Below are 72,089 nucleotides of genomic sequence, written 5' to 3'. Positions count from 1 at the left end.
ATTATGCTGTTTTTACTTTCAGATATATTTTTTAAAGCAGAAATTGCAGCTATAGATGAAGAAAATATATACTGTATGTCAAATGCTCCCAATCTCCTCCTCTTTAGAAAACAAAGCAAAAAAGCTGAGGATGTAGGTTCAGTGTGAATGCTGGGCTTCTCACTGTTTGTTGAGTAATGTACAGTAAGAACTCCAGTGAGCAGGTGCTGCAAACTGGATCAGAGAATAGCAAGAATCAGCCCTGGATTAACCATTAAGCAAAATAAGCATGTACTTAAGGCAACAAAGGAAGGGGGGCACCACAGAGTTGTTCCCCCCTAGTTATCCTGCTCTTAAGTCTTTCACTGCCACATTAGCCTTCGGTCAAGTTTAGCTCTTAGTGGACTTATTTGACATTTTGTTGTGTATATTTTTAATATTAATGGTCATAAATTGCACATCTCGGCATTCATTTTCTCATCTTAAGCATATTAAAAATCCCAACAGAACAACTATGTGAAAAGACAGGCTGGATGTCTTGCGTATAGAAGCAAGCTGTTTTGCCAGATAAGTTTTGAGGACTTGATCAAAGACTGCAATTTAAAAAGGTAGTAGAAAATTTTTTAAAGTATAAATAAAGTAGCAAAAATAAGCATTATTCTGTTTCTTTTCATCCAGGAATGTTGAAATGCTTCAAGGTTAGAAAACAATGTAATAAAATATATTTTGTTTTATATAGCCAATGGTATTTCTCCATTAAAATTTTTTTTAATTGTCCTCCAGCATCGATTTCTGCAGAAAGATGATTTTTAGAATTGAAAAGTTTCTTTCAAGATCAAGTAATTTCAGTAAAGATAATATTACAGTAGATGTTATATCTCTTTGAGAGGGTGATTCAGAATAGTTTTCTATAAACTTTTCTATTTGCATTTTTGCCTTACAGTTTTATTACAAAATGCATAAAACGTGTTGAAAATGCTACTGTTTCGTTGTTGCCCTAATTAGAAGCAACCCTAATCCTAACCCTAACCCTCTATAGTGTCACTAATATAGTTGAGGGGTCTAGTCTGGGAGAAAACAGAATTTTTAATATTTATTTTACCTTTAAAACTAAGAGAGTTTTAATGTCGTGTCAGTTGAGCAATGGAATGGCAAATTGGGGTGGGTGGGAGGATCTTAGGGGGGCACCAATGTTTGGCTAAGTTTGAGAAATTAGTGCCCTTCATCCAGCCCTGGCAACATGTTTTTTTTTTTTTTGTAATACGATGCCCTCCATCCCACAGTCCAAAGACATGCAGGTTAGGTGGATTGGCGATTCTAAATTGGCCCTAGTGTGTGCTTGGTGTGTGGGTGTGTTTGTGTGTGTCCTGCGGTGGGTTGGCACCCTGCCCGGGATTAGTTCCTGCCTTGTGCCCTGTGTTGGCTGGGATTGGCTCCAGCAGACCCCCGTGACCCTGTGTTCAGATTCAGCGGGTTGGAAAATGGATGGATGGATGGATGCCCTCCATAATGTCTTGGACAAAGACAGATTTTTCCTTGTTTGACAGTTTAAATTGACAAATCAAACAATTCAGACATGAATAAAGTGCATACTGCAGACTTTTTAGGGCATTTTTATACAATTCGGTCACACCATGTAGAAATGACAACACTTGTTCTACATGGTCCCCCCATTTCAGGGTACATTAATGCTTGGGACACAATTTTGGACAATGGTATGTATATTAAAGCAGTCATTTTTAGGACTTTGTTGCATATCCCTTGCATGCAATGACTACTTGAAGTCTATGATTAACAGATTCAGAGTTTTGTGTCTGGTGTCGCTTTGCCGAGCCTCTAATTGCTCAGTTGGATTTAAAATCAGGTGACTGGCTTGGCCATTCAAGAATTTTCCATTTTTTAGCAGAGGGGTAAATCAAGGAAAAGTATGTCTTTGTCCCAAAACTTATGGAGCTCACTACAGGTATATGTAAGCTAAAAAACGTTGACATTAAAAATAATTAATTTGTTAACACTTCAAGATGTTTAATGGATATGTCCTTCTAACAAAACTCACGGGATGTAGATAACATGGCTGACATGTGGAACAGTGCTGTCTCCTAACTCCTCCAGGGCCTTCACCTTGATTTCCAAACAACTTCTCATCGTGTACAGTTTGCATGTTCTCCCTAAGAGTTTGTCCATTTTTTGACATATTATTCTGTCCTATCACAAAAAACTGTTTGTTGGGTTATTATTCATTTTAAATTGTCTTGGATGAGTGAGTGTACCCTGCAATAAAGTAGTGATCATTCAGAGTTGGTTCATGCTGTGTACCTATTGGAGCTAACTCCCTTTGACAACATGTTCAATAAATAAAAGGTAGATAGAGTGTTTAATAGAGATGTTAAAAATGCTTAAAAACACAAATCTCCAAACTTAACTACCAGTGGCACAATTCCACAGTGCTCAGTACTTCTTGCTCATGGGCCCTGACTCCTGGGTTTGAATCCGAGCCTGGTCAACGAGTGAAAGTAGTATTTTCACAGCATCTTTCATTGGATGTTTTTCTCTGGATACTCTAGTTTTCCTTCCAAATCCCAAAGACATGTGAGTCAGATTAATTGAGAGCTCTAAATAGAGGAGTGTGATATATTGGTGTCCAGTCTGTGGTTTGTTCCTTTCTTATTTCTGACACTTCTGGCATAGGGTCTGGTCCCTTTGATCTTGAATTAAATGGCCAGAAAATTAATGGATAGATGGACAGATGGATGAATGCACAATTCAGTATGTAAAATGATAAGCTAGTACGTCTTCCTTTGAAATCATTACAATCCAGTGTTTCTGGGATTTTAATTTTCAGCATTCTGTCATTGTCATTGAACGCATGAATTATTATACCATAGCTGTTACTCTTCCAATGTACTGTACATTTCTAAAAATGTAATTTTCTTTAATAATAATGTTATTATTAGTAAATCATTTAGCAAGTAAAACCAGCTATATCATTAAATGTCATCAAAAATCTACAAGTTATCCTGTGAAGGCTAAAACAGATCCGATATTTCAGATTGCTGTCATAACTAACGAGATTAAGCCTCCTACTGTATAGATGTGGAAACGAGATCTCAGAAAAAATAATAATCCCTCATTTTCCTTCTCCGTCTGTGAGGTGAGAAAGATTAAACAGTGGAGTAATGAAAAAGTCTGAAAAACCCTTGAAGAAAATGACTTAAGCACAGTCAATAAACCAAAGTCAACTTCACTCTAGATGATTCTCTATTAAAGTTCAATGCCAATTTGTTAGCTGTTTGCAGACTTCCAGTATTTGTATTCACACCTGCTGAATCAGTTTACTTAACTTAAAAATATTTCTGTACAAAATAAATATTCCAATCTATTGCCTAAAGAATTTCAAACAGCATGTTAACAAGCAGGGATTAATGTTCATTCTCTTTGGAACCTCAGTATTGCATTTTCAGAGTCCTGCCCTGGGTCTTTCAAGATGCATTGCAAGCCATCCCAGGGTGACTTGATGTGGGGGAAAAAAGAGAGAGCCATGGACCAGAAACTGTGAATATTTAATATTTTTTACAAATGGATCATTGCACAGACCTTGTAGAATAAATCTGTTTTTAGACTGGAACATCCTAATGACAGAATTGACTATCCCTGTGATCAGTGGCATTTCACGCACATTTATTGTAATAAAACAACTTAGACAGAGCAACCTTTTCATATAAGGATGGTTTACTGATGCAGAAAGCATTGTACCTCAAAGCATGGGGTCTTGCATGCTACTTCAGTGCATGTGGTCACATAGTTTGAGCTCAGTTTCTGAGACATCTTTAGTTTCAATGGTATATGAAACAGTTGGAGGAGCCAGACAGAATTTGTATTGGGAATTATATATATATGGTATAGTGAGCTTACTTGTGTAATGTTGGAAGGCTAGCCAAAATGAGTGTAGCTTACACTGAAGCTGTAGCATAATATTAGGAGCAGTGGATGATGGAAAAATCATATTCTATATTAGATCCATCTGATCAATGATGAAAATAAGAAACCTGTCTAGTTTTTCCAGTAAACAGTGTCACAGATGGCTGGGGTCCTTGTCTGGCTGAGATGCCTCTTCATGGAGAGGACTCTGACTGTCTTTGTGCGCCAGAGCAAGTGGAGGACCCGGAAAAAAGAATGTTGGGACTCCTAACAGTGTGCAACATGAGCCCGTTTGCTCGGAGGAAGTGGAAAGGGGCGGAGATACCAGCTGAACTCAGCTGGGCGGACATCAGGAAACGACTTTCCATCCTGCTTCCGGTACCGCATGGCACAAACTGGAGGGGAGCGGCGTTGCTATGAATGCAATCACTTTGGCCACATCTGGAGGTATTGTCCCTGGAGGATGTCGAGGATACATAGACGTTGGGACAGCACCTCCCAATCTGTTGATTGTGTTTTTACAGGGCAGAGCCGTGGACCAGATAATGTTGTTTCCCCATCCTGGAGAGAACCAGCCCTCTCAGGACGAACCACTGTGCCCCACAAGGCTCAGCTGAGGGAGGGGCAATGTCACAGATGGCCGGGGTCCTTCTCCGGCCGGAACACCTCTTGACGGAGAGGACCGCGGGAGCAAGCATGGGCAAAACAGTACCTCCCCCGGAACATTAGATGGCAGCCCCCATGGGTTGCAGTGGTGCCTCAGATTTCCGCAGGGCTTCATGGGAGTTGGAGTTACCTACAGTCCTGTTGGGATCCGGGGGAGTCACCAGGAGGTGCTGCAATAGCTGCTGAGCTCTCTTGGGTGGGTTTTCTGTCACACCCAGAAGTGCTGCTGGAAGTAGGTCAACGAGCACCTGGAGCACTTCTGAGGGCATTATAAATGGAGCCAGCAGTCACCACTCTGGGAGCCAGAGTCGGGAGGAGAGAGACAAAGCTTGCCAAGGAGGAGTGGAGGAGAAAGACAAAAGAGTAAAAGTAAAGGAAAGTATTGTGCAGTGTTGTGCTTTGGACTTTGTTGTGGCTTGAGGGAACGGGGAAGACGTTACCCACAGGTGAAGAAAGAAAATAAAACATTTATTTGTTTATCAGTGTGCCTCCTGCGTCTGTCTGTGTCAGGTTAAGCGCTGGTATAGTGCCATCTATTGTCACAAAAGATACAATGATATTCCTTTTGGCTGTGTTAGTGCACATATCTGAAATACAGCTTAAACCATGCTATGTTCTATTTTACTTTACACAATAGTAGAGGCAGCACAGTCGGTGTAGTGGTTGCTGTTTCTGTCTTATAGCTCCAGAAGGCTATAAAACAGTAGATTTAAATTGTTGTTATATGTGTATATATATAGTATTTGCATTCATTGCATTCGTAGTCTGAGTCCTGACCTGAATTGTGTGGGTGGTTACCTACCAGGTAACGCTTGTGGTTGGTCTGCCATTCGGCAAACATCTGCCACGGTGCCCTCTTCAGTTGCAAGAAGTAGATCATGGAATGTTGCATAGTTTACTGTCAAATAATGCAAAGAGTACGCGACACGTGTTTCGTCGTCATTTGGGCTCATCAGGCATACACACTCTACTGCTCCCCTCTCAGGGATCGAACCTCAGACGTCAGCGTCAGAGACGGAGTCCTTTTACACTGTGCCACGGCGTGTGGTTCGTTTATTTGACAGCCTGTAGGTCCGGAGTAATTACATTCATTACATTCGTAGTCTGAGTCCCAACCTGAATTGTGTGGGTGGTTACCTACCAGGTAACGCTTGTGGTTGGTATGCCATTCGGCAAACATTTGCCACGGTGCCCTCTGCAACATTCCATGATCTGCTTCTCGCAACGTGGCGGATGTTTGCCTACAGGCTGCCAAATAAATGAACCACACGCCGTGGTGCAGCGTAAAGGGACTCTGTCTCTGATGCTGACGTCTGAGGTTCGATCCCCGAGAGGGGAACAGTAGAGTGTGTACGCCTGATGAGCCCAAATGAGGGCGAAACACGTGTTGCGTACTCTTTGCATTATTTGGCAGTAAACTATGATATATATATATATATATATATATATATATATATATATATATATATTATATAGTGGGTCAGAAAATGACTGACTGACTATATATATTATACGTCCCATGTAGTAATGAAACAGGACAAACTTTAAAAATCAATAACAGGTATTGGTAGCTAAGCACAGGCAAGGTATGCTCCAAAGCATGGCAACAGGTCGACGGACTCGAACGGAGGCTGGCGCGTGAGTGAGAAGGGCCCCGCCCAGATTCCTACTCCTGGCGTTACGCTTCCCCCTCCCGTCGGCCCACAGCCTCTATCTGGGATTAGCACGAATAAATCACTCCTGCAAGTGAACTAGAGAAGTTGCAATCAACCAGAATGTTCAAGCAAATTATAGTGAAAAACCTGATCTAAATCCGTTAAGTAGTTCTCTTGAGAAAAGTGGACAGACATATAGACAGACAGACAATGGATTTTATATATAGTGTATATATAGAGATTTATACAGTATGTGCACATTGACTGTCGGGGATGGATGAAGTATTGCACCCTATGATCTTGGGATAGGCTCAGGCTCAGTGTGCTTTTGAGCTGAAATGTACAGGAATAGATGGATACACAGTACTCAGAGAGTGAATGTTGTGGTCTTTTAACATATTGCTATTTATTTTATTCATGTGGAGTACTGTGATTACAATTTAGCAATATGTTTTTTTGCACAATTAATTGGAAACAGAACTTCATATTCTTCCAAACTGATTAACTAGTTGACAGCAAACTGTGCTACTCCTAATAGTAAGCCATGTTGGTGGAGTGTGTTGTTTTTATATGTTAAATAGTTTAAGCAAAAACATAATATGATAAAGGCACTTATATGTTTAGCAAAAAACCGTCTGCATTATATAATTTGCACATAATGCTGAGGCTGACTGGAAGGGGTTTTTTGAATGAAAATGAAGAAACAAAATGCCCATCTATTCTTGTTTACATATTTTTCTGAAAAACTGTGCATTTTAAAAGTGGTGTGGCTTATATATTGTTTGTGTGTGACTGCAAGTTTGCCTGGGGGAACATTCTGCTGAACAGATTCAACACTGTAATTGCTAAGAAAAGCAAGGTACAAAACTGAGATATTAATTTTAATATAAAATGAGTCTTACAAATCTTACACATTTGAAACTAAATCATTTACATCCTGGGTGTCAAACTCAGATGCTGGAGGGCCACAGTGCTTGTAAGTTTTCATTCCATCCACTTTATTCATTAGTAACTATTAAGTGCATTTCTGCTAATTCTACTAATTAAGAAAGAAAATGTAATCAAAACTTGGATTTACTGCAGCCCTCAAGGATCTGAATTTGACATCCCCCAACACACACCATATTCATTCTTTACATTACAGCTTCCGTTTCATGGAAGCTGATTTAAAGCTTATAACAAATAAAAAGTGAGCATACATCAGAAGAACAACAATATCCATCATTATTCGATCCCTGTAGTGTATACTATCTCATGCAGTGTCATTTTTTAATTGTCCATAACAATTGGCTACATGGTTGCAACAGTTTCTTCTGTCATTGAAACAAAACTCTGACCACACCTTGGATCTTCTTCCAGAGACATCATACCATGAAGGAATTCTGTAGCCCATTTCTTCACTGTGTTATTTGATGAGTACTGACTCTGGTACATGTTGACTACATAAGAATGAATTCTCTGAAGGTGCATTGTTCTCTATGATAAGAAATCCAATAGCAGTGCAATATTTGAATTTACTGTTTTCAAGATTTTTGCTGACTTGGTTTTGAAACAAGAAGCATTCACTTTAATGTGTAAATTTATGACACTTATAATTGACATTCTTTAATACAGAGGAACTAATTTTGGTCATTTGCAAAATTAGCACTGAAGAGTACTCTTTTCTGGTTAAATCTCAGAACTTTTTGATCACTCCTCATTGCTCCTACAATATTACCACTGGATTGTTTACTCTGTGCATGTTACTTTAACTGGAGAAGACAATCGTTCATTTCTTGGCATTGACATGCTGCATATATAAGATGATAATCTCTGTTTTAACTTTTGTTGATGCAATTAAATTTGACATCCAATCTGCTCTTTCAAAACTTGCTGTCTTATATTAGTTTGACTTTTTTTACTGCACAATGTTCCTCTTCTTTTTATCATTTTCTGGTCTACTCTACAATGCTTATTATGTCTCTTTTTGTAACAGAACTACTTAGTAACAATGTGGAACTGAGGTTTTAAAATAGGCTACTTTGCAATATACAGGATGCAAATTTTTTGCTTTGTTTCTCAGTTTTTGTTAACTCCACCTATACCTTTTCTACTTTGCCCTTTACATTTTCCAGTTAATTTTAGAATCTGATATGTCATTAAATTAATAACAAGAAAAGTAGCAAGTAAAACAATCTACTCATTCATTGGTTAAGAGTCCTGTCTACAATTCAAATGTCTGTTCCCATGTGAACGTTTTTCCTCTCAGCATACTGCTCTGATTTTCCAAAAGTATCTATTTAACAATATTTTAGCAAAAAATTGATGCATTTTGCCTGTTGTAAGCTACAACTGGATCACTTGATGCATGGATTATGTGACACGAATAGCATAACCTTTTTTCATGGACAGTTTTATATTGTTTGCTGTGGCACAGCAATGGTCACTATACACAGCCATCCCATCAGAAAGTTTGTTACATCTGTTGTCCATGAAAAAATTAGAGTCAAATATTTTCTTGGCTATCACTAAACACTACATGAGGAAAATAATATATATACAGTATATAATCTTTAGTCCTAAGCTACGAAAATGTAATTTTCGTCAAATTCTGCACAGCTATGTTTCTGTCTGAAATTTTTTTTTAATTTTTTTTTTTTACATTTACAAGGCACAATAATTCAAATTCCTAAACAACATGATGTAATTTGCATAGAAGATTCTTTTTTTTTCTGGTTTTAAAAATTCACTTTAATTTTGCTTAGTTTCTGAGTGCTTTATAGTAAGCCAATTTAACATTTAGAATCGTTTAGAAAAGCATTTTTATGGAAAAAATATATACTGTAGATAGCTGAAAACATATCTTTTTGAAGATAAATGTATTTTCAGATATTTCAAAGGCCTTTCAAGATATCTGAAAATTATACCCTGGTTATTATCAGACCAGAAATAGATTTTAAGGTATCTCAAAAACATTTCAGGATATCTTACAGTAACTTTCTGGAAAACTGCATATGTTTTCAATTGAATTTCCTGTCATTTTAAGAAACTGTATCTTGAAATGAATTTGAGATATCTCAAAATGGTTTAAATTTTATTTTAAAATATCTCAGAATATAATAAACATATCTTAAAATGAATTACATATTGACTCAGATTTCAGATATCTGTAATATATTTGTAGAGATCTCATATTATCATTTTTAAAACACAAGAAGTCACTTCAAAATAGCTGAAACAGAGTTAAACTTTTCTCAACTGCATTTGCAAATATCTCAAAATAGCACCCTAATTCCAAATATTTGAAATACATTCAATATATCTTAAAATAACTTCATGAACATTTTGATATATCTCAAATGAAAATATAGTTAATTGCAAAATGGTTATTCTAATATGAGGAAGTCTCATTGAAAGGACAGAAATTTTACTGTAAGTGATTTTAAGATATCTCAAAACGAATACAGTGATCCCTCGCTATATCGCGCTTCGCCTTTCGCGGCTTCACTCCATCGCGGATTTTATATGTAAGCATATTTAAATATATATCGCGGATTTTTCGCTGCTTCGCGGGTTTCTGCGGACAATGGGTCTTTTAATTTCTGGTACATGCTTCCTCAGTTGGTTTGCCCAGTTGATTTCATACAAGGGACGCTATTGGCAGATGGCTGAGAAGCTACCCAACTTACTTTCTCTCTCTCTCTCTCTTGCGCTGACGTAGGGGGGTGTGAGCAGGGGGGCTGTTCGCACACCTAGACGATAGGGACGTTGCTACCTTCTGTGTGCAGCTGCTTTCTGAAGGACATGCTGCACGGTGCTTCGCATACTTAAAAGCTCGAAGGGCACGTATTGATTTTTGCTTGAAAAACAAACTCTCTCTCTCTCTCTTTGTCTGCTCCTGATGGAAGGGGTGTGAGCTGCCGCCTTCAACAGCTTTGTGCCACGGTGCTTCGCATACTTAAGCCAAACAGCCCTATTGATTTGTTTGCTTTTGTCTCTCTCTATCTCTGTGACATGATCTGCTCCTGACACGCACTCCTTTGAAGAGGAAAATATGTTTGCATTCTTTTAATTGTGAGACGGAACTGTCATCTCTGTCTTGTCATGGAGCACAGTTTAAACTTTTGAAAAAGAGACAAATGTTTGTTTGCAGTGTTTGAATAACGTTCCTGTCTCTCGACAACCTCCTGTGTTTCTGCGCAAATCTGTGACCCAAGCATGACAATATAAAAATAACCATATAAACATATGGTTTCTACTTCGCGGATTTTCTTATTTCGCGGGTGGCTCTGGAACGCAACCCCCGCGATGGAGGAGGGACTACTGTATATATATATATACATCCATCCATCCATTGTCTCCCACTTATTCGAGGTCGGGTCGCGGGGGCAGCAGCTTGAGCAGAGATGCCCAGACTTCCCTCTCCCCGGCCAACGTTAGGGGCATCGCCTCTGGCGCTGACCTCCGAGGTTCGATTCCCAAGAAGGAGTGCAGTTGAGTGTGTACGCCTGATGAGCCCATAACAAGGGCGAAACACGTGTCGCGTACTCTTTGCATTTATTTGACAGTAAACTATTTCAACCATTCTATGATCTGCTCCTCACAAACTGAGGGCACCGTGGCGGATGTTAGCAGATTGCTGGCCAACCACAAGCGTTACCTGGAAGGTAACCACCCATACAATCAGATTGTGACACAGACTACGAATGCAATGAATGTAATTACCCCGATCTACATGCTGTCAAATAAACGAACCACACGGCGTGGCGCAACATTAGGGGCATCGCCTCTGGCGCTGACGTCCGAGGTTCGATTCCCGAGAGGGAGTGCAGTTGAGTGTGTACGCCTGATGAGCCCATAACGAGGGCGAAACACGTGTCGCGTACTCTTTGTATTTATTTGACAGTAAACTATTTCAACCATATATATATATATATATATATATATATATATATATATATATATATATATATATATATATATATAAGTCAATTTGGAGTATCTAAAAATGAATTTTACATATCCTGAAAGTCATTTCAGTTTTTTGCATTGCAGATATCTTAAAATTTAAAAAAGCCATTTTGAGATATCTTCAAATGAGTTTCAAATATCTGGAAAGGATTATGGAAATTTTTAAATATCTGAAATACATTTTGAGATATCTCTGTATGTCAGTTGGGTTTGTGATAGTTTTTGCTTTTTCAGTTTTTGAGTTATTACGTTTGTTTAAATTAAAAAGAGAAGAATCAGTTAGATTGTTTATGCAAAGAAACCTTTCATAATATAATACTGCAACATGATTTCTCATATTGAATTAAGACTTCGTTAGGCACTCAAAACCTAATATTTGATATTTTAACACTTCAAGGTGAATATATAGCAACCAACAATCTTAAGGACCAAACTGAAAATAAAAGATATAGCTATGATACAATAATAATGAAATTCATAAAGAATGATTTTTACTAATGCACTAATTAAATGGCGCTGAAATCTGCACACAGCTTTTCACATTGTTATTGATTTTGTTAGTATCTTCTTGTTGCCTAATAAAGTTGACTTTGGTTTAACTCACTTTTTCTATTTCCAAGAGATATGACTGATAGTTTCTTTACAATGTTTCAGTGATGCAGAACTATGTAGCCTCCATCTTTTGTATTCACTTATCAGTATTCCTAAGGTCATTCTGTAACCTTTTTACTTGACAAGATTCAGGTTATTATTTGTAGCCTATGTGTTCAATAATGGCTGTACTATCCCTTAAACTGCTGATCATTTTCTGCAAATGTTCAAAAATAATATTATACTAAGGCGACATTAAAAATCGTTAGTTAAATATACTGTAGCATGTGTGAGGTTTCTGAACTCTTTTACGAACCCCCATCCCACCCCACCCCAATGGGGCAGCACGCCGAAATGGGCCTGCCACATCTGTGCAGGATTGCTTGTCTGTTGTCGAGGCAACCACAAGTTCGCAGTGCAGCAACTCCACAGAAAACAACTATGAGTCGATTGAGATCTCACTATATGCGCCTGTCGTTGATGGGTGATGCAAGGGACATGATACAGTAAGTGCAGGGAACAGTATAACTTGACCACTGACCTGGCCCCGACTATGCCATTTGATGTGTATTGTATATAGGAGAGTGGTAGCTCCCGCTGCAATAAATAACCCTGCTGTTCTTGTTTCAAGTTGAATAATTCTGGTTTTGCTAAAGTACTGAGACTCAGCCACGTGTTTTGAGGTGCAAGACAGAGACTCACGCATCACACATGATATTCTCAATCCTGCTTAATCCTCCTTAATCCATGTGAAGATTACAATAGACCTGAGGCTAGCCCAAAAACAAGGTAGGATCACCAATCTGCATTTGCTTCTAGTCTATCACAAAACTCAGTCCCTCATCCTACACTGGACCAATTCAAAATCAATAATTAACCTAACACACTATACTGTATTTGGAATATCAAAGGAGAAAAAAAATTCCTGGAGAAAAGCCCTAACACACATATGGCAAACATGCAATTGAATACAAGCAGATACAGGATTCAAATGTAGCACACTGACTATGTGAGGAGACAGTGCTAAACCCTGCACCATGCAAAATCAAACTATTTGGACATCAAAAAAATTTAGTAAACAATAGCCATATAAATTTAATAATTTCTTAATTAATATCTTCCTGCCTGAACCAATACAAACACATGTTGTTTTGGATATTGTATCTAAAAAGTAAAATAATATACAGCATGGATTATGTATTCATCTGTTTAATCGAAACCTAACAAATTCAAACATTATGAAAAAACCTTATAATTCGGTGGTATACAGTATACCATTATCCTTCTTAATAAGGTAAATTATAAGCAGGAATTAATATGTTATCTGTAACCTACTATTAATGATGTAGCCTTAACCTACATACATCTCCTATTGTACATTTCTTTTCTTCCCACATCACAAAAACATTAATTGGACACTCCAAACTGGCCCAGTGCGGCTTTGTACCCTGTGATGGCTTTTACCCTGCAACCAATATTTTTGAAACATGCTTCAGCTTTCTGCATCACACAATTGGATTAAACAGCCTCATTAAACGGTAATGGTGAGATATTATGAAGATACTTACAGTAGATTCAAGTGGTAAGGCAGCCCATAATCAATTAATTTCATATACAGTCCTCAAACCTAGCAAAACCCTTTTCCTCTATTTATATTCGTACAAGCCTTCCTCCAATAATTCATCACTTCTGCGACAATCACTGTCTCTTAAATATGTGTGGAGTGGGAAGTGGAATACTGGACTGTCAGACTGCCATTGATTTAGACAAGGACTTCTCTAAGATGAAGATAGAGTTCCACCAAACTGTCAAATATTACAAAAAATATAGTAATCACTTTTCTCTTTCCAGCTTTAGAGGTGACCTTTTATTAGAGCACTGAAATACAAAATTGATTTCTACGTAATTACTAATGTACTTTAACACACAAACCCTCAGCATGATTGTGCAATAATAAATGATGAAATATTTGAAAATAACGATTACAATAGATGCAAGAATATCTGCATATTGCCAGGATCATTGCTCGGGCATTATCTATCACTGGTTCATTTTATTTATATAAAATAAACAGAGACTTGCTAATGACTGACTGAATTCAGTTATCTAATTTCATGCTCTTAAACTCCCTAGCCTGCTGATGAGCTATTAGAGATTGGCAAACAAATTCACAGCTGCAGAAACAATTAAAAATGTTAGGTATAAAATTTTGTATGAATGGAAAATTTGAAAAACTGTGCGTCTCTGACACAGCACACAAATTTAACTGAACTGTAAAACTGTCAGTAGATTGTTGTGAAAATTAAACGCACAGTGAATTAAATGTACAGTATTAAGCTTTTACATCTTCTTTAAAAATATGTTCAAAGCGATCAGATGAAGAACAAGAAATTATTTGAGTCTCTGCTGATTTCTTAATCGTGACTTTTAACCGAAACATGCACTGCAGGTACAATACTTTAAAACTGAATCTGACAGCCAGTTGTTTCTCAGATTAGTTATTTTATCATTTTAATGGCAGGATCAAAAGGTGGTAAAATGAAAATGTATGATAGATAGCAACACCCCATACACTCATGACATCGAAGAAGCACTTTCTATTTGCAAGATATTAATTTCCTTCTCTTTAGTAGTCTGACCCAGTGCCTCATATGTTAAAGAGAAGACACCCAAAAACATATTATACTTTAAAACCCAGAAAATACAAATGCGAACTCCAGCTCACACTCTTTCTGACTTCTACTTATTGATCACCATGTGATGACAGGATATCCTTGTTACAAGAATGTATTGTGTCATGGTAGTACTGGAAAGTAGAGGGTGAGCAGGCCTTCTGCAGCCCTCACTGCGGGGCCCAGCATGGCTGTAGTAGCAATTGCAGGAGCTAAGACAGCAGCAACACTCCTTCCATAAAGTCCTAGCCTGTATCTTAAATCCTAAATATAGAAATTAGCAGGGTGTTCTATGCCAGAGAATGTCTAGAAGGAAACTTGAAGAAAAGATGTAAAAAATGAAGAACAGAAAAGAAAAAAAGTAATGAGCGAGCGATATAGCCCAGTATAGTTACTGTAAGTACTCATAATGTATGTGTGCGTGTATGTGTATACAAAAAAATAAAACAACAGATAAGAAAACACTGGTGCAACTGAGACCACATTATGTATCACTCCTTCTGCATTTCCACTTGTTCTCTTTATTTAACAATATGTTCCTGTTTTGCAGAAGTATTGCTACAAGCCCATCTGTTATTCCTTAGCTCTGGGCACCAAATGCATGCATTTTTCTTGTCTACAGTTCATTTCACATTGCACAGCCGCCATAGTTCCGGCAGTATTGAATGCATAAATGAATAAATAACATTAACTCTTAATCTTTATCATCTTAAATCAGTGGTTTCAAACTCTGGTCCTGGAGGGCCGCAGTGGCTGCATGTTTTCATTCTAACCCTTTTCTTAATTAGTGACCTGTTTTTGCTGCTAATTAATTTCTTTTGAATTAATTTTAATTGACTTGCTCTTGAAGACTCACACCCCTTAATTGTTTCTTTTTCCTTAATTAGCAGGCAAACAATAACGAGATATAAAATGAGCCAAAACAAATGGTGTCCATCATACAATATCTGAACATAAAGAAAGATGTAGATCTCAGGAATGTTGATTTGCTCAGGTCCACAAAACATTTGAACAGTGCTCTTAGGAAAGCGATAATCAACAATTTCACAAATGTTTGCTATTGCACAATGAGAGCAGCAACAAGCCATAGAATTAAAGAATGGGTTTAATTAACAACAAGAATCGGCTCCTAATTAAGTAACTAGTAGGAATCAAATTGGTTAAATTCTGAGGGCTTGACTTAGTTGGTCTTCTGTTGGCTCACTCACTTCACATTTCATTTCTGTTTGGGTGCCATTTAGGAAAGAAATATAGCAATTCAGAGCAACCAATTCTAAAATGAAAGGAAAAGGAGTTAATTAGCAGCAAAAACTGGTCCCCAATTAAAGAAAGGTTTGGTTCAAAATCATCATTATCCAAAACCAATAATCTTTCTCTTATTATTGATAACTCTGTTGTTTCCCCATCATCTCAGGTCAAGAGTCTGGGTGTCATCCTCGACAGTACTCTATCCTTCCAATCTCACATTAATAACATCACCCGGTCTTCTTACTTCCACCTACGTAATATTAATCGCATTCGCCCCTCCCTCACTCCTCACACCACTGCCATTCTTGTTCATAGTCTTGTCACTTCTCGGCTGGACTACTGCAATTCACTCCTCTTTGGTCTCCCGAATAAATCTCTTCATAAGCTTCAGTTAGTCCAGAATTCTGCAGCACGTATCATCACTCAAATTCCATCTATTCACCATATTACTCCGGTCTTGCAGCAGCTTCATTGGCTCCCGATTAAGTTTCGTATTGATTTTAAGATTCTACTATTAACATTTAAGGCCATCCATAACCTCGCCCCTCCATATCTGTCTGACCTTCTTCATGTTGCCATTCCATCCCGTAACCTTAGATCCTCTTCCTCCACCCATCTGACTGTCCCTCCCGCCCGTCTAACCACCATGGGGAGCAGAGCTTTCAGCCGTTCTGCTCCCAAGCTCTGGAATTCATTGCCTGCGGATCTCCGAAATATCAAATCATATTCAACCTTCATATGTAAACTTAAAACGCATCTGTTTAAAATGGCTTTTTCTTTTTCCTCCTGATTATAATGGTTTTGTTTGGTTTTAATTTCTAGATTTTCTGATGTTTTAAGTTTTTTTTATAATTGTGTCTTTTATTTATTTATTTATTTATTTATTGTTGTTCAGTGTCCTTGAGTTCCCTGAAAGGCGCCTTGTATAAATAAAATGTATTATATTATTAAAACCTGCAGCTACTGTGACCCTCCAGGACCAGAGTTTGAGACCACTATCTTAGATGGCCTTCTTTTACATCACTTCTCTGTTAGTTTATCCTTTACTATAGTTACTCCTCTTAGCACAATTCTTTTTCATCTTTACTTGTATCTTCACTTTATTCTTCACTATAGCACCTAAACTGTGAGGTCAACAGCTAACATGTTGCTGCTTTTTAACTTTTCATGGAACTGACTTCTTGCAGTTCTTTATAATTTAATTTCATGGCTCGTTAGTGCTTTTACTCTGCTATGTCAGGTCATTCTCATATCCTGGATTTTCTTCCTCTTTCTAAGGATATCATCCGAATGATCTGAACGCTAAAATGGATGAGTGATTCTTAGTCCTTCACTTTTTTCTCTTCAATTTCCTTCCAAATATTTAATTAAACCAATTAGTGCACGATAAATACAGAGGTGTAAATGGTAACAAGCTAAATGGAGAAATGCTGGTCTCTTTCGTCATTTGCATGTTACTGCTAATAAGGAGCAATTAAAAACCAAGACTACGGCTGTTTAAGACTAAAATAAGCAATAAGGGTTCAAAATCTTAACGAGCGAGACAACTAAAGTGAAGCAGAAGTGTTTCTAGAGCAATAAGTGCTTCTTATTAAGCAATTGGGTTGGAGCAAAAACCTGCAGCCACTGCGGCCCTCCAGGACCGTGATTGAGTACCCCTGATGTAGATGAAGGATAACAATTTAGTGTATCAAGAAACATACAGTAAAGTTTACATAAGCAGATGACAGTTTAAAACTCAAAAACTAGCATTACTCTGCCGGTTACATGAACCTTTGCCAGAATCCTCAGCTACATTACTCATGAATGATTTCCTTCTGTTTTGAATTAACATCATTAAATTTCTGAATTTCTGCAATAAGAAAACACCATATACTGTATGATGTTGCATTTATTCAGAAATGCATTACTGAGCTGCTGAGTTCACTCAAATATACATCCCATGGAAATAGCAGAAGGTCATTTATGTTAATGTATATATCCTTACACTTCGCAACACCTAAAAAATGAGTGGGATAAACTGACTTAAAAATTTTTGTTATGGTGTTAAAATTTCAACTACAGGGAAAGGGAATATTAAATTGCAACAAATTGCAGAATTGATTTACAATAATTAGCATTTTAAAAGAGCACAAATTGCATATTAATGATATATGTTATAGGATGGAAGCTATAATCTTTCTTCTTTCACTTTAGTATACAGTATAAGACCTTGACCGTCCCCTCTCTGTAAAGACACAGATAGAGTTAACCATGGAAGTCTTGTTTTTTCAGTATATCTACTCTAAACTGTATTTTATAGAGATGCTTTAATGCCTTTCTGGTTTTGACTTGCCTTAGTAATGACAAATACAGTATGATCTGAGATTTTTCAGGTAGGGAAGACAAGTAAAGTAGTTACAGTATATTCACTAAGCATAGTGCTGGAGAGTGGTGACATGTTGTATGTTGATTTGCTCGTGCAAGTAAGAATTCCACTGTACTCTGTACATGTGATAATAGTCATCCTACAAATATTGTGTTTTATTGTGACCCAAGTATCAGGATAACATCATATTGTGTAGTCCTTGGCAGTTCACAGAGTCTTGAGTGTTGGGGTATAAGCAAGTGTGCCAAACAAAAGACTGGCATTTACGACAAGTGTGTTCCTGCCTTGTGCCCATTGTTACTATGACACGTTTCATTGAGCTGTAATGGATAAAATTACAAAGGACAACAAAGATGGATGAGTGCTGATGTATTATTATTATTATTATTGCATCGCTACTTGCAGTTATCAATTAAATCAGTAAGAACGGTTTTAAAGATTACAGCAATATACAGTTTTATAAAGCTTCCAAATTATTGTTTGTTATTAACAATTGATAAGAACAAACTCATTCTATGGGATTTTTTTCTTCTGTACAACTTTTGGCTCCTTTATTCCACAGACTTAATAAAAAACATTCTGATCACGTGTAGAGTACATGTGAATTGCGTTGAATATTTTGGGAGTGACTGTTTAGTGAAAAAGACATTTTATTTCAAATATTGAATATATAGGATGCACTTTTATTACTCTGAAAAATATTTTCCTGACCAAAACTGTTAAAATTGGTTTTTTCAAGCTTATTATGAGCTGTATCTCTTGTCAACATTTATTAACATTAACTAGAATAAAAAGCACAGCTAATCTTATTTGAGGCAAGAAATATGTGATTAAGTCTTTAGTGCTTTATGCTTTTTCTGTTAAGAGCACCCTCTAGAAGGAGATCTAAGCCTACATTTATCAGCTTGGCATATACATACTCAACTTTGTGTTATTCCTTTGTGTTTTTCTTGCCAAATGTGGTATCATAATAAACTTGCATGTAAAAGGGAAGAAGTGGCACCACGTTGGCACTGACCATAGGCTTTACAGAAAAATAAAATCATTCTGCTGACTTAAGTTTGCCTCCTATAAGCCAGTTAAGATAGACAGGAGTCACTAGAGTGGAGTATGGATGTGGAATTTTGCCTTAATATAGCTGTTTTATAGTGTACCACATGTACAGGTGGAGTGGTGGCTCTGAGGCTAGGGATCTGCACTGGCAATGGGAAGGTTGCCGATTCGAATCCCTAAATGCCAATAGGGACTCTGTTCTGTTGGGTCCTTGAGCAAAGCCCTTAACCTGCAATTGCTGTGCGCTTTGAGTAGTGAAAAAAGTGCTATATAAATGCAAAGAATTATTATTATTATTATTACAGCCTTTCCTGCACCTGGACAGCTGCTTTTTAAGCAAAGAGACTTGCCAGATCAGCAAAAGCAGACCAAACAGTTAAGCTACACCTGTGCCAATCACCCAAGCAGGTGCCAGTTCATCGTGCTGCTTTTATTATTGGAGGCATCCCCAAGGCTGCTAACTCCTGTGGGAATATGGCAATCACCCACACCAGGTGCTTTTATCACTATACCTTGAATATATTATCATGGAGATTCCTATGCTTGTTATTTTGGTTTGCTTATGCTGAAGTGACTGTTAACTATATTGTATACATGAGTGTTAGGTATCTACTTTATAGTGCCCCACATGAACATCTTTACCTGCAAATGAACAGTTGCCTTAAGCAAAGAGACTCACTAGGTCTGCACAAGCAGACCAGAGGGTTGTCTTCAGACCTGAGCTACACTTGTGCCAATCACCACTACACTCCACCCATCCACTGTGCAAACCCCACCCTTGTTGCCAATTTCTTTCAGTTTGAAGACTTGCTCTGTGGTAAACTGTCGGCAGCAAGTCATGAACCTGCAGTCTCCAGCTCAGAGGTGAGCACCTATCAACAGAGGCGGCCTCAGGGGTGTGCGAGGCCTAGGGCTGACCAACCCCACGTGGGGCCAGTTACGTCAAATGCTGTTACCGGTATGTATGGACTGCATGAACTTGCACGTGAATTTAATAAAAATAATGTTATCATACACCAGATTTTCTCATTACAGTATTCAGCTAATGTTTTGCAAGATAACACACGGACTTTATCAAAATATAACTGGAGAGTATAACTTGACAAATCTGCTCGAACGGGACACGCAGACCTCAAAAACGGGGGCCCCTTAGGTGTGGGGCCTGGGGCGGTCGCCCCACTTGCCACCCCCAAACACCGCTCTTGCCTAGTAACATGAGCTAAATGGAGAGCTCCTTTATTCATCTGTGCAAAGACCGTCTCTGAACACTGCGTGCTGTGCACCTCCTGGTGACATCTCTCTCTGTGTCAACCCCCAATGCCTCGGACAGTGTTACTATTACAGGTGGTAAAATTTATTGATGTGAATCATGTCTCATAATTTTATATTTGGCTGACACTTCCTTCCAAGGTAATGTACCAGCTCAGGATGCAGTTTGTATACATTTTTGTTGGTATAATAGGTGCACCGTAGGATTTGGAGACTCACAGAAGCAGAAATTGACTCAACAAGTTTTTGATTTAAAGTGCGGTGTCTTAGCTGCTGCAACACTAACTTGTGTCTAAACATTTTTTTCTAATATTTGTCTAATATTGAAATAAAAATTACATTTATTTTGTAATGCTATGAATGGTTCAACCTAACTCACCTACTGTAGGTCACCTTTTTTCCTTTACTTGAAATACACAATATGCTTGTTTTTTTCATTTTTTTACTAAGTATGGCCTGCAGGAGATGCACAAGCTCCCCAAACCCGAAACAGACAGATGCAGACCCAAGTTCACAAGCACAACAACGGCTTTTATTCAGTGGAAAACGCTTCCCTTGTTTCCCACCTACTCAGCACGGTATAATAATAAAGCACAGCAATACACACAATATTATTTCTTTTTTTTCTTTCTTTTCAGATAGATAGATAGATAGATACTTTATTAATCCCGATGGGAAATTCACAAATTTTCCTGTTCCTCTCTCAGTCTCCTCAGCCTCCACTCCTCCTGGTAAGCTTTGTCCTCCCCCTGCCGACAAAAAAGTTTGGTTGTGGAATCACACCACAGTCCATCTTGGGTTACACACAGCAGAACCTGCAACATCTGGATTACAAAGGCAGTGCAATAGCTAAATTAGTAAAGCACCATTCACAATGAAATATGTAAGCGCTGAACTAAATAAGCATTCGATCAAATGGATATCAAAGATATTTCATCCATTACTTTTTATTTTTTACTTGTCTGATCATAGTTCCAGGGAGCAGCAGTCACATGGCTGAGACTCACCCTTAATGTAAAGTTAGTGGTTCTCAGGTATAGTCCTGCAGTACCACTGTAGCTGTGGGTTTTCATTTCAACCAATTTCACAAGTCAATAAGCTGTTTTATCTTCTAATTGATTTAATTGTTAAATTTACTTAATTATGTATATTCTCACTCAGAAAAGTTTGTTAGCATGTTATTTGCCAGCAACAGAAATTCAGATATGTATGTTTTTTGAAAGCCATTCAATGACTTACTTTTATGATATTGATTTTAAATCAGTCTAATTTGCTTCATTTAATGATATCCACATACTCACACTTTCTTATTAATTAACACAGAAATGAACGTGACACTACAGTAGCTGCTCTCCTCTGTGTCATTTGCACCAGTGTCTGTCCTACTAATCGCTAACAGTTCTTTTCTATTTCTAACATGCAGTAGAGGAAAGCAGCATTATATTCATTCATTTACACTTTTCTTGATCTATCTTATCTTAACTTGAAAACCGTATAACAAATTCATGAATCGCTGTGTTTACACCTTAGCATAGTCATAACAGGAAACAACCAAAGAACACAAAGCTTACGTTGCAATTTTCTTTGTTCTGAACTTCAATGGTATAGTTAAACTCTGCCAACTCAATTTATTTTTAAAGTGAATTTCTGAATACGTTTGCTCAGGGTGTGTCACAAATTTTTAAAATGTTAAACAGCTTAATTTGAACATTTACATAAAGATAATAAAACATAAATGGCAAATTTAAGGGTGTCTTCTTTGTTGGGTAACAGAAAAACAAAAACACCTATATAATTTAAATGTTATAGAAAGTTAACGCTGCTCATTCAGGGTGCAATTTAAAAATAGCAGCTCTGGGAAAAGTTGATAGCAGGATTAAAGGATTCCATTTCAGAGACTTAATTTAGTTCTAGAAAGCTCAAGTGAAAAGGTGGGTTTTCTGGCTTGATTTAAATATTACAAATGATGGAGAAAACAAATTATTCCTTTAGAAGTTAAAAAAAAATTCTATGGAAGTAGCAGTAGTAGTATTGTCACACATACAGAGTACAGTGAAATTCTAACTTGTCCAATCAGTATGCAACACATAATCACTCTACAGTGCCATCATATACAAAAATGTATTATTCTGTTGTAAAATTCAAGCATTTATTAAAAAAAAAAAACTTTAGAAGAAAGGCTGTGTTTCCTTCACAGAAAGGAATTTAATATCCACATTGGTATTTAATTTTAGATTAGATTATAATCTATTTGTTCCCAAGGACATATATATTGTAATAAACAAGCAGAAACAGTAAGAAGTGTTGGAGCACCTGTTAGCAAACCCATATATTTAGAATTTCAGGTACTCCCAGATAGGCTTAAAGTGGAGAAGGACAAACAAATCGTAATTGCCTTTACTACACTATTGGCATGTTGACTTGTCTTACTCAACTGGAAGAATCCTAACCCACCACTTTTAAGTCATTGGGTAACTGATGTAAAAAACTATCTGAAACTGGAGATAATCAAATTCTCACTCAGAGGATCTGTTCAACCTGCGGTGGGTTGGCACCCTGCCCGGGATTGGTTCCTGCCTTGTGCCCTGTGTTGGCTGGGATTGGCTCCAGCTGACCCCCGTGACCCTGTGTTCGGATTCAGCGGGTTGGAAAATGGATGGGTAGATGGATCTGTTCAAAACTTTAAAAAAAAATTTGGCAGGCTCTAATCAATAACATTTTAGAATAAGCTTCTATATCAGGGGAAAGGATACTGTTCCTTCCTTGCTGCTTTTGGGTGGGGGTTGAATTTTTGTTTTGTTAAGTTTGATTTGCTTGTATGGACTGTTATTTGCTTTTAATTAAAATTAATTTAACAAAACCCCAAAAATGAGAAACAGAAATGTGGGTAAGAGCATTAAGAGACATCTTTACAGATGGAAGTCTGGTTTTCGACTGCCAAAGATGGTGGTTCTTCTGGCTATGTGTTTTTCCTACAGGAAGAGGTGGGTCTAGGCAGATGAACAGTGACATCAGCAGCAGAAAAGCTGTCAATGTTCTGGTCTGCAGAGGTAGGAAAAGAAAAGGCGTTATCACAGAATGGCATCCCCTGGAGTGGCAGAAAATTACCATGACCAGAGCTATTAAACTGTCCCCTATGTACAATATATGTATAGTTATAATAAAAACAAACAACAAACACATCCCACCATCAAACATATATAAGAACTTCTGGCTTGGGTAATCAGGAGTTGCTGTTCTCGAAACTAAACCTGCTTGGATTGTGCCACACTTATATATTTAAAATCAGTAACATTTTAATAGAGCCAGTCCAGCATGTAATGTCCATTAGTTAAACATGCTGATTGACATTTATTTCCTTTTTTAATTCACCAGCATTCAGAATGATTCATCATTTAGATATTGGTAGAGAGTGAATCATTTCTTTGGCAGAGTCAACCAGGATGATTTAACTTATTTCTCTGGACAGAACCATGATGAGCTTAGTCTGCATTTCAAAGTCTGGATCACACATTTAATTCTAATTGCCCTGTGCTCCCTGATTTACCATTGTGTAGCCACAAAACAAAATTAACATTCACCAAGAGTTGTAAAAATGAGAAGAGTGCCACCAGAAGATCTTTATTTCTGAATCTGAGTATTCTAGTGCAGCATCAATGGAAGCTGGAGACTATTTCAACAGAACCAGAGACAAGAGTTATTGACAATAACGCACAATCACTCAAACATCCACACACAATTCATAGTGCGCCACTATAAAAGTTGTAGTAAAATTTAACACACATATCTTTAAGGTGTGGTAAGAAACATTCTTTGAATTTTAACCTTAAAACGGGAAGAACATGCAAACTCCTCACATAAAGCGACCAAGGTCAGGAACTGAACTGTTTTGCTTAAATTGGAGAGAGTTACAATGATCTAAAATTCATGTTAGTCAAGTAAAATATTGAAGTGAGTTATATAAAATGTTGGGATGAACAAGCTGAACCCAATATTCATCAAGAAGTAATTAAACTTTTTAGTTATTTATTTTTAAACTAGACATGTTGATCTGAATATATTTGCTAATTTCAGGACATACTCTTTCTGCAAGTACTATGAATCAGATCTTGGAAGCATTTTAAAAACATTTTTGAAACAAAACAATGCAATATTTTACAAAGGAATAAATGTCGTGCTATTTGTCAACTTTGCAGAATGCATTACTACAGATGTTATGGCAGGCACACATTTTTCATGACAGCTGCTGTACAATTCCTCTTGACATGGCATTTGACTTTTTCAGGTTTTGCATGAGAATTGCATGGCAACTTCCATGAGAAATTAATAATAATAATAATAATAATTCATTACATTTATATAGCGCTTTTCTCAGTACTCAAAGCGCTATCCACACAGGGAGGAACCGGGAAGCGAACTCACAATCTTCACTGTGTGCCTGCTGTAACATCTGTAGTGTTTTGGTTGACAATTTACTAAGAATCTGGCAAATTCTAATAATGCCTCATTACTCAATAGTGGACATTTTCATTTAGCCGATGTACTACAAACAAATCCAAAACACATGCAAACAACCATACCTTTGGCAGTATAGACAAAGATTTTATACCACCCCATTTAATAATTAGGCGTTGTTGGCAAAAAAGTGCCACAGAGGCCAGTCATGGAGCTTACTGACTTATCTTGGATAACTAGTCAATTTTTGAATGATGCAGACAAATAACATGTCAATTATATTAGGCAGGCCTATAATAAGGATTAATAATGACAGTTTAATTATTTTCTAATGTCATTTATAATGAAACAACTTTTGTGCACAAAGGAGAGGCTATGGTAGCTCAAGTACCTGACCCTTTCCCCTCATTGGCCCTTTCCTCCCCATAAGACCTAAGTGCCAGGGCACACGTCCTTTTCATTGCAAGAAATGGAGAGAAAGCAGTGATGAGCAGTGACTTCCTAAAAATATGTGTCAAGGGTTATATATATATATATATATATATATATATATATATATATATATATATACCTCCTTAAGAACTTGAGCATAAATATTATCTTGTGCTGGTGATTTGTATGATTTCCGCCTATTCAATCTAAACAGTACTTCTCCCTCTACAATTTCCAAATTACTCAGTTCCTCCTTAGTAGTCCCGTTTACTGCTGGGAGGTTATCCACTTCCTCACATGTGAAGATCTCAGAAAATTGGGAGTTTAGAGCACCTGTTATTTCATTGTCTGGATTTTTTTTAATTCTCCATTACTATTCCTGATGCACTTCACCTCCTCCTTGACTGTTGTTTTACTACTAAAATACTGAAACAATCTCTTTGGGTCATCTTTCACCTTATCTGCGTCCTCTCTAATTGCCTCCCTAATATCCTTCTTAATGGTTGACCCAATGTTTTCATACACCCTACGATTCACATTGTAATCTTGCATGCCTTATATAGCAGTTTTTTCAACTGTTAAAAAAAAAAAAAAAATCCACAATGGGCTAATAATTTCCTAATTTAAATTTAGGTATGTAAATGCACAGTTTTAAACATATTGCTCCTCAGCTGTCTCCGTACTTAAAAGCTTATCCCACTTTATCCTCCTTAGACTTTGCTGCATCTGCTCAAAATTTGCCCTACCAAAGTTAAACTTAAAAGCTTTTTCTTTGCATCTGCACTCTTCCGAAACACTGAGAACTGTATTATATGATAATCACTTGATCCTAGTGGTTCAACCACCTCTACACCCTCAACTTTATCCTGATTATTACAAAAAACTAAATCTAGACAGGCTTCACCCTGCATTGGTGCTGCAACAAAATGTGTTAAAAAACAATCACTGATCACTTCTAAAAACTCCTGTTTTTGTTCTCCACTGTTTGCAATGTTATCCCAGTTAATTTTCAGGTAGTTAAAGTCCCCCATGACTATAATATCATCCTGTAAACTTGCTTTTATAATACTACAAAAAAATTAGCATTGAAATTATTGTCTGCTTTGGGCCGTCTATAACACTTGCACTTAAGTGATCGTAACCCACCTTTCTCTAACCGGTCTGGAATCTCCTCCTGTGCCATTTTAAGGGTGCACACTTTCTCTCTAAAGGACATCTGGGCCAGGTCCATTAATTCTGTACTAATACCCAACTCTGTTTAAATTCATACTAAAACCATCCTTTTTTGATTATTCACAGCTTACTGCCTGGTGAAGCACTGTGAAGAAAATGAATTCAAACAATCAAAGGAAATGAAGGACTGAATCTTGTTTTAATCTATGACAGCATGTATATTTATTTGTAGTCAGCATTTAAAATGTGATGGAGGTTCATAAAGTTTATTTACTACTCTTAAGATGTAAGTGGCACTGAGCCATTTCAGCTGGAACAATTTTGGTATCCTACAGACACGTTAAATCAAATTTCTAAAGGGCAAATGCATGTCTTGGAGGTAATGCACATGTTTTTGCTAATGGGCAGCAGCACAGGTCCCTTCTCAATGGAACAGGACTATAAAAATGGCAGGTGCTCCTAGTTAGTATGCACAACATAAATACGATGTGATTTTTTTTCCCCCAACTGACAATATGAACTGTAAGCTAAAAACCACATCTAACTCCGTATGTTTGAGTGTTTTATGGAATGACCTAACATACAATAACATGAAAAACCTCATTGATCAGATAATGCTAATGTATAAGATTACATCTAATTTACCTTGCTTATTCTGTATTGTAATATACGGACATCTGTCACAATCAAAGCAAATCAATATTAAATGTACAGGTTGGCTGAAACTAGTAGCATATTGGGCACAGAGAAATGAACAGATTCATGGTGGTAATTCTAAAGGAATTCCTCCACAGTACTGCAATCCATTTTTGGAAGTGAAAGAAGAAGAATAAACACAACACATTGCTGGCTAACTAATAGAAAGTAGGTTTACCTGTCTTGGCAACACTTGCATCACTATGCATATATACAATCCAACGTCTGTCTGTCTGTCCATTTTTCACGAGAGAACTACTTAACGAATTTAGGTTGGTTTTTTTTCTATTATTTGCTTGAAGATTCTGGTTGATTTAGTGACTTCTCTGACTGTGCTAAGAATCATAGTTCACTTGCAGGAGCAATATATTTGCGCTAATCCAAGACACAGTCTGTGGGCTGAGGACAGGGGGAAGCATGACATCAGGAGTAGAGAGCTGGGCAGGGCCCTCCTCACTGTCCTGTGTCACTACTACATGGGCGGAACTGTGGGGGATGGCTAGTATTTTATAAAAAAGACTAACTAAATTGAATGAAATTAACGAGATCTTTCACCAAGTCTCTACATATACTAAGGGAATATCCAGTGAATTAACTTATGAAAAGAACTTGTAAGCTGAAATGCAGAAAGAATCAATTAGTGAACCAGTTCTTCTATAAGCATACCAAGTTGCAACTCCAAAGTGGCATTTGAATGATTCAGTCACTGAACTGTCATAAGAAGTCATGTGACACATTACACACGGTAAACGTAACAAAGTCAGAATCAGCAGAAATACTTTTAAGTTTATTATTATCAGTCATTTACTGCTATTTAATTTTACCATGTTGCTACTGTTATTTTTTAATAGGTTGGACTAACTGAATACTGTAAATCACAGAGTCAAAAAATTATTCTCATTAACTTATACTACGTGATTTGAACCAGATTTCTTGACCAATAAAGAAATGAAACTAATGGGAATGAGGCTTTAGTGGGAGAGCACAACCTGTGCTAAAACCATTCAGAAGGTAAGGAACAAGAGAGCAAGCAAACCAAATACAAGGTTAAAATTCCTTAATTCCTTCCAACAGTTACCACAATGCTGCTAGGAAGGAGACATTTAACTCATACTGGTTGTAACCAGAAAAATAATAATATTCAAGGAATGCAAAAATGTATATGTTAACATAAAATGAACAGTAAACATGCTAGTTATACTGATCCAATTCTTATTGGCAGGTGATTGATTGTTGGATCTCTAATTAGATCTTCATAAAGCATTTTCCTTCTAATTCCAGATCTATAGTTCATTAAGCTGTTGAGGCCCAGATCTACATTAGTATAATGGAATTTTTGTATATTATGTAAAATATGTAACAAATAGGCCAAGAGTCCCATTTTTATCAACCATTTTAAAGGTTTGTCTGGACATTGTGCTATTTGCGTACCAAAAATAATGCTTATCCACTAAATTGTCCTGGATGAGGAATCATCAGTCCTATCAGAGCTTTTTTTTTAATTTTTGCTGCACATCATTAAAAAGATCAAAAATGATGATTACTAAATCATGTGCGCAGTGCATAACAATTTAATTAATTTAATTTAGAAATACCAATACCTCCATGTACTGTTAATACCAATCTGAGTAATTATAAGACTAAGAATAATAAAATTACTATTAAAAAAGCAAATGTATCTAAGCGTCTGTGAATCAAATATTACTAATGTGTAAATGAACCCCTTACAGATTGCCTCAAAACTCTTGGCATAATTCAAGGAAAAAAAAAATTTTCCCAAATGTGTTTCAAGTATTTCCACAATTAAGTGGATAGGATTGGTGAGCTCTGTGGGGCAGAATGGCCTGTTTTCGTCTAGATTGTTCTAATGTTCACAAAAAATAATACAACTGAAGGGAGGCCCACAGGCATAGTAGTGAAATTTAACTTACACTAACCCAAATGTATGGTAATTTATTTCTTAGAGCTATTTATGTTTCAGGTGGAAATATTTAGGCAAAAGCTTTGGAATACACTTAATGAAGTAAACGTGTTCTGGGATTTTAGTCCACAATAAAAAGTTTTATCAGAGGTAGATTTAATATAGGAGGAATCATGCTGTCTGCCGTCTCCATTCTTGTCCACCTTACAACACTCCTGCTGTGTGTAGCCACTGGTGACTCCTTCCATGAGACTTCAGGCAGCTCCCCATGCTCTCATCTGCTTTGGTTACTTACCTAGACACTTCCTGTTATCGGCTTCAATTAACAGCACTCAGGATTTGAGACTACACTTTCCCCCCCAACTCTGAGAGATAATCCAAACAAGGATCCTTATCAAGAGTAGTCAGTTATCACAGACCTAGTCTAATGGAATTCAGCAGCAAAGAAACATCTCCAAAGTACTTGTAGGTAACTGCTTTCTATCCACGATCCCTCTTCCATGCTCTGTAATGGCTCATTTCATAATTCTGCTACATTGCATTTCTTTTCTCCCACTTGTACTCTCTGTATTATCTGAACTTAAATCACTTATGTATAAAAACTTCTTCACATTCTGCAGCACATACAGTATCAATGTCAGACAACAATTGTTCTGTGTAAGGAAGCTGCACAATGACTGGTACTTCAGTTTTACGCACCACCATGGCTCATTTTATGCAGGCTTTGTTATAAAGGAGCTTAATTCTCAGAGGATTTGTTAACCGAGGTACTACTGTAATGTATAAACAAATTTGTATCACCATTATTCTGTAATTTAAATAACTATTTTAAAATGCTACTAAGTTAATATTAATAATTACAGCAAATGAAAAAGTACTTACTATTCTTTTTTATTTTTGAATGCAAAATACTTGATTAATCAAAACAAAACCATCAAGTTAATTTTGTCTGCGAGAGCTTGGATGCTGGCTTACAGGAATTTTTTTTTTGCCCATTTTCACACATGATCACTTCAGCAGCTCTCTTGCCTTTATAAAAGTAAAGTCAAATAAATTGCTGTTAAATGTCAACACCTGCTAAACAGCGCAACTTCCTTTTGTAGTGTTGATTTTCACTCTTACAATGTTATAATTAACACTTGAGGTGGGTGAATATTTTAAAATGCCGAACAATTACATTTCAAGAGGACGGAGAATGCAAAAGCTTTTCTTTTAACTTATGAGGTAATAAAAATGGTATTAAATTTAAAAATAAAAAGCTCAATTTATAAAAATAAGGGGGATGGCCTAGCAGATATGTGGTGTCTTATAGAGTCAGTGTCCTGCCTTCAAATCCTGGCCTGGATAGCGATCGTGTGGAGTTCTCTTTGTGTGTGCATTGGTTCTTCTTCTTGCATCGATGTAGTGGAAAATGTACTTGAAACCGTCTGCCTGTTCTACCAGGACATCCTCACATTTGTATGTGCACTTTTAAATTAGAAAATGAGATCAGATGTAACATTTAATATATGTTGTTTTCTCGGGCGAAGTGGTGGCTCTGAGGCTAGGGATCTGCACTGGCAATCAGGAGGTTGCCGGTTCGAATCCTGTAAAATGCCAAAAGGGACTCTGCTCTGTTGGGCCCTTGCGTAAGGCCCTTAAACTGCAATTGCTCCGTCCTGGGTATGACATTAATCTGCATCCATCCCTGTAGACCCTCCAACCTAAAAAACTTGGGGGTTGGTGGCAGAATTGGCACTCCAGCCACCATAAAAAAAAAACAAAACAAAAAACCTCACACTGTTCCACTCCATCTGAACTAGTGTGGTGCTGAGGTGCATGGCTACACTCGGGACACAATCTGGATCCGGAGTTGGTTTGTCGTGTGGTGGGTGCAGCAATGCACTGTGTATCAGTGCGTGCTCCCAACCTCTCTCTCTCCGATAACAGTTTACATATAAGATGTCTTGTTGTTTTTTTTAACCAGACACTTACTTCATACTTTTAATATGTTTAACTAACTTGGGACTTTACATAATAGTTAATGGCATAAGTGGTGCTGACTTAAGTAAATTAAAATGTATTTGAATGTTATATAAATTAACCTAAACGATAAAAGGAACTGTTCTCTCAAGACTTGCTGTGGAGAGCGTTGCTGCTCACATGGTGAGGCTCCACTAGGCAGCTGTCATAAAGGACACTCATTTTGGAGTTCATTTGTAACAATGACTTAAGACTCAAAGTTCTTTATTTACAAAGTATTTTCTGCAATGATCCCAAAGGCATCTGATATTAGCTGGCGACTTTAAACAAGCTATACAGGATAGTCTGTTAGTCTGTTGTCCAAATGTGCTTTCTGCCTAATGCCCAGGGCTATTGGGTTAGTCACTGTTCCTCCAGAACTGGAAGGACAGATGAATATAATAAGTGGCTAAGCTTGAATTGTTTGCAGAAAAACGGCATGAAACTTTGAAGATGTACAAGAGGGTAACCAAAAATAACCGGAACTGAAAACAAAAAAAAAATTGTTTTAATAATTTTTACTTACTAAAACTTTAGTCTCCTTCATGGGTGATCATAAAGAACAGCGAGTCTGTGTTAAAAGGCAAAATAATAATAATAATAATTCTTTACATTTATATAGCTCTTTTCTCAGTACTCAAACTGCCGCTGAAACTGTAGCAATGCTTGAAACTGCTTTTAAAGATGAAGCTTTAAGTAAAACACAGGTCTATGAGTGGTTTTTGAATGGTCTACGAGGGGGAATGTCACTTGATCTTGCTCTGTGCAACTTTTTCTTGTTCCCGTATATGAAAAAAAGAACTCAAAGTAAAGTGTTTTTGTACCGTGGAGGAAGTCAATAGAAAAATTGCTACAGGCATTGGACAACGTTCCTCTTCAGCAATTCCAAAAATGTTTCCACCAGTGGGAAAACCGTTGGGACAAGTGCATTCATTCACATAGAGAATACTTTGAAGGAAACTAAAGTTTCACTAAGTAAAAATTATGAAAACAATTTTTTTTTTTCCAATTCCGATTATTTTTGGGTACCCCCTCGTATTATTTGGTTCATGCAAAGCTGAAAATCTTCAAGTAATTACCTGAAAATAAAACTACTGTAAATCTCATTATTATACAAGGTCATATAAAAAGAAGAACTGAAACTTTCCAATGAATCTTAAGATGCAAAATCACTACATATCATAATAAAAAGGAAAACAAAATTAAGTTCAACTGAAGAGAACTTCTCAGACACTAAGGTACAAAATAAATGTTCAAATGTATTCTGTTACTGTTTTTGCTGTGTAAGTAGAGTACATTTCTTCTACTAAAATAATTAAAGGTCGGAGCCGTCTCAAATTTGAGGTTTTCCCTTCAAATAAGGATTATTTTGACAACCTGTAAAAAAAAAAAACAGCGCTTACTGTTTATATGCTTGAGAGTAACTGAGAAAGTCGAAGGCATACACAGAATATGATACTATTTAGCCCAGCAGAAAATCTTTGAACACTAAATAAAAAAAAAAAAAGAAGCAACCCCAAATGTATATATAAAAAGTAAACAGAGGCATGTAAAAAAATAAAAATATATATTCATTTATTATTAATATGTTGAATATTTTGTAAGATTTTATAAGTTTTTCAAAGTTAAGGGATCTGCTTAATAATAAAAACAATAGATTTCTAGTAAAGAAATGAGTTAAAGCGTAATCCAGTTACAGTTCTGATGCAGAAAAATATTTACTACATTAATTTCATTTAAGTTGCTGTTGGTAGCTTATTAATTTGTGTTAGTATAATTAGAGCAGCAACAGCTAACACTGAAAACTATTACAAATCCTTAGAACCATGTAGCCTTAAGATTCAAAATATGGAACTATTTACATTAAAAGTTGTCTATTTGTGGAATGCAATTAAAAAAACACGTTGCAGTACACAAAAATACAATACTTGCCACTTGGTTCAATACTGCAACTCTAAGTAAACATATAGCTCTTACAGGTAAACTAGTTTGAGTAGGTGTTTCCAGTATGTCACTTTCCTAAAGAGAGTCTTTAAAAATACATTTTTATAACCCTATACCTAACTTGTCTGGAAGTTTCATATATGCAGGATCACTTGACAAGATTTTCTAAGTTTGCTGTTTGAGGGTTTACATAGTGAAGTGGAAACAGCATTCCTCACGCTAATTGCTGTTGGCAGTGTTTTTTCTTGAGGGGGCTGTTCATTTCCTGATTAAGTAAACTGAAGTATGCCTTGGAACAACTGAACTTAAGTCTGTTAGAAATTACTGGAATACTAATCGTCTAAAAGGTCTTACAAAGTCTTTCACACAGCCATCCAATTCTATCCTGCCACGGGCACAAGTAAACTAGAAGCACACTTTTCACTGTCCACATTGTACTGCCAACATTTTTTATGAAAACAAGGTGTTTACAAAACCTAAGTCCATGCACTTCCTGCTAAACCCTATTCTTTTGCAAAACAGTATAAAAATATATTATGCTTATGCTAGTAATTTAATATATACAGTACAGCAGTTGAACATTACATTTAAAACTGCACATGTAATATCGTTTGCTTTTAACTGTTTTAATACTGTTAATGGTTTTAATTATGGAATGTGCTTATACTTTTTCTGTAATATCAATGCCAATCAAAGGTCCTCCCCACAAGCTCAAAAAGTCTTTTGTTAGGCTGATGAAAGAACTGATAAAGCTTTGCAAGGACAGTGGGTGCAACCTGAGGATGGGCTCTTCCTTTTGACTCATGTAAACACCTTTCTCTGCCATTGTCTCGGAGGCAAAAAAAGCCTTTTGTTTTGTTGAAATAGAAGTTGGAAGCATTAATCTGAGGAGAGAGGCTTAAAAACTTCTCCACCTTTTTCATTTCGGGCAAAGGGTCTCTGATTAACTGATCTCCATCCACTAAATGAATGTGTGTCAAAGGAAAGTATTTTAGCCATTTCTGCATGTGAATGTAGTATAGGCTCCTGTTTATTGCTTTATAGTCCACATTTATTTCCCCATTTTTAATAAGCACCGTCTCAATCGGCTGAGAGTGCTTGTGCTTCTGTAAGCGATTGTAAAACACCTGGGTGTAGTCTGACAAGACTCTCTCAGTAGGGTCCCTCAAGATTAAAAGCAGCTTGGTGTCTGAGTTGATTTGATAAATTCTCTCTGGAACTTTGCTGGATGTGAAGTAGGCTGGTGTCTTTTCCACTGTTATTTGATGTGGGTATGAGAAAGGCATCTGGCTGATATACCAGTATAAACCCTTTTCAAAGTTGCTCTCCCAGTCAAAAAAGTGCACCTCACTCTCTGCTGCGACGATGTCAGGGTGTAGGCTGAGCATTTCAATGAGTGCTCTTGTCCCACCTTTTCTCACACCTATGATAATAGTCTGAGGAAAGCACTGCTTAGTTCCATTTGGATGAAGAGTGGGTTGTATTTCAACAGGGTATGGAGATGCTCTCGGTGACCAATCAGATGTCGGAGTGAGTGCTTCAGCGTCTTGGCTTCCTGCAGGTCTGGCACGAAAAAAGTGCAACCGAAAAACAAACATTAACAGTCCAAACAGAAAGCCTGCCATTACAGATGTCCTCTTCCTGGCTTAATTTGTACAGATGAGTGAACTAAAATCCACATGGAGCAGAACGTGAAAAGTTCATTGCTGGCAGATAACATACAGTCCTTAGGGGGAACATCTAAAGAATAGGGAAAAAAACGACAGACTGGTTAGTATAATAATACAATAATTGCAACAGCACAGCAAAGCATATGCAATTAAAGGAACTGTTGACACCGTTCAATTACTGATTACATGAACTTGCTTTTTCCATTACCAGGACACAGGAAGAAAAAACCTATCATAGCAGTTGAGTAGATAAGACACCACCTGTTGCATCGCTCAGCATACATTCACACACCCTGTGCACACCAAACCAAACTGGACTTGCGAGTTCACCAAACTTTGAAAATGAAGAACCCAGAGAAAAGCCAATGAATATTCAAACTCTACATACAAATACAGTTGGTGAAGGAAATAAAGCCCATGTTGCTAGGACTGGGATACAACAATGATCCAGCTTGTCAATAACTGATAATCAAATGTTCAAAAGTATAGAAAAATAATAAAAAGGTGAAAAAAAAACTACAAACAGAGCAAATAAAACACATTCTCGACTTTAAAGAAAGTGATTTTAACTTCACTTCATATGGTTAAACAGAAATCATTTTTCAAAAGAAAATGAGTGGTGAAATCACACACAACTGACAGCGCGAATTACATCAATCCCATGATAGTTTAATTCACATAAATAAACTTTAAACAAGCCAAAAAAAAAACAAACTTTAATATAGATCAGAAAATAACCTTAAACTTGAAAAAATGCTGTAAAAGTAATGCTACAAAATTTCACATTTAAAACAAACAGAACAATAATCTGTTGTTCAATAAATATGTTTTGTGGTCAATACATAATGCAACCCATTACAAAATTCAGTGACATAAGAAATAAGATATGTAAAACAGAAAATTAAAACCAACCCCCATAAATGAATCAGTGACTCTTTCATGCTCAGTTGTTGACAAGAGGAAAAAAATTGTAACTAGCTGAAAGACTTCATGTTATACCAGTAAGTTACAATGATAAACATCTGTTCATAAAAAAGTTAAAATTTAAAACAACTATGAAATACAACATCTTTTGTCCAAACAGACATGAATAAAAAAAAGTCATTGGAAATGATCGTTTACAAGTATAGAATTACAATGGCATACCATTATTTGAGGTTTGCAGGTCATTGCCAGTGACCTGGGAGATATTCCAGAGGCACTGCAAAGTGCAGATGGACTTTTTATTAGTTAGCAGTAAAAAGAACACAAAAAGGCAGTGAGGAAGAAACTATGATAATATTAAGACAAAGTGTGGTACGCAACAGTCTTTTCTTTTTTTTACAAAAGGTGTCTGTAACTCCTAGCTTGCATACCATTTATCCTTACCAGAACAACTTACCACAGTGATTACATAAAAGTTTCTCAACACTGTGTTCCACTATTTTTATTTTTTTGCATTTTATTTGCTGCCTAGGATTTGCCAATATTAACATGTTTATAATTGTAGCGATCTGTTTTGTAAAACAGCTGGACATTTTAAAAGTGAATGTTCACATTTTTCAAGTATTCCTTGCAGTTTGGAGGTACATAGATTAACACCCTTATTGAGATTCATGTTAGTGGATTGAGGTATATAAGCCCCGCATCATCATTTTATGCACTTTGAACTATTATGTTACTGAGAAAAGTGGTAAATATACTGAGAGGGTGCCAGCAAATTAAAAGTATGCTCCAATTATATAGCACCTTTCCTAAAGACCATCATCAGTGACACTCTACACATCAAATAAGAATAAAATGCAAAGATAAAAAGGTACATTACAGTCAACACTTACTACACAAGAATAAAAAACAAAAAAGAACTAAACTCTACCATGGTATCAAATGAAAGTTAAAATTGAAAAGAATCACAGCAGAATGTCATGAGCATAAGTACAGATATGTTAGCTTTAAGAGGATTTAATAAAGGACTCTCCAAAATGCAATGGTTATTATTTGTTTAGCAATATTTTAGCATTTTAGCTGTGGACCCTCACAGTGCAGTGTTGGGAGAGTGATCCACACAGCACAAGCTTCAAAGGTTAATTGAATGCTGATGAAGATACAGACAATGGGACTTAGGAATTACGAGAGGGTCAGTATGAGAAGACTTCACATACCCGAGTTTATATAGTATTTAAACAGTGATAACAGTGTGGGGTGTTCACTAAGGCAATAGCCAAGTTTTGAAAATTGAGGCAAATTGGATTGAAAATCTGGAATCTGGTGGTAGTATTTAAAATCTGTAATATGAGTGATCCCTTTATCAAGGATATCTACTTTATAGTGAACTGGTCCTTCATCTGCACAATTAACCTTCTGAATTTGACAGGACATAGACTCAACAAAGTGTCCACAGTGTTTTGCATAGATATGCTGGGCCAATGTGTTCTCTGCTTGTTGAATATTTTGTTGCATCTTATTCTATAGATGCTGGATTGGACTGAGATCATGTGACTGAAGAAGGTACTGCATTTTTATAAACTCACTGTTGTATTCTTGGAACCATTACAGGACTTTCCTAGCTTTATGGCATGGAACACTATTCTGCTAAACAAACAAAAAAAAGTTAGTTTGTAGATTTTACGCTTCTGCAGTGTGGAGATGCATCTAATTGGCAATGATGTTTATGCAGTACATAGTCATTTAAATTTTGATATACTTTCACCAAGAAACACAAAAGGGTACAAAGAAAAATACTACTCACCAATACACTACCACTACCATCCTACATTGATTAACTGATGAATGAAGGAGCTTCTTGATCCTCCCACTACAGGAATAAGGAGTGGTGTTTTTAGTTCTCCAGTTTGTTCTTCTACTGCACCTTTATGTTCTTTTATTAGTAGTAAAAAAAAAAAGTGGAGCAGAGTGGCTTACTGTATCAAAAAGTTTAGTTAGGATCATACCGCCTTACGAGAAACAGTTGTACTTACTTGTATGCTATTGTGAAGTGCCTCCTTGAATAAAAGCCTAGGTTACATCACTGACCGGTGTATGTATCCATTCATCTGACTGTAATTTCTACTCAGTGTTTCCTTACCACTTAGTGGGAGGGCCACTAATTTCACCAGCCTAGTAATCACCAAGCAATCCACTTGAGGCACTGTGGCACACTCGAAGTAAATCTCATGCATTTGTCAAGTCTCTGTGAAATTTTTATGTATGGTGCTTGCTTGGTTACTTTTGTGCTGTTCTTATTGGAGAATCAAATGGCTGTCAAAACTGCCTTCTTCTTGCCCTACACATGAGACAAAAATTAATGTTTTAGAATCCGCATGAAAACAATCTTGTACTTGGAGCTCTCACTACAAGTGAATTACAATGCATAACCATTGGTGACTGGGAGGATTTTAACAACTCCAGGGAATAAATAGGATGTGCATTCTGTGTAGAATCCATTGAGAGTTGTTTTGAGATGTAAATATTACACTCCCTTTATGTAGTAACATGACTAAATGCATTTTCTACTCTCTCTCTCTCTCTCTCTGAATGATTTACAGTATCTTATAATGTAAAGCAAACAGCATTGCTCTGAACTCCTATTTACTATAGCAAGTAAGAAAATGTGATTCAATTAAAAATTTGTATGTCTTTTTTAAGGGCATGTCTTTTAAGGGTGAAAATAAAATAAAAATTTGTATGGATTCCCATTTTTGTTGTACAAAGATGTTTTTTGGATTATTTCAATTATTTGTTGTTCCAACTATTTAATTATTCATTGGTACCACCTCTCTAAGAGAGAACACGCCAAATCAAGCAGCACCTAGTGCCACCCACTAATAAAAAAACATTGTAGGGAAAAGGCAGATTCCAGCTTCAGACATCCATTTGCTAATGAACCAAGCATATGACCAGAAGGCAACACCTGTACTGACAAACTAAATATTATTCTGAATTCCAGCCAGCTAGTTCTTTCTGCCTTCATCTCATCCAGATTAGGTATCTAGTCTGCCAGTGCCATGGTATCCTCAGAGCTAATGGGCTAAGGCAGAATGTGCAGTAACCTTCCAGTAGGTAGTCAGTACACTGAATGTGAAGAATTCTAGCCCATTCTACAGATTATGATACAAGATATTGTTTTCACAAAGAAAACATTCTATGCTTCAAGCAAACTGAGAAGTACAGTTAGCACACTCTTGCATGGACAAATCAGTCATTTAAATTGGCCCACGGTAGTTAAGTGTCTAGAGCTAGCATGCATTCACCTCTAAACCGATTCTCTAGTTTCTACCTTTCCGATGAACAGACTGCAGTATTAGGCAATGAAGAGAAATGTGCTGAATTGGAGGAACTTAAATGTTGGCTATGTTGTTATACCTGCCGAGAAATGCAGCCAGCTTGATTACCAGTGCAGTACACTTCGCCAAAGAGAAATAACAATGTAAAAACTTTTGTAGACAGCCTTGTAAAAGAAAAGCTGAGTGACTTGCAGAAAATCTTCTTGCTCTCAGCCTTCCTTAAACAGAACAAAGAAGAATATTTGTGCATGTATGCTGGACGGTCTCCTGTTGTTTCACAAGCTGTAAATGCACATCTGAAAGTCTCAGTGCGTTATCCACATGACACTACAGACTAATACACCAAGGATCATTATAAATTCATATGCGACTCCTGCTAACACTGCTAGTCAGCCTAAGGGTGTGGGTGCAAAACTACCATGTAAATGTACCTAAGAGAATCCATCTGCCACTACTACTCAGCTCTTCACAAAATGCAATATATAGAGCCAACAAATAAAGCGGTGTGTCTATATACAGCAATAAACATGAAAGCTCAGGTCTATGCAGCAGCTCAGCACCATAATGTCCAACTAAACATCCATGCTCCAGTCAAGGGTTGCTATAGTCCTAGAGTGCTACAATTGCTGCAGGTTTTTCTTTAAATCAGCATTCCAATTTTTATGATTTACTTCAGTTAGTAGTTAATATTCCAAATCCTTAATTGCTTATTTTACTCTTAATTACCTGTATTCACCATTTCATAGCCAGCTGCCAATTAACAGATATACAAGACACAGCAGCCAGCAGTTCATCGACCTACTTTGTCCTATTTACAACAGTGTGTGTGTTAGCCACAAAGCATATTTCTTTAATAAAGTACTGTGTGTTTTAGTCACAAAGCATATTTCTTTAATAAAGTACTCAGAAATGGGAGAGAAAAAGTGAAAGAAGGAATTACTAATTTGCTCCAGGCCTCAAATCATTTGGGTGCAATGCTAGGAAAGGAAAAAATGTACATCGTAGGAATGACCTGCATTAACAAAATAAAAGCACTAACAAGCCATAAACATTCTGTTATTGGCAAGGATTTCTTTCTATTTAAGCAACTGGAGTGGGACACAAAACCTGCTGCTACTTCTAGATAGATAGATAGATAGATTCTAGGACTACATTTAAGCAACTTTGCTTAAGACTGTTGACTATCCCCTTTGCTTCCATCAGCCAGATTTGGAGCAAAAACTTTGCTCAGGCACTGTTTCACTACCCAACATATACAGCATCTCATACAACAGAATCAGTCTGTTAGATCCATTGATCCATCCAACCTTGCATCTTCTCTACTCACCTTCTGTAGCACATATGCTCTACAGTCCCAAGCCTTTTATTTTATTTTGAGAGTGGTAAGGAAATTAACTTTAATTAGTTTGTTGGTTCTATTCAGTCATTTTTGGGATGTTGCAAACTCTTGATGTCTCCAATGGAAATTAACTGAAATGTGTCTCACATGTAGACTGGCATTACCTCCCACTTTCTGTGATGGATTTGTCAAGTGCTACATAAACCATAGGATTCTGATAGGAGATCCTAATCAAACTTAGTGGAACACAACCTCTCTACCTACAGAGCAGGGGCCTAATGTATGACGCTGTGCGTAGAATTCACACTATAACATGGCGTACGGACAAAAGCAGAAATGTTCGTATGCACAAAAAACTTTCACGTTCTTCCGCTACATAAATCCCAATCAGCGTGAAAAGTAATGCACGTACACGCGCCTGCTGTCCCACCCCAACTCCTCCCAGAATTACAACTCTTTGAATATGCAGATCAATATAAATAGCCCTTATACTGTAGCTCAGCCTTCTGTGAAAAGACAATGGCAAAAGCACGGGGGGGAAATAGAAGAATTTCAGCGAATACCAAGTGGAGGCAAGGAAAAACTTACTATTTGTTGGTTTAAACAGTAATATAATCAACAATAGGAAGTTGATTGAGTGACAGATTATCGGAGAAACTCGAAAGCTCAAGTTCACAAAGATGCACAGTGCCCAAAATAAAAAAAGAAGTGGTCAGATATCAAAGTCGGCGTGAAAAGGCGAGTTGTAGCTCAACGTCTGATTGTCATATGAAAGCTTATTAGGGTACAGAGAAAAGAAAAAAAAAAATAAGGACACAGTAAGAGAAAAAAGCTCAAAATGTCAACTTTAATTTCGAAAATTCCACTTCAATCACGTAGTTTGTCATTAAAGTAGAACATCATAAACTTCATCTTTAAATCGTTTAATTTACTAGTTTCTCAAATACCATCATAACTAAAGTAGCACGTTAAATTCTTTGTTTTGTATGTGTTCTTCTATGTGCTCTGTGTGTGTGAATCACTACGTGCTTCTTAAACGGACTTTTCTTCCTCTGACAGGACATAGAATCCATTACATTCGTGATATTACAGCTCTCTGAATAATTAAAATACTGAGATGTATACTTGATATCATTTTCATGATGATAGGAATTAAAGCATGTTATTAAACATGGGAACACGATGGCACAGTGATAGTGATGAACAGGCGCCTAGTCTACAGATTATCCCTGCCTCCCGCAAGATGCTTGCTGCGCCGTGTGTGCCCTTCGATGAAATAATTTATTGCAGCAGTACTGTCTGTCTCTTTCAAATGTACTAACCCCCAATTCCTGTCCTTCCTTTTCCTTCTCCAAGTAACCAATCGTCACACAATCTGCTCTGAAATAGATGTTAAGCCATCTGTAAGCTTAGAACGCTGATTCTTCAAAACTTTTAAGGAACATTGAAATATCTTCGTAGTACATGTTTAATTATTCTATCCATCTATCTTTCCAGTGTCGCGCCAGCCACAGCAAAAATACAGCACGAGGCAGGAACAATCCCTGAACTTGCTAGCGCTGCGCCACTGTGTTTAATTATTAATTAATTATTTTAATTAATTGTTTAATTATTGACAATATAGATTATTTAAATGTTAACATTTTATCTGTATAATGTAATAAACATATTTTGCTGCATTTCATCTTAAAAATGATATCGTCATCATATGTAAATACGTGCTTTATAAAGTGGCGCAGGCTGTGCAATATTATAACTGTATCACAAGTTTACAGTGAGGTAATTGTACTTGTAAGTACAAACAGTTCTATAAGGAGCACTTGATGGATTGAAGGGAGTGTGTTTATAGTTCTTGAGATGAAACGGTTTCTGAACTGCGAGGTCTGTACAGGAAAGGCTCTGAAGCATTTGTCGGATGACAGCAATTCAAATAGCGAATGGCTGAGGCAGCGTGTGCTTGATTCTGTATACCGGTAATTCTCTTTCCTATCAGCTGCTCCGAGTGGTGCATTGAGAGTAATATGGAAAAAGATGATCCGCTGTGGCAACCCCTAATGGGAGCAGCTGAAAGTAGAAGAAGAAGATGCAGTGAGAGTAACAACGCTAAAGCAGCTATGGTGTTTGGAATAGTTTGGCCATTCCGTGGACCATTATATTGTTACAGGTTAATTACAATCAGATGCCAGGAACAGCAGCACTGCTTTGACGCTAGGTGCCGCCAGTTTGCAAAACCAAGCGGAAGCTACCGTGAAAATGTGCGTGGCTTTACGCCATGTTTAAGTTTTATACATCGCAATTTGAGTGTGGAAACGGGCTTATGCGACATTTTTGTGCGTACGCACCATTTAAACATGAGGCCCCAGGTCACAGGAAAAATGCATGTCACAGAAAGCCACATTTTGTTATCAAAGGAAAAAAGAAAATCAGAGAAAGTAATACCATCCATGTATTTCAGGAATAAAGGAAGACGAACCTTGGACTAAGGAAAATAATCTATTATATAGAAGTAGTATAAGATAAAGCAGCTGCATGTTGTGTACAAACAAGGAGCAAGTTCTTGATGATACTATTCTTCCCATACAGTTACAGTACAGAATATTACCTTAGAAGTTAAATGAAAGCCACATTGTGACAAGGATTTAAAAAGATAGTTGTTAGAAATGTGCACATTCACATAAACCTCAAGACAGCAATTTACCATACCGAATGGAGTATTTACAGACCAGAATCAGAAAGTTCTGATCATAGTTATGGTCATTTTCTTTGATATACAAGCCAGTTCACATAAACCCATAGTAAGGGCTGTAACAGCAATGTTTCACAATACTGGATGCACCATTGTGGCCTGTACCTTAACAATGGTTCAGAGTGAACAGTTATCATGCTTTTCAGCTCTGCACAAGATAGATGAGAGAGCAGAGACATGTACTATTGAGTCAGCGAGAAGACCTTTTGCAGATTTGTGGCTCACACAATAAGTAATTTGAGGGATTTTCAAAGGAACCAACTTTTATGAAGGAAAGGTAGAGTTGAGAGATTTTTCTGTCATAAAGCCACCTCTGAGAGACTGACCTAGACACCAAAGTGTAGTCATTTTGTTTCAATTCCCCCAAGCACTCCTCAACTACTGCTGATCCTAACTCAGTAAGGGCTGATGTGCTGCCTATGAGATGTCATGAGGACTATCTTCTTCCAGTTGTATTTCTGAAAGAGGACTTCGACAAAGACCTTGTCTTGGCTAAAGTTTAGCGGACCATTTTTGGAATAACTTTTAAACTAACTTTGTGGTATTTTCATCACAAAGACATTCAGCTTAATGAAAAACAGCACACTAACTGAACTTCATGGTTTGGGCAGGATATTCTGATAATCGATCCTCTGTTACCTAAAGGCCTATAGGAAAAGTTACTTTGACACCTGAATTAGGTGAAGGAGGGAGCTTCTACTTTCCCCTTGTTTAGGTCAGTGACAGTATTAAAAGTCTAATTTGCTAGTGTAACATAATCTTTCTTCTTAGTTTTAAATTAGTTGCACAGGATTGGCAGCGGCTGTTTCTGCGAGTTTAATGTGGGTCATGCCCTCTGTCAGAAAAGGTTTTACTGCTTTTCTTTTTTTTTTCCTTTTTGTTCTGTTGCTTTGTTTAACCTCTCAATGTGGTGGTGACATACTTCACTGTTGTAAATTGCATTCTTCAATAAAAATGGTAGCTACTAGAATTTACCAGTCTCTACTTTGCAGTCACCAGATTCTGACCTTATAACCTTGGACATCTGTTTGCTGTATCCCTGCGTATAAGTGCAACTTGCAAAGGTCCCAGTACGGCTCTCTCTATCGTAGTGGTTCTTAACCTTTTTCCCCCAGTTCACCACAGGAATATTGGAGGAACCCCCTAAAAAGGCCATGATATTTACCCTCTTGTTCTTCTGCTGCAGTCTTGCATGTTTAGTTTTTAACTTACATTTATTAACAAATGCATATTTGATGCTAGTGTTATTACACAGCTTGTGTTTTTTAAAGCAAAATGAAAAATTAATAGGCCATTTAAACCAGCTGACACTACAACCCAAATTGCTGTGCATATGTGGGGAGTCCAGCCAATCTCAATCCTGGCCTGAAGTTTGACACCCTCACTATAACTTAATTTTTAGTTATTTAAGAATTTTTCTGCCATTTAGAATTATTTTTACTCATCTTGTGGTGCCATTGAATGTTTTCTTGGGCACCCAGTGGGCATAGACCCCCAGTTAAAAGTCTCTCTCTGCTCTAACAGACTGTTACACACTTTGTTTAACACTGTGGTGCTCAGCCATCAGTTGACTAAGTGAAGCCCATACATTACTTTATACCAGTCATTTCATCTACTGTTTGCCCTTAAGGTGTTTCTGACCACATGGACACAGAGGTATGAATTCTTCTTGAGTGGAGAGTAATACATGTGTGAAAAACCCAAACTGGGCTGCCATTTTTTATATGATTGGTATTTTATGAAGTTCACTACCACACCATCTACACATAAACTTGAATCTTTAGCTTTCCCTGCTCTTCTTCTGAATTTCAGCTATAGCCTGTCTACCTCCCTTGAACAGCACAGAACAATCAATTACATTTCAAGGGCAGGGTGTACCTAATAATGTGGCCAGAAAATGTTATGTTAATACTAAAAACAGATCTGCATTAAGATTCAAAAAGTCATCTAAAACAAGAAATCCCCCGAAACTTATAACCTGAAGTACTGTATGGGTTTACTTGACTGCATACTCACAGATATTCTTTTCATAAATTCCATTGTAATTATTGCAACAACAAGAAGACAATCTCTGCATAGGTTTAGTGCAGGAAACTGAAAAGCATGGAACATAAATATAAATGATATATACAGGGTATTATCATTACCACTAATAATTAGCAATAAACTCTGACAGCAGCAGTTCCTGAAAATAGGCAAGCAAATTATGTAAGAAAAAGGCAAAACAAAATCCATTTTGCTTTTTACATTTTCTCCTTTGATAAAAATTACTGCCATGAACCAGATGTCACAAAATTCTCCTGTTTACACTTTTTTAGCTCTTTGGAATGCGACGAACATTGCACACAAGTTATTAAACCAGCCCCTGAAGACAATGCTATGAAAACTGTATTTAAGATTAAATTACAAGTAAATTAACAAAGCAGATTTTATATTATTATTACAGTGTATACATCTATATTGCCAACAGTATTTATAAATACAGAGTCTCTTTCAACAAACAGAAATGAGATGGATTTTATCCCATGGTTCAAAAAAAAATGTTTAGGATAAACCGAAGTCCAATATTTTGCTGGCATAATTAAGAAATTTAGAAAGACACATATTTAAGTAGACAGAAAATTCCCTTTCTCCTAGTTCTGGATGTAGAGGGTTCATCTGGGGTACAGTGCAGGAGTTAGTCTGTAATGGGGTACAAGTCCCACTACATGGCACAGTTCCACATACTGAGTGACTCAATTTATAATAATTGGGTGTAACAGGGTTGGTTTATTTAAAAAAACACTGCTGAATTAAACAAATACCTAAAACAGCAACACAGCACTGCCACATAAATACAAATAAAAACTTGTTATTTTCAGGACACATTTCTTTAAGCTTGTGACATGCACCATGTAAATTTGCTGTGTAAAAAAACTGGATAGGCACTCATTAACATGATGCCATGAAAGAAGACATTGTAGGAGACTGACATGTGTGCTGTAGTCTGGAATACATTGGACGCAAATTAAAACATTCTGGCATTAAATGCACAAGAAATACTGAGATATAGCAGTTATAAAGATGGGTTTTTTTCTTTCAGAGGCACTGACAAAACCATTTTAACTTATGAGTATTTTATATTAGTGACTATTTATAAACATGTATATAAAAATACTGATCTTCAAATTTGGTCAAGATGAAAAACGGATTTGGAGATTAGGAATGAAGCAGGTTTTAAGTCATAGAGACAGATGTGGCCTTTACTAGTGTATGTCTCTTCTAGCTACTTATTGAAATTACTGATTTCCTCAGGGGAAAAAAGAAAGAGATGATCTCCAGCATCACATTCACAAAACAGTGCCACTTCTCAGATCCATGTATGACACTTGACAGGTATGGTGTATCACAAAGCTCTTACATTAGAAGAGCAGACAGGTTAAGTTACTTGCTCAAGATCTCCCAGTGACCTTGTCAATTCTAACCTGGCACCTTTACCTCTAGAGCACACTGTCAGCCTTTGAAAAAGAACCAAAAAGGATGAAATTACATTAATGTCTTGTTATTCCTTAAAATTCGACAAAAAGTTAAATGTGCAATCATTTGACTGTGCCAATATTGTTAATACGCATATGCAATGAACTTGTTTCCAAGCTGTTTTAAACCCTATTACTACACAATAGGTTTAGTATATACTTATCGGAGCTGAGAATTTTACAGTTTGGATTAATTCAACTTCTCTGCTTTCTTAAGGTAAATGAATGCATTTAAAAATAACAAGAACAAGTATATGGAGTAGAGAGGATATGCACAAATTAGCAGCTAACAAACTTCAAACGGTGGCTTGAATTTTAGCCTCCACAATAGCAGTACATAAGAGAAAAGAATACCTGAACAGCAAAGAATATGCAGCAAATTATGCTTTGGATGGTTATTTCAGCCTATCATAGGTTACATATAAATACTATTTTTCTTTAGCCTTTGGAATTACAGATATAGTTAGAAGTGTCATAACATTTGCCTAACAAAATGGGAAATGGTGCACTTTTAAGTTGACCATGACATGTAGGAATTTACTAAACATGTTTTGATGTTAGTGTCACTGTATTAATTTAAAACGTACATGAACAGTGCCTGACTATTATTAAGTCAAAAAGTAGAAATAGCAAAGACTGCGTAAGATAAATATGTCTAGAGATATTTTAACTATTTCTTTTCTGAGAAAATATTAAAGTTCTGCAAAGTGCTAACTTCAGATACTTCTTTTTGTGTTCAACCACAACTTCAGCTGATTATTTTGATTAATCAAAGTGGTGAAAAGTCAAGCAAAATGACACCTTTTATTGGCTAAATACAAAGATTACAATATGCAAGCTTTTGAGGCAACTCAGGCCCCTTCTTCAGGCAAGATGTAATCAAACAAAACTAAAAATTGTATATTACATTTAGCCTTTTTTTTTTTTTAATTCCCTGCAATAATTGGTACCTAAAAAACAGGTAGTTGAAGGTATGATTTGAAAAAAAAAAAAACAGTTAACAGTTTAATAAAATGCACCCGCCAGCCCCCTCTTCAATTTACAATGATCATGATATAAAACAGACCCACATGATGCTAGGACAACAGGCTACATTTATTAGTGCAGCAACACACAGTTTAATGCGATTTGCATAATCATTGTAAACAACTGCAGGAATATTACATCAATGGAAATGAGAAATATAACGTTTCTTCTCACATTGTATTACATTCCATTATAAAACTTTTCCTTTTAACTTTGTCTTTATAATTATATACTATGGATTTTTAACAGCTGCGGACAAAGGTAAATAACACCAAAAAAATCTTAAAAAACAGAAAATGATGTGGTTCTTATTGTGGTGTACTCATTCCCCAACTAAACACCCACCAATTACAGTGTGCATAGAAAATAATCACCCCCCCCCCCCCCCTTCAAAATAGTCATCTCAGGGATTTCATATTTTTATTTATTTATTTTTTTTAACTGTTGCTACTACATCTTTCACTTGGCTGTTATAAGTTACATTGAGTAAATACAGCTGGATAAATATATGTGTATGTCTTCATTTCAGGCTGCAAAGCAACAAAATGTGAATATTCTGAAGGGAGGTGATTCTTTTCTATACACACTGTAAAGCAGGCAGCCATCTCATCTTCATTCAAGGCGATAATAAGTCACTAAAACAATTTTTGGTGCAGTTGTCTTACACATCCATCAATTCTTTAAATATGAAAAACTCTGAATACACATATTCAACATGTTATTTCTTTTTACTGCGTGCAAATGTACCTTGAATTGAACAACACCGACTATTCATTTTTTCAGAGAGTGTTACTATTTGACTGAACGTTTTGACCTAAGAGGTGTTAGAAAAGGATAGATGGGTGACTTAATAAAGCAGCTGTTTTATTTCACCTATAAACACAAACTGTTATCTGTATTTTTATGTATCTACATTATCTTAGACCTAATTAGCAATTAGTTGTCATTCACTGCATTTTCTCTTCAAGAATCACTTATATATTCAGACAAAATTAATTTCTCCTTAACGAAAATCATACAATACCTATTTATGCATTACATTTATTATATGTAAATTTAGAAATTAAACATCTCAAAAGTATAGAAGTGTTCTTTGGTTTTAATCAGTATTATCTCATAGAATGGATGTCTTATTTGACTGAAACCAATTGGGGATTAAATGTACTTTAGCAGTTTGAAAAAAACTGCTTAGATAATTTTCTGTCACTTTGTATAGTAAAGATGTTAAAAGTCTTTGTAATATTTTTGTTTCAATAAACAAGAATAAAAAGCAACACTAGTTAACACATAACATGCAAAGAGACAATGATATCACCACCAAAGAGCTCTAAATGCCATCTGTTAAAAAAAAAAAAAAGAAACTATAATACTGTAATTACAAAAATATTAACCTTCACAACTACACTTTAAGCTTAACATAAGTATCATCGGGTGTTCCAGAAAAAGTTCCCAATACATTGTATAACCAGGAAACAAAAACAATGCACTTGGATAGAAATAAAAGAAGTCATTCTTGTAATCTAAATGAAAAAGAAACATTACCAATACCCCAGAGTTTATCTTTTAATAAAACTCAACCAAAACAGAAAAGGTGGTGAATCTGCTCTAAAGTAGCATTCACCATGAAAGGGGTTATATATAAACAACTGAGCAAACTGAAAACTACATGACTCAAGCAGGTTTTCATAGTTATCAAAACAAAAGATTTCTAGGATTTCAAAATAGGATCCCTCTTTTAAATATGGAACAAAACCCATTTTTGAAATAAGTGAAAAAAATCACTTACTGACTGCCAAAGTGAAAACCAGACGGATTTAGATTCTAGCTCAATAAACATTCAGAACCTACTGCATTCACGGTGAAGCATGTCAAGCACAACATGATTGTTGCTGTGGTTGTGAAGACACAGTAGGTGTAAACCACAAATTTTATTACCACAAATGCTTTCTCAAACACCCATCATGAAAAACCTTCTCTGTGCTACCACTGCATATCCGGAAATATAGCTGCAGGTGTAAGCTATGTTTCAAAGTTTAATGACCACATTATTTGGGGGGGAGGTCTGATGTGCTTCAACGTCTTTTCAAGCTGTTTGTGTAATGTAAATAACACTACACCCCAAAAATTCACTTCAGCAATCACAAAGACACTACTGTTTCTCAAAAAGGGACCATTAAAAACTTTCAGAGCCTTTACATATTTGCAGAAAACAATAACTGGTAAATATGTTATATCTACTAATGTCAAAATTATTTAAATTTGACTAATTTCTTTCAGTGACCTCATACATATTTATGTCTACCTCAGATTATAACCACTACTCTAATATGCATAGAAGCAAGAAAATAAAAAATAATATACTACATCAAATCCATGAAGTAAAGTACCCAATAATGTACACCTGCACATTATGCTGATAAACTAACATGCATTACCTTTCTGCATCAAAAGAATATATAATGCCTACACTGGAAAACATTTTAAGGTAAATCGACCACAATTATTTGTCAGAACAATAAAGCATTTTTAAACTACCAGTATTGAAAGGTAATTAAACATTATCTGAGTATTGACCAACTATCATACTTTTCCTAATAAATAACTTCAGAATTAGATCTGACAAAAAATAATTACAGGATTTCACTGTTTTTCTTGAGAATTCCAAGAGTAGATAGATAGCCTGATATTCTAGTAAGCCTCCGTTTACTGTAACAAAGCAATAAGGCAATGGGTATTTATTTTACATGAAATAATAGAATCATAAACCCCACAGAAAACCATCCCAAATGCCAGGACAACACAAAACCCATAAAGATAATTGTCAAGGCTTTTAACTTCTAATGAATTTCCAGATGCTGCCTTAAATAATGCCATTCCATTGTATTTTCCTTTTAAGTATTCCTGTCAAGCTTGCCCTCAATGGCAGTTTCAACACAGTACTATCTGCTGACAGTACTGAGTTAAGAGTACAGTACAACCAAGAAATAACACACTAGAAGATAAGAGACACAGTCATAATATGTCAAGACTAAAAATAAACTGACCCACTTGATAAACAAAGTAGAAAAAAATAGCAAATGCAGCATGTCAAAATAACTGACAAACTTAAAAGCATTCCTTGATAGAATACTTAATTTTTATGTCCCGGTATGTGGTCCATTCCATATTTACTATTTTATATTTTAAATGCATTAGGCAACTGCTGGACTGAAAAGTTAAATGTTGCTCTTCACTTTTGCTTCCCTTTGTCTAGGCTAGGCTGCCCTATCAAGAATGCTCTATGTCAGGGGTGATAGGGAGGGTAGAGGCCATTGTTATAAATACAAAAGGTGAGTTATCCCATACAAATTTGGAATAGCATAATCAGTAACGAAAGCTACAAAAATTAATAGAACTTGCAAAACGCTTTTAAAAAAGGGCTTCACTTGTATCAGTTGAAAATTGTTTTCTACATGTGCTTCTCTGCATTCTTATCAAAAGCTGTACAGAGGTCGTTCATCAAATACTATTTTACTGCTTAAACCAATTATGTTTTGTACTGTTAAGAACAGTAGGTTCTTTTATCTTTACTAAACTTTTCCTAAATGCTAATTTAAGCAAAAAAGCCAATCGTGCGCAGCTCATGTACCAGACACACAAACCTAAAATACGCATCGCAACAGCCGACGCGACGGAGTAGTGAGCCTACAGGTCTTTGGTTATGTCGATTTCGCCAAAGATCGTGGGCGCAGATCAGCAGTCACACTAAATTTTGCGTAGCAACTTTAGAGATGAAAAAGAAATGGGGTTTTGAGAGGGTTTCTTTTCCTCAAAGCCCAGGGAGGACGCGTCAAGTATTGAAACCACCGTGTCCAACGTATCCGTTATCTTCTAGCAGCAACCTAAAGTTAAGTGCCCGCCACAAAGAAGTGATCATAATACGACTCCCATTTTCCTTAATTGCAGGCTTCGTTTTCACCAGACTGGCCTATTATCGGACTATATAGAAAAAAAAAAAGGATGAAACACCTTCACCAGCTACCACCGCGTTTATCTTCATTATATTAACATGACCGTATAGATCAGCTGAACGTCCGCCTTAGTTTAACTGGTGCATCTGCCAACATGACATTCAACAACCCCCGATTTATTTTTACATTGCCCGAAGAGTACAAAGATCACGACTAAGAGAATGCAAAAAATCGCCTCCATCGTGTTTCTTTTTCTCTATTTTGCTCTTTTAGAATGAGTTGGGCAAGGTCTTACAGAAAATTCACGAACCTTTTAACAGAATCAATTAACTGAGCGGTGTCCAGTCAACGATAAAAATGGTCACTGACACTGATACGTATGGCGGGTAACCCTAATAAGCTCTGTATGAAAAATGCCGGACCGCATCATAATTAAAAGGAATCATTGAGGTTTACTGAAGGAGTGTCGAGAATATTCGTACTGTGAACCTCCAAACTTTCAGTGTCTGTACACCCCTTTACAGATTAAAATGGAGAAGCCCATCTTTTCAACTCTTTACTCACCAACACTGTCCTGACTTTGTAGCATTCGCTGGCTTCATTGTGGGTGTCTCATTATTTGTGTCTGTTGTCTCCAAACCACCTTTAATCGATTTCGGTTCATATATAAATTACAAAGTTGTAGTGACAGACTTTACAATGGGGTGAACAACGCGTCGATGAAGTTTCTCAGCCAGTGGTTTTCTTTCGCTTCCCCACCCTGCCGGTACCCACACACAATATTACTTACCTGTCACAGCGGGGAAGTCCGCACACCACACCACAACATTCCTGTACGCTGTCGCCGTGTTTCTCTAAATCGCTGCCACTCCTACATACAGATGGGGGTACTCTCGTGCTCTTTTTTCTGTTTCTTATCGGTTAAAGAAAAAACAAAAAGTCACCGCGTGAAAGGCAGTAGCTACAGCTCATACTGCTGTAGAGACGCACTGCGAAACAGCCCGCAGTTTTGTGATCATTTGCTGCTTCGCGTTTGCCGATTAAACGTCTCTCACTTGCGTAATCCCTCCTCCTCCGTGACGTAAACGGGCTTCGGGAAATCCGGAAAGGGTAGGATAAGTTTACCTAAAGAGTAATGCGACGAGGGCTTGTCAGGTTCGTCATTGTGTAGGTAGCCTACTTTCGGGAACGGCACAAAAAGTCAGAAGACGGCGTCGGCGCTCAGTTGAGACTCATTAAACAGGTGACCGACTGTCTAATCTCTCGAGTACTGGACTGTTCAACTACTTAAGCATTTTAACCAAAAAAAGTAACTAGCACTTAGCTGCAGTTCTTTTCTTTGGCCGCGATGACAACATAAAAATAGTACGGCGTATAATATTTTGAAGTACTTATAGTGAATAAGGTGTCTTTTCCATGAAACGTAAAAGTGATCTTTATTGGCACTGTTAGCGTTTTGATATGTAACCACTGTACATTTTCTCGAAAAGTTTAAAGTGGTTATATTTTAGAAATATCAGCATTGCAGTCCAAACGTGTCTGGTTCAAAACCGGGGCGCCGCTATAGCTTTAGGTTTCGAAGAGTCCAAAAGCCGAAGGAGCAGATCGGGGGTATCCCTTGGTGTTTCGCGCACTTCAAAAGCGTTTGCTTGGGTCTTCACGCAGTTGTCCAACAATGTCAGAAAACAAAACACGACGGGGCTGCCCTTTCGAAGATCGGGGGTTGAAATTCCTAAAATATGGGGCAAAAGTCCCTGAAACAATACAATACCGGTTCAAAATGTATTATTTACTATTACAGCATCAAAATGTTTGGGAATGATTTAAAGGAAAAGGCGGAATAGCTTCTATAGACCTGTCAGTTATTAAATAATGGGGATTCCATAAGGCTGGAGTTCAATTAACAAATGTTGTATCTCACAAAGTACACGTTTTTATGTCACCGTAAATATACGATTGCATGGTTTGTCATCGGCTCACCCTGGCTTCCCAAAGATTTTCTTATCGGTCACGTTTACGCTTTTGGATGCACTGATGGTGAAAAGCATTTAAGTGGACATAGTGGGATAAAATGGAAAGAAGTTAACTGAAGACATAAACAATAGAATTACAAATGTACCAGCGATGTTTAAATGAAAGAAAAGCATGGTAAAAAGGTGTACTGAAGGGGATAAAAGAAGATACAAAGGTTGTCTGGAAATTATTCCACAGCTACATTGTAGGAACACAAAACAAACTGAATAAAGTATTAGAAAACCTAGTGATGACAATTCATAAGCATTTGTTTCTAAACAAGGTCAAGAAAAAGGCGAATTTAAAAGAGACATAGGCAAGATAAAAATATTTTGTATAGTTGTTATTTGCACATTAAGTGTTATTTATTCAGTACAAAAGTTTTAGTGAATGGAACATTTGAAAAATGCATGTAAATAAAAGTTGTTGCTTTCCTTTTCACTAGAAGCATCTTTTCTCAACTCTGTTGTACTTTCCTAGGTGGTTAATGGTAGATTTATAGGTTTATAGAATCATTACAGTTAAGTGAAATTGTTACTTGGAAACAGATTATGGCTACTTCATAAAATTATAGTTACTTTTTGCATAGTGCACTCAAAGCACACTATTAAAAAATGTGATGCTGTAATTTATAACATACTGCAATATTTTATCCTATGACATAAACTTTCTTAAAATCACTGAATCCAATTCAAGGTCACCAAATTCTATACTGGCAGCATTAAAAAATTTGTGAAATTCTGAAAATGTTTATTTTTATAGTGTCTTTACCGAGTGTAGCACACTTAATTTTTACTGTTGATTCTGGCAGGTTGCATGACTTGGTGAGGTTCTAGTAGTAAGGCAAAAGAAAGGATATCAATGATGATATTTTACTTTAAAGCCCACTTCCAATTATGTGTTTCGTTAAATTGCCTGTCAGCTTTGCATTTTCACGTAAACAATGTTTAGTCTGAGGCAGGGTTAAAATTAATCCATATTTATATAATGTTACAATATGTGTCTGACTCTACAAAACATCCTCAAGGTTACAGTAAAGTCTTTTACACTTCGTTATCTGCATGTACTTTGTCTATCCTGGCACAAAGCAGGAACTAAGCTGGGCATCATAAGGAACACTCAGGCACATATCTGCACTAACTCACATCATGGCAAGTTAAACTCGTCAGCTGATTTGACACCCACATATTTAGAATGTGGTAAAGAAAACCTTTAAAACTCTAACAACCATAGAGTGAGTGTACAATACTCCCTTAAAGACATTTATCAGGTTGGGATTTGAACTCAATGTACTGGACTTTTCTTAGATTTCTATAAATATACAATTTTTATTAATCCACATGAATGTTCTTATCATAAATTTTATTGCTTAAACCTAGTAACTCTTCCTTCAGGTTCAAAAGGTACATATCTACTAGACCATTCCTTATAGACTGGCGGGTAGTGATAACAGACAGGGTAGAAAACAGCAGTGCATTGAACAAATTTGTACTTGTAAAAACAAGTGTACTAGGAGAAAATGGCAAATTTTAAAAGTTAGTTATACAGGAACAATAACTTGGAAGCTACCCCCACAATAATTGAAAGATAAAAGGCTGTTTTGTATGAATATAGGTAAAATCAAGCAGAAAGAAAAAATGATTGATGCAGAGAAAAAAGAATGGAAACAAGTATGGTAAGTTAAGAAACATTCAGACTTTCTTAAATTAAAATACTAAAGAGTAGTAGTAGCAGTAGAAGTACTAGTATTGTCAATTGTACAGAGTACAGTGAAATTCTTACTTGCACGCCCAACTGACATGTTAGTAGCCTTGCTGTGTGAGTTCTTGATATGTTTATATGGTAATGTTTAGAATATAGAATGTGATGTAGCAGTGAAATGTGACCTGCCTAAACCTAAATTAGTGGTGTGTCCTTTACAACAGTAAGTACAGTAGGGAATCATCTGCTGATAAAGTGGAATATTACATATTCAGATATGGCTTTGGTAATAATGGCACCCTACCAATTCAAAAGTTGGCAATACAAGGGCCATAGATGGGATTGAATTTCTTTTCATTTAATCCTGAATGTGATATGTCAGGTGATTAAATCCATGGCTTATATTTCAGCCTTATGTGCAGGTTATTTATTGTTTTTACTATATATAACTTAATTAAATTTACCATTTAGATAAGTTTTCAGTACATTTTTCTTATTGGACGGTCTGCTTTAACACTGCAGTAGATAATGTACTCAGTCATATAATTCTCTTGCAGTTCTTCAGGTACTTTATTCTAATTTTGACCTCACGGATGACGTGACTTTATGAAACGTTATCCCAGCCCCCATTTTTTGTCTGATGTCTCTGCTTTCCTTCTACAAAAAAAAAAGGAAATCTCCCCACCCTGGTAACAATGCATAAGACATTCAGTTGTTCTGTGTGATGTAAAGTAGTGTTTGGGTGGTCTGATTAGAGCATTTGTTTAAGAAATAACATTTTCCTGGGGATAAATGGCAACCCGGATAATTTCAGAAGCTGTGTGCTGGATAAAGGGGGGTTTGTGATGTAATTTGACAGGTCACGGCTTGTAAAATTGTATACTTGAATAAGCAGATAGATAATTCCCACTGCATCTCATTGTTCAGTGAGAACAAGAGAAGATGCATTGTTTTGAAGTTGGTTTACACAAGTTGTGATGTTATAGTGATGACTGTGCCAACTCATCATCACTATCACCCTGTTATTTTTTATGCAGCTGACAAAGTACACTTTGGTCAAGAGAGTACCAATTTGAAAAAAAATCATCTACAACCTTTCTAGTTACACAAGACAACCTATAAAAGTTACAATCGTGTCTGAAGTACATAAGCCAGATAAAAATGTTTTTAATTTGTCTTTCGTGTAGCATACAGTAAATACTATTTGCCCCATCCTGCTCTTCATGAAATCAGTTTGCACAAAGGACTATCTGAGTACTAGCCAAAAAGCTCTTCACAAATCACTGCAGTTTATATTTACAGATAAAGAGACTATGGTTCAAGATGTCCATACCACAGTGTGGTGCCAAACAGGTGAAACCAGAAATATGACATAACTTCCTTAAAAATAATCATAACAAAACAGTAGGGAGTGCTGAAGTAAACAGAAAAAAAATGTAAAAAGTTTATACAACTGAACAGATTTCAGCCATATCTAGTTAAAACAGCTGAGTAAAGGTTAGGATGGTTTGGCTGAGCTGTGGGTAGTACTGTTGTCTCACAGATCTAGGGTCCTATGTTCAAACCCTGAACCAATATGTTTACTGTGTACAGTTTACACTTTCTGTCTTGGTGAGTATTCCTCTCAAATCTCCAGAGATGTGTATGTCAATTGAATTGGCATTTCCTGACTGGCCATGTGAGTGTGTGTGTGAGTGTGCTACAATGTGATGGGCTGGTGTGCTTTCTAAGGCTGCTTCCTGTCTAGGTATGGCATCCTGTGACCCTGAACTGGATTAAGCAGGTTTGAAAATGTATTGGTACAAAATACATGGAAATTCTTACTTCAATATCTGAACAACCTGCAACACTTTGCCATATGATGTATTAAAATATATAACTTCCTAAAATATTATGTTATGCTCCCAGTTACCGAAACCTTATGGGGTTCTGTGATATCATGAACATTTCAATATGTTATGAGTTTAATTTCTAATTTCAATGTTTTTGATTGAACCACTAAGCATACAATGGTTTTCATGCACAGTAAATGTTATTTTTCACTTTTAGAGTATTTTGGCATTACTAATTTCAAGTGTTATGTTTCTGTGTACTGTGACTAAAGTGCTCCTGGGCCTTCCAAACTTCAGTATAAACCAGACAGCTGTGAATAAAGATGAAGGCAGAAGAGGCTCAGAATGCAAACTCCACTACCTTTCAAGGGAGGGATGTGTTATCAGACATTGTGTTAGTTGGACTGCTGGGCAGGTTGAGGTATATGTGCTGCACTGCTTAGACTATCCAGGTGAATTAATAATAATGATAATAACAATAATAATAATAATAATATTTATATAACTAATTTATTAAACTTAAGGACACTTTACCAAATACTTAAGAAGCCAGAAACAAAGAACAATAACAAAATAGAACAAACAATGTAGTTACAATATAGTTATATTCTACAAGGGTTAAAAGTATAGGACTGACAAAAAACATTCATTAAACAGAAGAATTTTCAGTTTAACAAAAAGCAAGTGAAGAGCAGCTGTACAAATGCTGATGTAAGGAGTCTTAGATGTGTGGGGCCATAATACTGAATGTTGTGTCACCACAGGAAGAATGTTTGGTATGTAGGACCATTATGAGTCCACTACCAGATGACCTAAAGGCATGTGGAGGATTACACATGTGAAGGATATGGTCAAAATATGTAGGATCTAGATCATACTAAACTTTTAAAGCAATGAGCGGCAGTTAATATCTGATATGTGAAAAAAATGGCAGATGTGCAAATGGTAAAGGACTACAGTTATGTGCTCAGTTCACTTGGTAGTGCAAAGACTCTTCCTGCAACCTGTAAAGGTAGAATCACTAGACCATCAGTGTTAGGACTAAAGTCTGAAATCATAGAGGTAGTTGACTTGTGGGCAACTAATAACACTTCAGTCTTATCAGAATTCATTTTAAGTAAATTAGTATCCAGTCAAATATTTAAATCAGTAATACATTCAACAGGGTGGCATGTCAGTAGTAGATCTGGTATTAAGATAGATCTGAGTAATGTATGTATGAGCATTTATATTAGAAAAAGAAGTTGACCGAGAACAGATCCCTGAAGTACACCTTGGGTAACAAAAGCAGAAGAGGATGTACTCTATGTTCACTAATTATAAGACAGTACTTCCTGTCAGATGGATAAGATTTCAACTAGGACAGAACTGTGCCGGAAATATCAAGTCACGAAACATGAGATAGAAAATTTGATAATTTACAGTGTCAAAGGCCACACTGAAATCAAGAAGCTGGAGAATGTTGAGTGTCCCAGCATCAGCAGCTAAAAGGAGATTATCAACAGCATTTCAGAGTGCAGTTTCAGTGCTGTGTAATTGTATAAAAACAGACTGAAACCATTCCTAAAGAGCCTGTTGAGTTAAATATGTCTAAAGTTGCTTAGTGACAATCCCTTCTAGCACTTTTGTAAGGAATGGGAGGTAAGAGATTGACCTGAAGCTATCAAAGCAGGGTGGGTCAAGACCAGGTTTCTTAAGAAGAGGTGTAACAACAGCAGCTTTAAGAAAAGGAGAAACACAGTCACAAGTGAGAGACATGTTAATGAGGTGAGAGATGGAAACTGCAATAACTGCAGTGTAGGGCTTCAAATGAGAATTTGGAATAAGATCAAGTTGTAAGGAGGAGAATTTTGATTTTGAAGTTAATTCAATGATACAGAAATGGTGTGACAAAATTAGTACACAAGGGCTTAGAAATGTCAGAAGGGTTGTCATCGAAAATTAAAAAGGAGCTAATTATAGAGAATTTCTGATAGATGTTACTAACTTTATCCCTAAAAGTGGTAAAACTCTTGACATTGCTTGACAGATGATGTGGGAGGTTGTGTAAGTTTGCTTATTCTAGAAAATAGATTCTTGACATAGTTATTGCCTTCATTTGTAATGGAGGAATAATACAAGGAACAAGCTTTATTTTAAGCTTCCCCGTACTTAAGTAAATGTTTATTGTAAACCATTTTCAAGCTAATGACCAGTTTTCTTCAACACCCTATGCTTTGGAGTATACCACAGGGAAGAACAAGAACCTGTGTGGTTCTTAGAGGGGCAAAATAATTAAGTGAGTTAGAACATGTAATTATACTGAGAAGCCATGTCATCCAGGAGAGATCAGACTCCAAGTTGGAAGAAGCCTGTAAAGACTGTGATCAATAGATCTAATACTGTAAAAGGATATAGTGCTTTTCTCCTAGCTCTTATGAAAGGGAATGCAATGGTTACAGTATATTATAAAAGGTTAGGATCACAAATCCCAGCCAAGAAACCCGAGACGGTAATATCATCAAGACCAAAAGAATAAATTAGATATAATGTATTGCTATGACTATGGGTAAGAAAACTAACATGTTACATCAAGTTAAAGCATCGAAGAGCAGTCAAAAATTCATTAGTTACAGATCAATCATTATCTATGTGTATGTTAAAATCTCCCCAGCACAATTGTAGTATGGTATACAACTATGGCAAGTGTAATTAATTAAAGTTCAGACAGAAAGTTAGATGAAATACAGTATTAGGGGAATATTGCAGTTTACGTTTAAAGCAATGTATTCAAAGGATGTTACATCAGAGAAGACAAACTCCTTACTTTTTAAGTTACAATGAAATACAACAGCCAGCTCACTACCCTTTCTCTTCAACTGAAATTTGAATAAAAATGTATATACCATTGCCATCAGATTTAAGTACATATACAGCAGTTCCCTGGTTGCTGTCACATCAAGAATAATTCAAGGCTTTTGTGGATAATTAAATCATAACCAACCAAGTCTAGCATGACTTGAAGCTGCAGTGCTGTCAAACAGTAATTCTCTGAAGTAAGTAAAGAAGACCACAGTTAATTCCATGTGTTTTAGCATAATTTAGCAGATTATATAACCAAAGTCTTTGACTGAAGTTTACGAAAGTCCAGTGTTCTGTATCAGGTTGAAGTAATATTAGTGGAAGAAGTGTAATGCGCATGAAGTAACATCAGGCGGGAGTGATGAATATACCTTATGTGTTGCACAATCCCATGATCTTTACAGTGATAATAAGTTACAGAATTAAGCAAAAGGTTAACATTCATACTTTTGAGTTGAAATGATATCTGAGTGCCATAACAAACACTGTAGGAACCAGGTCAGAAATCTAGCGGTAGCACAGAGCTGACAAAATCCAGGACAATGTCAACACCAAAAACAAGTCAAGGACTTTCAACAGTCACAGCAACAACCAAAATCCTCTGACACTACAGCACTTGCTTATTTAGTCAGGATCAACAAGCCCTATACCACACTGTCAGTTGATAGGAGCTATAACCCAACCAAACAAAGACCTCTGAGCACTCTGCTGTGAAAGAAAAAAAACTTACTAATCGTCCAAGTTGAGAGGTGAGGTCTCACAGCAATTGGGCAGGTGGGCAAAACAGGTGGGCTCTTGCAGTGTCTTGATGAAGACCTCCTCAGCATATGTTAATGGAGAAGTTCCAGAACTCCAGTAAGCAAAGTCCAGAGCAAGCAGATAGATATAAACAGTAGCAAACTTTATGTTTATGAAATTAAAATAAAATAAAGAATGTTGCACGTAGAATTGACTTTCAGCAGATAGTTCACAAACAGGAAAAAAACTGATTTTGTATTATCACATGAAGAAAATGAACCAAAATATGGCACTCTATGGAGTTTTTAGGTCTCACGTTTTAATTGTTGTGTCTTGATTTCTGCATATAAGTAGATATGTTACCCCTAAGATGAAGACAAATATGGACAATTCTAAAGTTAGAAGGAGAATTTGATGTGAAGTCTGTTTAGTGTGTAGTAAATGGATCATTTTATGGACAAAGCATGAAACAGGAATTTTAGAACATTGTGGGAACAAGAGGCAAGAGCGGCTACAGACCATTCCCAATATAATTTATGTACAAATTAATGTAATTGAATATATTCCAATCTGGAATGTTTTCATGTGGAGCTTACAGTTTCTCTATGCTTTTAATGAGTGTTATATGGATATGTTACAGGATTCCTGCTTCTTTACATAACTTTATACTCACAGGCTGACCGAAACCTTTGAAGTTCTTTAGCATGTTAAATAAAATAACACATTCCTTCCCTTTGCTACTTGATGCCAGAATAACTTCTGTCTCCACTTGCCTTTGACCAGGCAGCAGAAGGTATAAAAAGTGGGTGGATGCAATAATCTTTTTCCACCTTGAGTAAATGTCCATCCATTTTCTGAAAATATTTTCTTTTCATTAGAGGATTTTGGGGAGCTGAAGCTAATCTTGACAACACAAGGCAGAAATTATTTTAGCAGTTCATGTTGTTTAAAAACTGCGGTGGGTTGGCACCCTGCCCAGGATTGTTTCCTGCCTTGTGCCCTGTGTTGGCTGGGATTGGCTCCAGCGGACCCCCGTGACCCTATGTTCGGATTCAGCGGGTTGGAAAATGGATGGATGTTGTTTAAAAATAAGAGTTTTGTGTGTCACAGTATTAAAATATTTTAAAATGTTTCTCTTTATATTTATATACAAGTGTGAAGAGGGATTGCAGAAGGGGCCGTGAGGTGGGAGGAGGATTAGTTGGCACAAGGTCGCCAAAGCATCAGGCCTAGGGTGGTTGCCACCATGCCCCAACCCACCCCCACCCCCACCCCCAAGACAGCTCTGGGAGCAAATATAATCAATAATTAGTTTGTCACAGTAATTTGTGCTTTAGTTGATTATGCAAACCATTTCAATTTTTTTTCTGTATCTCTATAATTTACACAGAATATTCAAGCATGTACTTGCAATATAGGACAGTATATGAGGTGCAAACCCAAATCTTTTTGAAATGTAAACATGTATCTTAGAACTAAAACAATTATATAGAACACTAGATATTGTGTGGACCTCTGATTATATTGAGAAAAGGAGTTCTGTCACTTATTGAGAGGATATAGTAAATAATACTTGAATAAGAGGATAAAAAGTTAGAAGGTACTACCCCCTATTGTTGCTGTGTATTGTGTCTTCATGAGTTAACATCTGAATGCTGTCTTGTTGAACATCACCTAAGCATCCAGCCTTTGGACCTCTTCCTGAACCAAGCCATCTGGACACAGCTGGAGAGACAAATTCTGAGCCTCAAACAAGAAACTCACCCTTGTGCCTGCTGTAGCAGAGCCTCTTATTTGACAATGTAGATGTGTGCCTTAGCAGCTATTTCTTTTTAAAAAATCAAATCAACATAAACATAGCTGCATTTTTTTAAACTAATGTTAGTGTGTTTTGTCTCCTCCACCAGTATTGATTTATGTAGTGTACAATCTTGGGCTAGCATTAGGTCTGAGTGTGTGCTCTCTGCAAAACATTCTACACCCTACAGCTTAAATCTCATGTATGAATTCAGACTCATCTGTGTAAAATCTGCCTATATGTCTTGGGTGTCTGTATCAGCTTTATCCTGGCTGTTTGTTTTCCTGAACTAGAGATTTTAGTTATCTGCCATAGGTTTTGCTGCCAATTTGCAGCTACAATTTTTAAACATGAAGACATAAAACTGGTTTCTTCCAGATGCCCTCTGTTACGTTCATTTGTTTAGCCAGTACCTAATGGATTCAAGTGCATAATCCAGTGATCTGATGAAGGTTGCTTTAACAACACGACTGACTAGTCAGTTCTAGACACCCACTGCCCTCTGTGCAAAGAAAAAATCAGTCTGATTGGGTTTATTTCTGAGAAGTTATGTCTTTCAGTATTATTACAGAGCCTCAATCTGGAGTTTTTCATGCCCTTTGCTTTTTCATTTATAGAACATGAATGCAGTGCTTGCAGCTTTGCCGACAAAAAAATTAACTTAGAAATGATGTCAAGTACAATGTTCAAATTCATTTTTTGGCAGTGCCCTTCTGCCTGAAAGTTACAGAGTCTTAGCTTCAGATCCCGGCCTATTTTCTGCCTGGGTCCAACTGGGTTTTTTCCATGCACCTTGGTTTCCTACCATATCCTAAATACATGCAGCTTCCTACCTAATCATTCCTGTATTGCAATGATTGGTTTAGAAAAATTATCCTTCCATTTTCTGTACCCGCATTGTCCAAATCTGTTTCTTTGGGGGTGTCAAGAGGCAAATCCAACAGCATGTGGAGCACTTAGACATGGATTCATTGGAAAGTGAATGATTGAAGGAATGTTGGATTTTTCAGTCTTTATGATTTTCATATTATGTTGCATGCACCATCCTTAAACATTTCTGAAGTGTGCGGTGTCCTGTGATCATTATGCTATGAAAAGGTTAATATTCTCAATACAGTACTGCTTAATTCAATTCAGGATTTCGGGATTGAGTTTGTCCTGGTAGCATTATACTGTATTCTCCATTATTTGGAGAAAAACCCTTGCAGAGAAGGTAAGAATGAGCAAATTCTTTACAAACAACCAGACTTGGGAATCAAACTCAGTTAACTGGATCGGTGATGGAGTGGCACTGTCCATTGCCCTACTGTTCTACCATTTCTAAAGGCAACATGCAAAGCTTTTTGCAATTATTGTATTTAATTACTGTGTTATGTAGTGAGGTTATGTTATGTAGTGAGGTTGCATTTAAAGTTTCTGTAGTATATGAATAAATTACAAAGGCCAAATATGGAACTTAGAACAGTATTTTTTTTTCCTTTTGCAACAGTGTTTTGGTGTGCAGTACAACTCACACCCAAGTGTTTCCTGGTTTCATTACAAGTGAACTTTTAAACAAAAACAAGTAACTTTCACTGAGGAATAACATTGCATGCCTTTCAGCTTGCCAGAAGCAGATGATCACATACATTGTTTCCACCATGAAAATGATTAAAAGTCTATTAAAATCTATTAAATGTTCCAGTGAAGCCCTTTGTTTTTAATGTGGAGTATTATTCATCAATGGATTCCACAGCCAGCTGAAACCAACTTGGAAACCACTGACACAGTTCATTTAAACATCATCTGACCTAATACATTTTCATACTAGTACAAAGCAATACGTTTTGTAAAAGTTACTTTAAATAAAATAGACAGAATGTTATTGTAGCTAAGGAACTGGGCTGTAAATCACAGACTTCATCTCAGGCTTACTGTTAAACAATGAGCAAATCAATTAACCTACTTCTCCAGTTGTGTAAGAAAAATGTAACAATTTTAATATAGCTCTGTTCTCATGAAATACATTGGGATTGTGTTCTTAATAGGCACTGATAGATTTTGTAAGCTGCTTTCTCTAAAGGTATTTTTTAAATATACAATAACATTTTGATTTTTTCCTTCTACTTTATGATGAACACACACCCTTGTATATGTCAATGGTTATCTGTTTTCTGCCTAATTATTGAAACATTTCAATTAATTACAGTATAACTGCTGGTTCACAATCAAAAGAAACAGATTTTGAATAAGTCAGGTAAAATTAAGCAGGGAAAATAATATGCATCTTTCTGAACTGCAGAAATTAAGACCTATAGAACTCATCAATTTCGAGTCTTCTGACAGGTACCCTAAGTTCTTGTCTATAAGCCGCGGCTTATCTAAGGAAAAAAGTTGTGAAAATGAAAAAATAGAATATCGGCTTATACATAAGTCCGGCTTATACATCCATCGCGGGGGTTGCGTTCCAGAGCCACCCGCGAAATAAGAATATCCGCGAAGTAGAAACCATATGTTTATATGGTTATTTTTATATTGTCATGCTTGGGTCACAGATTTGCGCAGAAACACAGGAGGTTGTAGAGAGACAGGAACGTTATTCAAACACTGCAAACAAACATTTGTCTCTTTTTCAAAAGTTTAAACTGTGCTCCATGACAAGACAGAGATGACAGTTCCGTCTCACAATTAAAAGAATGCAAACATATCTTCCTCTTCAGAGGAGTGAAGCAAACAAATCAATATGTCTGTTTGGCTTTTAAGTATGCGAAGCACCGCGGCACAAAGCTGTTGAAGGCGGCAGCTCACACCCCCTCCGTCAGGAGCAGACAAAGAGAGAGAGAGGGAGAGTTTGTTTTTCAGTCAAAAATCAATACGTGCCCTTCGAGCTTTTAAGTATGCGAAGCACTGTGCAGCATGTCTTTTCAGGAATCAGCTTTGCAAAAGATAGCAACGTGAAGATAATCTTTCAGCATTTTTAGACGAGCGTCCGTATCGTCTAGGTGTGCAAACAGCCCCCCTGCTCAATCCCCATACGTCAGGATCACAGATAGTCAGCGCAAGAGAGACAGAAAAGTAAGCCGGGTAGCTTCTCAGCCATCTGCCAATAGCGTCCCTTGTATGAAATCAACTGGGCAAACCAACTGAGGAAGCATGTACCAGAAATTAAAAGACCCATTGTCCGCAGAAATCCGCGATATATATTTAAATATGCTTACATATAAAATCACAATTTAAATGACCGCTACGCGCTCGTGTTGATTTGGCGACGCCCAGAGCAGAAAGAACGCGCTCCGGCCGCTCCAACCGCGCCATGCGGGGAGTGAGAGAGACGCCAATATCTCACACTCTCTCCCCCCTTAAAGAAATTAAATGGGCGCGAGTGAGACCACTGACTTCCCTCCCTTCTATTAGTTATAGGTTATAGTACGTTCGGCTTATCCATGAGTCCGGCTTATCTATGATACGATTTTATTTTAAAAATTCGTATGATTTTTGGTCTCCGGCTAATACATGAGTCCGGCTTATAGACAAGAACTTAGGGTACTTTGGCAAGTCATAAAATTTAAAAGTTCATTTGGCAGTAAGAGTTTACTTAACAGACTGAAATTGATTGCAATTAAAGTCTGTGATTGTTTAGAGTCAAAACTGGAAATTTCTGCTTTGAGCTGACCCTCTGCAACAAGGTCATTTTTGACATGAATTTGTCTGTACTGAATGCTGCTCTTTTAAGGACATATTCAATATATCATTCATTATATTTTAGCAAAACAGTACAACCTTTGTATTTGTTGTATTTTATTTCTTAAAAATCACTTTCTTCCATCTAATCAGTCATTTATTCCAAAACTGATAGTGCTAGAATGAGTGACTTTCCACTAAATGTATTTGGAAGGTGTCATTGGGTATCCATAACAACAGTCCTTCTGAGATATCTTTGCTGATAGGAGAGTAAGATCTACTGTGAAAATATATTAATAGCATGTTTCATGGTGAACATTATTTCAAACTACTTTACATGTACAATACATACCTGTATATATCAATCTAGTAATTCATTTTCTCTTCCTACTTTCTATCGAAGAAGAAATACGAGGCACTAGCGAAAGTGAATTTGTGTTACACAACATCTGTTTTTAATGGAGCTTGTTTTGTGGAGGTCTTAGAGCTTTGTTAGTTCAAGTCTGTGAGGTTTTATAAAGGCACAGTTTCAAATATCTCACAGTAAAAGGTACATTATTAATTTATGTTACTGCTGGGAAAGAAAATTTGTAGGAATTTTGCATTATGAAATAGTAAATGAGGACACAATAGTAGTTAAGGCATGGTTTTTTTGCCATTCTAATATGATCAGTCTTCTTTATATGTATTTTATTTGCAACATAAAATTTTAATTTTTTTTTATAATTATTACCGTTTGTAAAATATATCCAGACTTTTCTTTCTTTAGTCTAATAATAATTATTTTTGGATATCTGCAAATAAGTATTACATGGTTGCAAAATCTTGACTCATATAGCATGTAATACAAGTGAAACAATTATATAATTATAAATTACAATTGTGGACGCTAGAGGTGCTGTTGCCCTGTGAAACCCACCAGACAGACGTCCAGGACACACTTGTAAAAAAGCACCAAGAAGAATTTTAATAATTTTCTTCAAATACAGTGCACAAAGCACCACACTCGCCACAATTCTCCAATAACAATAATAATAAACAATAATCAATAATCACAATCCTCCACTCCTCCCAGCAGCTCCGTCACTCTACCACTCAACTCCAGCTCTCCTTGCTGGGTCTTCAGCAGTCCTTTAAATAGTCCATGACCCAGAAGTATTCCTCCCGGGTTAAATACCACATCATCCTTCCTCAAGTAGCTCGGAAGTACTGCGGGCTTCCATCCTCGTGACTCCGAAGTACTTCCGGGTTGTCGTAACAGTAGGAGTTCCACAGGTTCTTTATGAGATCCCCCTGGCGGCACCCACGGTACCCAACAAGGTTGAGGAAACGGACTGCATGTCCCAAGATGCTTTGAGGGAATCCGGGGAACCGTTGCCGTCCAGGGGAGCTGCCACCTAGCATCCCGGGGGATGCAGTGCCCTGAAAAGGCTGCCTTCCTCCATTCTTCTTTTTCAGGGATTTCCCGGCCGGACTGAACCACCGGCCGTCCCTCACACAGTATGTTTGATAAGTTAAATATATTTTGTAAACAGCAATAAAATCATGGAAAGACCAGTAAATATAAAACATAAAGTGTCATTAAATAAGTGAAGATAATTTTGAGTTCACTGTATATTGAAGAAAGGTATATAATCTTGAATACATCAGCAGCATTTTATCATCAGTATTAAGAAAAAAGTTTAAAAATGTGTTTATTCCATGAGTCAATGCTTTATATAAACACTTTTGGTACAATTCAATATTAGAATGTTTGCCTATTCTTCCTTTTCATTCAGATGGAGCGCACTGGTTTTGAAATGTCTCTGCATATTTTCATCTGGATTGTGTTATTGGTCACTTCAAAGCATTCACCATATTTTGTATGTAGCCATTTCAGTGAAGCAATGCCTGTATGCTGGGGAAAGTTGTTACCATATATGGTGTAAAAGAGTACAAAGATAGATAAAGGTTTAGGGCGACACTGTGACCCTGTATATTATAAATACAAAAATAATAAAATGCTTTTCAGCAAAGAATCGTCTCTGCAGACAAAAGTCTGAGATTAGACTGCCCAAGATGGCAACACTTCCAGTTAAATACACGCCAGTCAGGAAGAGGCGGGAAGTGACATCAGAGGTTATAAGCTTGTCAACCTGCAGAGGGAAGAAGAGAATAGGCATTAGTATACAGCACTATCTTGTGCTTTGGCAAGGAATTACCACCACCAGAGCCTTTAACCTGTCTCCAATGCACATGTGTGTGACAAAGGTAATACAAATCTTTACAATTGTGGTTCTCATGATTTTTGATATGGCAATTCCCCATTCTCTCTGCCTTTAAAAAGAAGTTAACTCTCAACCACTGAAAAACATTCCCATTTCACCATGCAACAACCAACATGCATTCTGGTTAACTTGGTTATCATTAGACAAGGTATGTTTGTATTGATCCCCAAGACTATGGTGTAATAAGGTCAGATCAGGTGTGGTGCCACAGTGTTTGCCACAGTGTCTCAGTTTGTCATTCACCTGTGAACTTCAAAACATTTATAATGGAGCCTTTTCTCAGAAGTTGGTTCTTTGTAACTATTTTTTACTATAAATGTTACAACTGTAACTGTACAAAAGTACAAATTGCAGAGTTTTTCTTTTTACCTTACTTCGATACTTACAGATTCTTAGTTGTATTTTTCTCACAAAACATCATATACATATAGTTCAAATACACACACATATATTTATATAAATAAATTAATGTCAAGACATATGATGCATCTAAAAAAAATGTGCTTATTCCATAAAAAAGCACAATCACCCTAATAGATCAATACGAACAGTAACAAGGGAAACAATAAAAAAAAATCAATTCCTAGTTTTTCCTGTGCCAAACTTCCTTTATATTATATATAAAGTCCTTTATATTCCATAGAGGTGGTTAATCTACTTTCCCTCATCCCAATTACATTAAAACACTCTCACTTTTCATCTGTCACCCCACCACCACATGCATATATGAATCACAATCCTGATCTCTGCCTTCTGCCAGTTAACCTTCACTCCATCTTTCCTCCTCACTGTAGACTTAGTGCAGCTCAAAGTCAAAGTCTAGATGGCCTTCAATATGCCAACTGGTCATCCAGACCCTCTTTGATTGACCGCTCTGATTCATTGGACAAACACATGCATGTTTGAATTTGTCATTAGTAGTGCTATCTGCTCTTTCCCCCTTCCTGTCAGTTGTAATCAACATGTCGGAGCAGGTGGTACACAGTAGTGTTGCTCAGCGAATTATTATTACATTTTTGACAAATGAAGGAGTCATTCTATCTCGGATTTATTCGAGACTTAAAAATCAGTTTGGGCATGAGTGTCTCCCTCAGTCTAGAGTGTATGATTGGTGCAAGTCATCTAGAATATCTATCTAAAAAAAATGTGAATTTCCCCTTGGGATTAATAAAGTATCTATCTATCTATCTAGAGAGAGAGACTATCGTCTCTTTCGTCCACTTAAGGAATTTTTAGGAGGGAAGAAATTCAAGTCAAATGAGGAGGTTATTGGCGCTGTGCATGAATGGGTCAACATGCGGTCCAAAGACTTCTGCTCTTCTGGGATTAAGAAGCTTCCTAAGCGCTGCAACAAGTGTATTGCAGTGGCAGGAGACAACATAGAAAAATAGTGTGTAAGTCGTTTCACTGTATTCAATGAATAAAGTATAGCTCATAAATCCCTGTTTATATTTGAATGCCCCTTGTATATTGGAGGGTGTACACAATGATTTGAAAATTAAGTATATCACTGATTTTGCCATTTTCTTGCATCTACAATTAAACTCTAAAGGGAAAGCAAAAGACAAAAATCATAAGGGTTGGAGCAATTATGGTCTGAACAATGAATAAATAAAACAAGGACAATAAGTAATACAAATTGTTGAACCTCACAAGCAGCTCAAACAGGAGCACATTATACAAGTCTTGACAGTCTTGATTTAAATGCCAAGACCATCTGTTGTATTATTTTATAGATCATTCCAGACTGTGGCGTCCTGTAATTAAATGCTTTATCAAAAACAGAAATTTTATATGTCCTTGGAGTTTTAAAATGACAGTAAAGGGTACTGTTCAGGTAATCCAAACAAGATTTGGATTTTGGAATTTGTTAGAAATAGTGCATCTCTTCTTTATGCAGTAGATGATGTTCCAAAAGGGGGTTTCTGGGTAAATCCTGCTTATAGTAATAATAATAATAATATTTTATTTATATAGCACCTTTACTTGAGTTACAGACTACTGACAATGCATTATTATGAAACTCAAAGCAATGTAGGTTCTAAATTCTAGAAAACATAATACAGAAAGATGGCTTTTACTAAATAATATTAAATGAGCCTTTTTTTGAACATTTTGAAGAGAGTGTTCATCACACGGGCCACAGCACACTATAAGGGGCCAAAGCAAGCCTGGGTGTGCACATCTAATTACACAATAAAAATTCCACAGAAAGAAAAGCAGCATGGCATATTGTAGAAGAAACTTAATAAGCTGCAGAAATAAATAAGGTCAGCCAGGGTCGCAAATCATTAGAAGAGAAATGAATGTCGTAAACTGCTGGATAGCAGGAATGTTATTGGGATTTGCTGTTGACAGGTTGCTTGACATTACTTGTATCTACTAACATTTTTGGTCATATCCTACAAGTACTATTTTTTTTTTATGAACTGGCCAAGTGATTAATTTTATTTTAATAAATGCTGAAGTTAAAGAAAGTCACTTAAAGTGCATTTGTATGCACAGGAAATAAAGAAATAAGTATTCAGGAAGAAAAAATTTTAAAACATAAATTCCTATTTTTTAAATGGTCCTGATATTGTGCTGGAGACTAGCTCTTTATGTGTGCTAGGCAGTTTCTACCCCTGTTACTTTTATCTTCTTCTTATCTTTTACATGTTTTACATAATGCACATGGCATTTCCTACATTTCAAGTTCAAATGTGCTTTATCGATGCAAGTAACAGCCTGTTACTTTACCAAAGCAGCAGCACTGCTCATTACTGTGGAAGCTTCCTTAGTCTTATCTTCAAATGTACTGTGCAATGAACACATTATCTAGTGAAATTATATGTTAAGGCCAGTACAAAGAAACGAAAACATTCCTAGACATCTTGACCCTTGCATGTGCAATATTTACAGTACTATTGCTTTTCTTAGTTTCTATTAACAAAGAGACACTTCTGTTTTGGACATATTGTAACTGTAGTTAGGAAGTACACTCCATTAGGCTGATTGAACATTTAACTACCTCACTTTATTGTGTAGCTTAGCTGCATTTTTCTATAAGTAAATGTAATAAAGTTCTTAGTGTTGGTTTTTAATAGATTTGCCTCATTTCTATATTTGCATTTTACTTTCAGTTTTTACACAGAAGTGAAATTATCAAGTATGTGTAATTACTCTGTCAGTTTTCACACACAAAAGCTTTCACACTGAAAAGAAGCTTGAATCCCATAACATGTATACTTTTCTGATTTAGGTGTTAGAGGTGTCAATGTGTAATGTCTGCTTAATTAATGGAGATATATTTTACACTTACTTTCTGTGTTTTTTTCCTCTTATTTTTCCATTGCTATTAATTTACAGACAACATTTTATTAATTTGTCTTAAAACTGTAATGTACTTAAAACTTTAAATTAATCTTTTATATGCACATTAGAGTGTCAGACTTTTTAAAGAGTGACATACTACAGAACATACCTGCACTGACATGAAAACCAATGCATCACTGTATTCCACAGGCCTTTGTTGTATATGTATACACCTTTTTGAACAAATAATGTACATTAAAAGTTCTTTCATTTTTCAAAACATGTAATGGACCATGAGCTGCAGTCATCTGTCATGACAGCATTTGGTGCAAGACAAGAAACCATCCCTACACAGAACATGATTTTATAACATCATCATCACCCCAGGTTCAATGGCCATTTTCTAAAGCTCTCCAGATTAAAATGTAAAATACAGGAAAGCAACA

At 36.6% G+C, this 72,089-nt stretch overlaps 1 protein-coding gene across 1 annotated transcript; it reads right to left on the bottom strand.

Moving 5' to 3' along the window:
- Positions 1-32,605: 32,605 nt before the first annotated feature.
- On the bottom strand, positions 32,606-52,709 carry hs3st1 (heparan sulfate (glucosamine) 3-O-sulfotransferase 1). Its single transcript, XM_028801814.2, has 2 exons — positions 52,290-52,709; positions 32,606-34,731 (listed from the first exon to the last, which is right to left on the bottom strand). Exon 2 carries the CDS (start codon positions 34,614-34,616, stop codon positions 33,672-33,674), a length of 945 nt encoding a protein of 314 aa, XP_028657647.1. The 5' UTR covers positions 34,617-34,731; positions 52,290-52,709; the 3' UTR covers positions 32,606-33,671.
- Positions 52,710-72,089: the final 19,380 nt, after the last annotated feature.

Source organism: Erpetoichthys calabaricus, chromosome 5, assembly GCF_900747795.2.
Source record: "Erpetoichthys calabaricus chromosome 5, fErpCal1.3, whole genome shotgun sequence".
NCBI classification, from domain to species: Eukaryota; Metazoa; Chordata; class Cladistia; order Polypteriformes; family Polypteridae; genus Erpetoichthys; species Erpetoichthys calabaricus.
Note: the sequence above shows the minus strand (reverse complement) of the source record. Positions and strands in the feature narration are given on the sequence as shown.

What these genes read in the sequence shown, in the direction of transcription:
- hs3st1 (XM_028801814.2), bottom strand. Translation starts at nt 34,616, where the DNA reads ATGGCAGGCTTTCTGTTTGGACTGTTAATGTTTGTTTTTCGGTTGCAC.